At 36.1% G+C, this 72,089-nt stretch overlaps 4 protein-coding genes across 4 annotated transcripts; 3 read left to right on the forward strand and 1 right to left on the reverse strand.

Annotated features, from left to right (window-relative positions):
- The first annotated feature begins 23,164 nt into the window (after positions 1–23,164).
- LOC111884292 (uncharacterized mitochondrial protein AtMg00810-like) lies at positions 23,165–24,370 on the forward strand. Its single transcript, XM_023880607.3, has one exon. It carries the CDS (start codon positions 23,165–23,167, stop codon positions 24,368–24,370), a length of 1,206 nt encoding a protein of 401 aa, XP_023736375.2.
- A 10,881-nt stretch (positions 24,371–35,251) lies between these two features.
- On the forward strand, positions 35,252–38,252 carry LOC111884266 (probable 26S proteasome non-ATPase regulatory subunit 3). Its single transcript, XM_023880578.3, has 8 exons — positions 35,252–35,387; positions 35,474–35,564; positions 35,785–35,975; positions 36,468–36,602; positions 36,700–36,836; positions 36,930–37,095; positions 37,201–37,440; positions 37,520–38,252. Exons 2-8 carry the CDS (start codon positions 35,480–35,482, stop codon positions 38,030–38,032), a joined length of 1,467 nt encoding a protein of 488 aa, XP_023736346.1. The 5' UTR covers positions 35,252–35,387; positions 35,474–35,479; the 3' UTR covers positions 38,033–38,252.
- A 3,049-nt stretch (positions 38,253–41,301) lies between these two features.
- LOC111884275 (protein CHAPERONE-LIKE PROTEIN OF POR1, chloroplastic) lies at positions 41,302–42,962 on the forward strand. Its single transcript, XM_023880587.3, has 3 exons — positions 41,302–41,740; positions 42,202–42,562; positions 42,661–42,962. The coding sequence occupies exons 1-3, from the start codon at positions 41,375–41,377 to the stop codon at positions 42,834–42,836; spliced, it is 903 nt and encodes a 300-aa protein (XP_023736355.2). The 5' UTR covers positions 41,302–41,374; the 3' UTR covers positions 42,837–42,962.
- A 6,907-nt stretch (positions 42,963–49,869) lies between these two features.
- Positions 49,870–51,226, reverse strand: LOC111884276 (24-methylenesterol C-methyltransferase 2). The gene has a single exon (XM_023880588.3). It carries the CDS (start codon positions 51,161–51,163, stop codon positions 50,081–50,083), a length of 1,083 nt encoding a protein of 360 aa, XP_023736356.1. The 5' UTR covers positions 51,164–51,226; the 3' UTR covers positions 49,870–50,080.
- Between the last annotated feature and the right edge of the window lie 20,863 nt (positions 51,227–72,089).

Here is a 72,089-nt window from a genome sequence, read left to right on the forward strand (position 1 = left end):
TGAAAGCATTTCAACATAAAACAATTATCAGAGTTCATTCCCAAAATCACATATTGCGGAAAACACAGGTGTATGCGCTATGATCAAGCTGGACCCTTCCCTTTCTAACCGGAAGTATAAACCATAAATTGTAAGCACAAATCTTAGTGAGTTCCACAAATACCACATACCATACATATCATACGAGCCATACATGTCATACATATCAAATCAATCAATAAAAGTGCTATATGCCAACCATAGTCTTGTCATTATGCCACGAGTCGCCTTGTGGTCTTCCTTGCCAGGCCAAGGGCCAAAACCCTAGGTCTTACAGACAAGTGCCAGGAGTCGCCTCCTAGTCTTCCATGTAAGCATCAAAAAGACAACTAACATACAATCTACATCTACTTAACTAATAATTGTCAGAGTTTAGACTTTGGTCTTGCATACAGATTGCCAGGAGCCACCTCCTGGTCTTTCATGAAAAATGTCAAGGGTTACCCTCGGGTCTTCCTACCAACATAAACCAAATGGGTCTGCATTGGTGCCTTCGACCCATAGAACAGTGAGGAGACTCACCTCGAAAGCAGAAGCTCACTGAAAGAAATCCCCAGTTGCTGCCATGACGACTCACCGAGCTACCAGTACCAAATAACACCCAATTAGCAATTGGGTTCCATTCTAAGGCCCAAAATCCATATTTGGAGTAAAATGACCATTTTACCCCTAACCCAACATGAACCAAAACTAAGGCCCAAGCCCAAGACAAAAAGGCCCAAAACCAAAAGATCCATAAAGGCCCACTAATGGCCTAATTTTCCAAATTGGGCTCAACCCCATATGGGCCTTATCCTAAAGCCCAATACTTTCCTTAGTATAAAAGTTGATCTCAGATGGCTCAAAGGCCCAAAGCAAAAAGTCCAATAAAGTGGCCTAAAGGTGCGAAGCCCAAACTCAGCAGATGGTTGTACGTAGGGCGTACGCTCAGTACGTTGGGCGTACTTGATGAATCCAGATCACGACCTCAAATTGGTATGTTGGGCGTACCATTAGTTACACGGGGCATAACTGAGACTTTTCCAAAACTCAAACTACGACTTAATCCTTTAAGTCATTGCATCAAAACCTCAAAAGACCTTTAATCTAAGCTCTTAATGCATAAAGTCGGCACCTTTATGCATTTGTTTGACTCAATGGGGCCCAACAACCATATTAATCCATTAAGACCCATTCTAATCCAACTAGAACATGCATGGACCATTCTTAAACATCAAGCAAGCTTTTTTATGAACTAAAAACATCATAAGAGGTAAGATCTATCGCTCCAAGCACTTGGAGTGGCTCAAACTCACAAGGAGAATTTAATACACTATAAAAGCCCTTAATCTTGCCTTAAACTGAAACTAGCATAAGAAGAAGTCAAGATAAGAACTTTTTACCTTTGGAAACTTCCCATGAGTGTGAAGATTATGTATAACCCCAAGGCTACACCAAGCTTGATCACCAATATCTACTTCCTTGAAATAACACTAAGAATCCTTCAAAATCACCTCTGCTCATTACGTTGGGCGTACCCCTAACTTACGTTGGGTGTACACACCCAGGCACGTGCCCTCCTTACCATGCACGCATGGGACTTAACTTGCCAACTTTTTCCACCAGGGGCCAAATCTGCCAAATATTTCAAATTTCCATAACTTTCTCATCTTAGGTCTGTTTCCAACAAACCTTATATCCACGGAAAGGTGGCAAGAAACCCTACGCTTCTAACGACATACCATAGCCTTACAACTTCCTAAACAAAATCCATAAAAGACCGAGTTATCAAATTACAATTATACCCTTGACCTCTGAAGGCACCATTGAACACTTCGATCACTTAAACCATAACACCCACACCCAAGAAAGGCCAAATTCTTTCTTCCCCGAGGCCCTACATTGAACACTTCGATCACTTAAACCATAACACCCACACCCGAGAAAGGCTAAATTCTTTCTTCCCCAAGGCCCTAAGCCTCATGACAACTGATGATTGGGCCACATTCCCGAAAATAAAGCAATTTTGAAATCGAGTGTAAGTAAATTAGTCTTCAATAATTGATCTTGTAGGGTTTCAATGAACTTATTAGAAGCTATATCATGACAAATAAATCACATTGTAATTACATGTAATTAATCAAAGATATGAAAGATAAAAAGTCAACCAACCAAAACAAAAGTGTCGCAATGGTTTTCAACATCTTCAATTGCAGCTTCAATGGATTTCCCTTTTTAATCTTTCTTTCCATGCTAGCAACTGCATCATATAAACATTTTGCAATGTTTAGAATGACGATAACTTCTCCATTTTCGATAAATAAAAAAACATGGTTGTAATAATGAGAGTTTTCAGTTTGGAAATGAATAAAATTTACAACATATATGTTCACGTTGGCTAAAACTAACCCTTTGTCACCACAAAATACGGGTGGTAAACAAATTGAAATCATATTTTTTTGCTTAAAGTTTGAAAAAATCTCCACGTGCGCATCATGAAGAAGGCAAGAAGGCCAACACCAATAGACGACCTCAAAACTTCAAAAAAAAATAATCTTGGTTCATAACATATTCATATAAATCTTGATTCAAAGATTACATATATTATTATGGTATGAAAAACTCACCATGCCCAAATTTCATGTAAATAAGTAATTCAATGATGCAAATTGCAAGGAAAATCCAACAAAAAAGCTCCAATATGCCACCGCGCCAAAATACCTACCAGTAAAATAAATGTAAAATTTAAAATATTATAGAAATTACCTTCATCTAGTCGATATGCATTTAAATGATACTATTTAAGCATTGCAGGTTAATATATCAAGAACAATGTTGTCCAACTAGCACTCATTGAAACTTGGCAACATATGGCTAGAAGTTAGCTGAAAAAATAAGATATGACATTATCTTTTAGAAAATCGTGACTTAAAAAAAGTAAACTAATCTAACATGCATTAACTCGAATCTCATTCATACCCATAAGAGGCGTTGATTATACAACAATATTACCTTTTCCCATTACCCAAATAAATGAACTAGAACAAATTCATCAAAAAGTGTCTTCACATACAAAAACATTAGCATTTAGCAATCTTGATGGGATTCCGACAATGAGGGTTCGCCCATCGCCACCACCATATAGTGCTCGACTTGTTATTTACTAAAGGGTATTTATGCAAAGGGAAGGCCTCCATGCTAACTTTATCAGTTTGAGGGGACAATGAGTGTCAACAGCAACGCAAAAAATGGATCTGATAATTTTTTATTACAAATTACTCTATTGCTCCCAATCTTACATGCTCAAATCAAGTGCAAGCCAATGAGACTCATTTATTTTAAAGGTTCAAACTTTGAGTTCAACATTGATATGAATTCTAAATTTTCCAAACAAATTTATGAGAAAACAAAGGGATTAAAAAGTATTCATCTATACACAATTAGATAACGAATCAACGATTAAGGTTATACAAATTCACAAACCTAAAATGGAATCTTCGGTCTCTACTCCTAATTTCTTGGAGGATAGTTTTGAGCCATAACCTAATTTTTGCAGACAATCAACTTTATGAAAGAGATGAAGCCAAAAACGGATGTGTGTTCATGGTGGATATAAAAAAAGAGAAAGGAAAGTACTTGACAAGGTTGCGCCTAGTTGGGGTTGACCTGCTTCAAAGGGTTTGTTTGACATGAAAGTTCTATATAAAGTAAGTACTATATAGATTTTACTTGTAGGTCATGATGCCTCCAATGATCCCCCGTTTAAAAATAAAATAATAATAATAATAATAATAGTAAAATAAAAAACTAAAGTAAAAAGAGAATATATTGATGGTTTTTGGTCATAAGAACATCCTATGTGCTCATACAAACCTTAATGCTTAGATCTAGATTTCTTTATTGTACATGCAATTTATCCAAGACTATAAACCCTAGATCTAGAATATGATAATCAATATGACATATAATTAGGGTTTAGATCATACCTTGATTGTTATATAGCAATAACAATCCCAATTCCTCCTTCTATTGACTTTAGAAAGCTTAGAGTCACAAATGTCACTCCTCTAATGGTTCACAAACACCAAGAGCAAGAGGATGAGGAGGAGAGAGGATGGAGGCTGCCCTAAAACGTGTGAAACCCTAGAAGGATGCTTAGCCACATTTTTGGGTCATAAGGGATCTATATATATAGGAGGCTATTAGGGTTATCTAACAAGGAAACCCTAAATTGGATGCTTAAGCCCTAAGCAACCCATAGATTCCTTTCCTTAAGGCCTTGGACGATTTCTTCTTGGGTTTCCCCATAGAGTTCGTCTACTCCTTAATATAAGGCAATCCATGGCCCAAATTGCAATTATCTTATAATTATAATTCCAGTCCATTAAGTTTAATTAATCTCTTTTAGTCACAAAACTAATTACCAAATAATTATTGACTAATATTAATTAAACAATATGATTTCTCCTTTAATATATTATTCTCATAATATATTAATAAATCATATTTAATCCTTTCTCTCCATAATTCATCCTATCAAGTTGCTTTGGTGAAGGCAACCCAAAAGGACCATGCACCATCGGGTCAAGTACATACCAAAATAGGTATGGACTTAGACACTAATCCAACAGTCTCCCACTTGGATAAGTCTAATAACTATTATGCGTATAACTTCAGATCCTGATCTGCAATCGTAGCTTTCCAAAGCCGCTGTCAACTCTGATCCTATCAGATACGCGTGTCCTTTAGATAAGGGATCATATAGTCCTCCATTCTGGATATCATATGAGACATGATTTCAAATCATTCTCTTTGTACTATATCTCGACTTCTGATTTATGACGACTGACTAATTGAACAAATCAAATTAGCCCTAGCCCGGCCGAGCATTTACGTTTGTCATCACTAAATCATCGAGGGGACCAAAGATATCGCTTTTATCCTACTTTGGATAAAAGGAACGGATAAACTTTGATACAATGCTTCCTTGCACTTACTCACCAAATCACACACAACAATATGTTTTATAACACCAAGTTACTAGTGCGTTTATATATTATCAATGTGCAACTGATTTGCAAGATACAACTCACACATCTCGGTTTCAAGAATATAAGATGTTATCGTCTCACCAATCACTTGTGATACATTCATGGAGTGATCCAAGTGAGCGTGGGTTTAATCCAATGCTTAAATCATATTCATAAGTACTCATGAACGTTGCAGCAAACATTTGCTTATGTCTAATGCTCTTTAGACAATCCACACACCAATTCACGACAGTCTTCATTCATACCTACTTCCAACATATGAACGACTGTGGCCCGTTTGAATAGTTTGACTGTTCTTAACCAATTAAATTATTCAGGAAGTCAAAACATGCAAAGTGAAACACAAGGATAATACTAATCCCATATGGCCTCAAACCTTTGAGCATAAATAAAACACCTTTTATTTATCACCATATCGATTACTCATTATTTGTTGTTTCGGTTAATCAACTTCTTACTTGAATTATTACACTTGTCCTATGCTCCTAGCATGCACACAATGTTTACCTATGGTTCTTACTTTGTGAAATAGATCAAATTGAACACATTTTCAATCATTCTCATTTCACAACTCCAAATCCTTTTTCATAAGTGTAAGAATATCAAATTCTTGCCACTTATAAAATATGCTAGATTCTAACATTTTATGCAATGATCCCTTTTGTAATGTCACTGCACTAAAGTCACAAAGACTATTGCCAATGAAATTAGAAAGTCTTCTATCGGAGATTGTTACAACACAATTCCTTAGATATGATGTCTCTCACTCAAAGTACATTCCTTTGAACATCCTTTTGCATAAAAGTTTCTAATCTAGACATAGATTTTCAATATTCAATTCCCAATATGGACACGTTTCCATATTTTCCATATGATAACTTATTCTTAATAGAATCTTATCTATTCATAATAATGTCGATATGGTCCATCCAATATGGAAACATTTCCATATTTTCCAATACTATACTTCCAACTACTCACAAACGACCAATCCTCGACGAACTTTGGATTGTCCTTTGATAGTTGTTTAATTATCTTAGTCAAAACCAATTCTTGTCCTTTTTCCCTCTAAATGCGCTAGACATTTGGAAAATTTTAGAATGGTCAAATATTATAGCCTATGCAATCGATCCTATACCCGAAGCGTATGGGACACAATGCATAATGTCTTACATGAAGATTTGATACTTCATCAATCTTCTGCCATAATATTTTATTTGCTATGTTCTCAAAATTCGACTTGTAAAGAGGAATGCCGTAATCATAATCGAAATTTTAAGAACACGCTATTTACCTTTGACTAAATTTATTAACATTCCACAACCTAAGCCTTTAGATTTGAAATGAAGCATAATATTCTCTCCCTTAATTATAGCAAAACAACTTTACAACCCTTACGACTTTGCATGGTATAAATCTTGTTTTCTATAATTAATATTGCCAACTTGCAATACGTGCCTTAATAATCATTTAATCGTAACATTTATGCTCCCACTATCATGATGATTATTATAAACATAACACTTATGCTCCCACTAGCTTTGACATGTATTCAGAAACCAGCTTAACTTCTAGAAAATCAATACGTATTGAATTTCTTAAGTTCATGTTTCTAATACTTAGTGCTTTGATAATCTTTTATCAAGGCTTCTTGAACTTATACACCTTTGCCTTAGATAGTTTATATGTGTGTCTAAATAATTAAGACTAATTGCCAGACCTCACAATTCAAATCATGGAAAGGGATACCGTAACCATAATTGAATTTGAGAATGCAATTTTACAATCACTATCTTTAAAATCTTTCTTAGTGAAAGCATTTCCTCACAATCATTTTCATGAAGGAGGAAATCTTATGTGTTGGGTCAAAATATGGTTTATACTTTACTTTTCTGGGCATTGTATTTTTGTGTAATAATTGTGGATTTTCGGTCTAGTTTACGGCCGAGTTTACGGCCGTAAACACGGCCGAGTTTATACTTTACTGGGCAAAATATGGTTTATACTTTACTTTTCTGGGCATTGTATTTTTGTGTAATAATTGTGGATTTTCGGTCTAGTTTACGGCCGAGTTTACGGCCGTAAACACCTTACGGCCGTAAACTCATTTACGGCCCATATGTTTCCGACCCATATCTAACATGTATAAATAGAGGTGTTAGGGTGAGGAGTAAAGATTGATGATTTGATGAACACGAAGTAGTTTACGGCCAAAGAGAGAAATCATGTGTGAATCTTTTGTATCCGGATTATCATTCATATCAATACATACATAGATTCATCATATTCTTCTTCTTCTTCTTTTCTATTTTATTTTACATCATCCGTTTGATTGGGATTCTGCACCATCAAACGGATTTGACTGATACACGGGCAGATTTGGGACTTACAATTGGTATCAGAGCCAAGTTGTATCAGTAAAAAGGTTTTATTTCGTTTAAAATTTCGAATATTCTGTGTTTACGGTCCAAGCTTACGGCCGTAAACACCGAGTTCTTGGGCCGTAAACTCTATTTGGGGCATTATTTGATCTTATTTTCGAAATATTTTTGCGTTTTTGGATAGATCTCGCAAAAATAAGGGGGGTTTGTTCTTTGTGTTTTTCATAAAAAGGGGTTTTTGATCGAGTTTTGGAACTTCAAAGTCGAATTTTCACGTAACCGGAAACTGTTTACGGCCGGCGGCGGCTTTTGAGTTTACGGCTAGGGTTTCCGGAAGTATACGGCTGAGAATTTGCGGCGGCTCGGAACTTGCGGCTCGGCTCGGCGGTTTGCGGTCGGCTTGTCTGCAGCTCATAACGGCTCGGCTCGGATCACGGCTCGGTCAGTGGATTGCGGCTCCTGCGTGCGCTTCATAAAAATTGAAACAGCTTCGCGTCTTGCAAGGTTCGAACCCGGGTCTACTGGGAGGAGAACCCGCGCCTTTCCAACTCGACTAGAAGGCTTTTTGTTTCTTAGCTTCGGAATTTAATTAATAAGGCGTCTTTTTCGCATTCAAGTTTTACAATTTTGACACTTTTAACCCCAAAACTCAATTCCTTTTTATTTTAAATTCCTTTTTCATCCAAAATAATAAAAATAATTTTAAATCTTGACTTTTTCATTTAACTTTTAAAATTTCAAATTTAACCTTTCGGTTTGACTTTTCAAGTTTAATTTTTAAAATTTGACTTTTAAGGTTAATTTTTTTTAAAAATAAAAAAAAGGCCTTTTTTAAATTTGACTTTTAAGTTTTATTTTAGCTTCTAGTTGTATTTTTTAATTAATTGATTTTAAAGTCTACAAGGGGTTTAAAAACATGAAAGAGAGTTGTCAGGATATGTTAAGACAAAATTTCAACTTTTTCGATAATATCCCTGGAGAAACCCTCGAAACTCAATTGCAGAGATTTACTACACTCACTACTGAGATGAATATAGCCGGGATCTTCTTGACTAAGTCCGAGATCAACAAAAAGCTGTTGAATTCACTTCCAAAATCGTGGGACATGGACGTGGCTGACATCAAGAAGACAAAAGATCTCAATCGTCTTAGTCTGGCTGATATAATTGAAGAACTTAACGCTTTGAATTGTCGAAAAACAATGAGTTCAGCAAACCTTCCGGTCAATGAAGTGTCGTGTTCTCATTCATGTGAATTTTCATATTCTCAGTCATGTGAAGATACGATTAAACTTCTTCGGGAACAAATTGATTTATTAAAAGGGAAAGTTGAGGACCTGAGATATAAAGGATATCAACTCAGGAAAGGACAGAAACCCCTGAAGGCTGAATTAGAAGCTAAAACCAAGGACTTTAGGAAACTTCAGGAAGACTACAGTAACAAATGTGAAAACTATGATTATGTAGTCAAACAAAATGTTGAGCTAGTGGCTGAAGTTGAATCTTTGAAAGGAAAGTTTGAAACTGCCAAACTTGATGTTAGAAAATATGATTTCTCAAGTGAGGTGGTTGCAAATATGATAGACCAAAGCATGCAGTTTAAAAGGAATCAACACAAGGGTCTAGGGTATGATAGTGTACCTCCTCCTTACAATCATAACTACACATCCAACCCTATGAAACAAGAAGAAATTGACAGGGAGGCACATCTTAAATACGGAAAACCAGCTGGATTTGTGTCAGGAGGAGTTATTAATGTTGAAAATATTGATGCTTCTGTTACATGTGCAGGTAAAGTAGCAAAGGATGAGAACAAGGAGAGTTCTTCTAAACAAACAAACGACCCCCTGAACTCTGAATCTGTTGCTTCTAATCAACCTCCCATTGGTAAATATAGGCCACCATTTCAAGCTAAACAGCGTGCCTGTTGCAACTATGCGTGTAGGAAAAGTAAGAGACAAGGCAAGGATATGCCACCAGGGGCAGGAAGAGACAACTCCCCAGTGAAGAAGAGGACATGTTTTCACTGTGGAACACCTGGACACATTGCCAAAAATTGTCCTAATCGCGCGTATGTTCCCTACTACGCACAAGGCTGGCAGAACGCGTCAAGAGGGAGACACTCCAAAAGATACCCCTCAAGGTCACATTCAGATATTGACGACTGGAACGCGCAGAAGGCCAAGAATTCAACTCCCAAGGCCAAGAATCCGAATCCCAAGGGCAAGAAGGAAATGTCAGCCAACAAGCCCAGTTCAAGAGATACTCCTGTGAAGCCAAGACTGGTTAGGTCAAAGTCATCTCGGCAGCCGGCTTCAAGTTCCAAAGCAAGCACTGAGCCACCCATCAGATCGAAAAAAAAATGGGTTAAACCCAACTACAAATGGGTTCCGAAGGCTCAAACTCCCAAAATTCCTAATGCTTCTAACGTTTCTACATCTTCTGTTTGTGATAAGCAGGACATGTCATGGGAGAGAGTATCGTGCAAGGATGACAAAGGTCGACCCAGTTTCAAAATGGACTGGGTTCCAAAGACCAACTGATCCCGCTTCGTGTCGGAGCAGCTATGGAGGCATATCATCAGACTTCGGTTTGTTGGTAATGGCTGCTCCTGGCATATGATTGGGGACATCTCTCAACTGTACAACATTCAGACCTTTGTTTGAGAGTATGTGTCCTTTTGCGGGAAAAGAAGAAAAGAAGGGATCACATGGGGTTAGTGCTTAACAACATGAAGAATTTTCGGATCTGTTCTGAGATTACGTGTGCTGTTCTCAGACCTTTTGGATGCAAATTCAATCGGTGACTTACGATTTGCGTTTTCTTCTCTATACTCCTGAGTTTTTCTGAAGCTGATTCACTTTAAAGACTAATTTTTGTTTTAGGATAGTTTAAATTTGCGCATTTACTTTCGTTTCTCTCCTATGCACAAATTTAGGGGGAGAAATAAAAACAAAACAAAAATTAGAAAATTTTAATTTAAAAAAAAAATAATATAAAAAAAATCCAAAAACATTAGAAAATCAAAAAAAATATGTTGGTTATGAAATGTGCTTGAGGGAGATGTTCTGGGAAGTGATATGATAATGTGATAACAGGCAACCTGAGTCTGCGTAACGTACCCGAAGTTGAAGGGTCTATGCTCTGACTTGATGTGTCGGTAGGCACGAAATTTTTTAAAACGGACTTGACTAGGCAGAGTTGAACTTAGGAAATTCATAGACTTGACAAATCTTGACCTAGTTAGATCCATTCAGCCTGATAATACGACGCTCGGATAGGTTGAGCAGGGAGATATATATGGGAATCTACTCGTCACATTAAATGAACCTGTACTTGGAACCGTGGCTTAACTTTTCCTCGATGTGCGGATTCTGTCCTTAATTCCGGTTGGATGGGGCGACTGGTAAATTCCGATAAATTAGGTCTGTAGAATATCATTTTCTTTCTTTCTTTCTGTTAGTCATATGTTGTCTCCTTTGCGTGACCTCTAATCCGACCTGGTACACAACATATGCAACTCCATTTCTCTGTAGGAAATATATATGTGCTTGAAATATATGTGTGAAATGTATGTGTGAAAAACTTCTCATCTGTTAGCCATATGCTGTCTCCTTTGCGCGACTTCTAATCCGACCTGGTACACAACATATGCAACCTTCTTCTTCTCAACCCCTCTGAAGTAGTTAGCAATAGAATTCTGTATCTCTTCTCTCTCTGAATGGTTGTCTGCTCACCCGGTGTAAGGAGTACTCTGGAAGTTCTTGATGGCTGGGGCATATCAGGAAGCGGGAAACACGTTCCAGTACACTTAAAAATTGAACTCATACAGATTGTCTATAGATCTCGCTGCTCAATTTAGGTGGACAACAATATCCCTGGTCGTCGTCAGATGAATGGTCCTTAAGATATAGTATCTAAGGAATTAGGATCAGATATAATTTTTAGGAACTTAAGTTTACCTTGTCTTGTATCAAATAGTATGTCCTAAATAAGTCACAAATTTTTCGTGTTTAAGTGGACAACAATACCGACGATCGACCAGACAAAGATGTGAATATGGAAGGTACCGACAAGTGGATAAAGGTTGTCTAAAAACTTTGATCCCAAATCTCTCTTAAAGTTAGATATCATTTTATTTTTGTTAAATCTATTATAGTTTCTTCTAATTTAAATATTAGGGGAGAGTTAAAAAAATTAAAAAAAAAAAAACAAAAAAAAATCAAAGAAAAAAATCAAAAATTAAAAATCCAAAAATAGTGTTATTTCTGTTTTATTTCTTGTTCAGAAAAATCAAAAATCTAAAAAATACTTTTGTTTCTATTTTAATTTGTGTGCTAAGTTTTCTTTTAGTTTTTGTTTTTGTCTTGAATAGTGATTTCAGGTATAGATAAGACTCATGGAGTTTGTGCTGAAGATTTCTGAGCCAAAGCCTCGTCCGTGAGCATCGAAGAATTCTCATTCGAAGGAGCAAGAAATGAAGATTATTCTTTCAACATTCAATCCTTCAATCCCAGAAACAAGGTGAAGCTGCAATTGAAGATTATGTGACGGATTGCATTGAAGCCTCCTCAAACAGTCTACTGCTATCTATGAACTTGCTGAAGTGATCTAGAAGATTTGTTCTCTCTGAAGATTCTCAAGCTGAATGCGCCATCTTTCAAGAATCAGTACGTCAAGCCTCCTCACCCAATGTGCGTTCAATGCCAAATTCTGAAGAAAACCTCAAGTGCTCAAGATGAAGTCATTCTTTGAAGATTCATATGTTCATCCTGATGCTGTGAAGAAATCGAAGGTTAAAGCTGAAGCCAAGCTCCCATTGAAGATTGACAAGAAGAGCCAACTACTTTTTAGGGGGAGCTTGTTAGGTCATTAAGAAAAGAAAGCTATAAACCAAGGGGGAGATTGTTGGGTCAAAATATGGTTTATACTTTACTTTTCTGGGCATTGTATTTTTGTGTAATAATTGTGGATTTTCGGTCTAGTTTACGGCCGAGTTTACGGCCGTAAACACCTTACGGCCGTAAACTCATTTACGGCCCATATGTTTCCGGCCCATATCTAACATGTATAAATAGAGGTGTTAGGGTGAGGAGTAAAGATTGATGATTTGATGAACACGAAGTAGTTTACGGCCAGAGAGAGAAATCGTGTGTGAATCTTTTGTATCCGGATTATCATTCATATCAATACATACATAGATTCATCATATTCTTCTTCTTCTTCTTTTCTATTTTATTTTACATCATCCGTTTGATTGGGATTCCGCACCATCAAACGGATTTGACTGATACACGGGCAGTTCAGGGACTTATATTATGACACTTAGATTTAAATGATGTATGTGTTCCTATCCATGTGAATTTGTCAAAACCAAAGTTTACGACAAATTCAAACTCATATGGACCGAACTTTCTTAATCTTGATTTCTTGCTTTATGGTAGCACAGCTGCCCACCACGTCTTCCAAGTAGCTAAGCAGCTCACCCTTTCCTATCAATGTACTCTTCATTGATCAAGGTCCTTGCCTTTTATGCATTCGAACGAGAACTCATAGAACTCATATGCATAATTAACTCAATTGGAACAGCATATAAACAAAATAATGTCAACATGATAGGTTGTAAACCTCAACTCGTGTGCTAGTGATGATCGATAAGGTTTATTTGATTTGTTCTTGAAACCTTTCAAGACCATTAAGACTCCCACTGACTCCTTGACATATAAGATTCTCTTGTCAATAAACATTTCTTGACAAACAAATTGTAACGCCCCGTCTCTGGTATGTTGCTTCCGTGGCATTTATTTAGAAGTTTTATTGAGGGACTCGGCGAGTCTATGGCCTGACTCGTCGAGTAGGGTCGAGTTTTCGAGCACGTGTTAGTCGGCGACTCGGCGAGTCCATATTCGGGACTCGGCGAGTCTGCCTGCCAGGAAGAAACCCTAAATCCCCGGGTTGCTCACTATTTAAGCAATGTTATGTGCCCCAAACTCGCCTCCTTCACCCTCAGAAAGCTGTGAGAAAACCCTAATCCATCCCTTGATTGTTTTAAGTGTTTTTGTGTGGATTTTGAAGGCTTGAAGAAGAAGAAGAAGAAGAAAGGAACAAAGAGAAGAGGTGTAGAGCAAAGATCCAAGGGCAAAATCAGAGTTTATTGAGGTATTTCTCGGATTCCTTCTGTTTTATGCTTTAGACCTCCATTAGAACACTTCTAGGGCTAGTTTGATGTATTTTCCAAACCTTATAGTTGTATGGATGCCTTAATAGGTCGAGATATCCCTAGATCTGTTCATTTAGGAGTTGTAGAGCCTGGATCTATTGCCTTTTTGAAGATGCTTTGCATAAGAACCCTAGATCTAGCCTTTATTATGCTTTTTGAGCCTTATTATCTTCTTGGTCGCTTATGGGCACGTAAAGATAGAATCTTTACGTGCTAATCGAACTAAGGAAGCCCATATCTATAAGTTTTAGACGTTGGATTCAAGCAGAATCGAGTTTAGAGTAGCTGCATGGATGTGACTCGGCGAGTCGGAAGAACGACTCGGCGAGTCAAGTCGCGAGTCCCGTTTTTCCCCTTTTGAGTGATGTCGAGTGGGAGCCTGTGAGTAGTAGAGTGGACTCAGTGATTTGGAGGGCAGACTCAGTAATGGAGGGACTCGACGAGTTGTTCATACAACTCGGCGAGTCCAAGGCAATCTTCTTAGCTCAAGAACAACTCGTCGAGTTGTTCATATGACTCAGCGAGTCGAATGCAGATTGTCTGAGTTCTTGGATCGAGAGGGTACTCGTCGAGTCGATGCCATACTCGACGAGTAGCCACGAGTAGGGCTAAGAAGTGAGACTAGAGACTCGGCGAGTTGGCGGCCCATCTCGGCAAGTCAGGTCAACTGTGGGTTGACTTTGACCGAGAGGGTTGACTTTGACCAAGGGTAAAAGAGTCATTTTACCCCAGTGCAGTGATTAGCATTTGATTGAGTGTGTTTATGGATTTATAGTCGGGGAGATACCGGAGCAGCAGGAGTTAGCTTCCAGAGCCATTCACACAGCAGCCAGTTCACGAGGTGAGTTTCCTTCCAGTAGGAACGGGTCTACGGCCACAATGCCGGCCCGTTTAGTTAGCAGTAGTCCCGGACTTTAGTCCGATGCAGTAGTTAGAGTGCTTGATGTCTTTGTGATTCAAGCATGTTTGTGTTAGGTGTTCCAAACTCTGTTCCGATGCAGTATGCAATATATGTGTTTATATTAGTTGATATGTGTTATGCTATGCCATGATCAGCCAGTTCTGGACTTCGGTCCGATGCAGGGAACAAGGTCCCAGTCAGTTCCGGACTTCGGTCCAATGCAGGGGACAAGGTCCCAGTCAGTTCCGGACTTCGGTCCGATGCAGTCAGTTCCGGACTTCAGTCCGATGCAGCTAGTTCCGGACTTCGGTCTGATGCAGTGGGCAAGGCCCAGTATGTGCTTTATATGTATTGTATGGTATGTGGTAGTTTGGGGGAGCTCACTAAGCTTCGTGCTTACAGTTTTAGTTTTGGTTTCAGGTACTTCCGCAAGCAAAGGGAAGAGCTCGGGATGATGGCATCGCACACACCACAGCTTCAGTTTTTGTCCTGGGGGTTGATTCCGTTAGTTGATATGTTTGGATATAGTTGTGATACAGTTTTCTCTCTCTCAGTATTTTATCATAGTTTTTGAAACACGCAACGTATGATTTTGTTATGTGATACTTTGTTTCATGTTTTTGATATGATAAAAATTGAAATTTTTGGGTCGTATTTTTGGGTTGTTTCACAAATATTCAAGAGTTAGTGTATCTTTTATCAAAACACTTCATAAATTGGTCTTAGTTGGTCTTTGTCTTATCCAAGACATCACAGCTTACCAATTTCAAATGTGCGAGAACAAGAAAACCTTTTTCCATATTCTACATTTGATGAATGTTATAAACCTTCTTAATACTTGTCACTCATTGTCACAATCTTAACTTTAAGACTTGTTATTGGAACGAAGTATGATTGACTTCTTGATTTAACCATTTCTTCAATCCTTGATTCCTCTTCTTAAACATACAATTGTACTAAGACTCACTTAGAGGATCAATTGAGATATGGTTCTTAATCATTAAGACCTATCATAAAGCATAAAATCTACTCTCCCTTCTTCTTAGAATGGAGAAACTTTTATCTTTCTGCCTACATGATTCTTCTTATTCGTTTTGCTATTGATTTAAACCTTTTTAATCAATTCCGAATTACACTTAATCTTATAAGTATAATCATATTTACTAAATTTTTAGTAAACCATGACGAATATCTTGTTACTCTTATGGTGGACTTTGACCAACACACAACTTTGTGTACTCGATCTCCTAGTCCTTCACTTGACACTTTGTTAATGAATTAGTCTAATTTCCAAATATGAAATTTCTCATTCTTCGTGCAACCAAGTTGCATGATTCCAAATTTCTGTCCAATTGAAACTTGGGCGATGAGAAACGCTCCCTATTTGGTAAATTCTCGACTTTTCCATAAACACCATAAATAAAATCATATCTATTTGTTGTAGAAATATGCAAACACCAATTTTCATAACGATTTCATTGCAAGGAAATAAACAAATAAATAAATAAGTCAAACCAAAATTTATTTTATTTATAAAAGCAGCGGAAAACATTTGTCCTTACAATGCAAAATCCATTGAAAACTATGTATTTCAAAAGAAAATTTTCTAACAACTCTATCATAACTATCTAAGCTCAAAATCTAATCTTCAAGTCCATGCGATCAAGATCTATTCCTTGTGATTAGATTCATCTTGCTCTTTCACCAAGCTTCCTTTCTTTTCACCGATCCTGCAAAAGATTCAAATGCAATCTTATCACATCATGTATTAAGAATCAATGAATAGGAACTTACGGAGTTAGATAGTGGATTTTACCTGAAGCGCAGCCATACTCTTTGACTCTCCCATCTTCTGGAATCTTCAGGCTCTTAGAGCAGACTTCTATCCAACGCCCTTTCTCTTGGTAGCAAACGCAGGTCGATTCTCCTAGAACGTCCTCAGAAGCATGGTCGTTTGACTTTCCCAACAAATACGCTCCATTGCTTCGCCAAATCATTTCTGATTCAGCAGCAATGAGCATGTAAGTTAGGTCAATGAGGTTATGGTCATGATCCATCATATAATACTTTCTTTTGAACTCATTATATGATTCAGGCAGTGACTGCAAAACCCAGTTCACATCCAACTCATCCAGGAATGACACACCCAACATTATCAACCTATCAATGTGTGATTTCATTCCTAGAACGTGGGCACACACGGGTTTACCATCTTCATGTTTCATTTCCAATAGGGATTTAGTGATATTGAACCTTTCAATTCTTCGTTCTTGTGGGTTAGGGAGAACAATTGGAGGAGGTGGAGGAAGTGAAGCATGATTTCTTGTTCCTCTATCGAATCGTGGAATACCATATTCATGTGGAATGCTTGTTCCACGGAATTTGGGAAGACCATAGTTGTCGAACTTTGACATCTACAACACAAGAGAAAACGAATTCAAGTTAGTTGATTCATTGAGTCCTTAGTAAATCACCCAAATGAGATACTAAGGCTAGGACCCAACACAATATTCTACAACTCGGGAGAGGGATGTCGTAACCCAAATTGCAAAACATTTGAAGGTAAGTGAATGACGATTCACTAATTTCCACCATGAAAAACGAAAAAGAAATTTAAGTTTTAAATCTATGAAAACTCCTAGATCCTATGAGATTCATTGAACATTTCAATGGCATGTTTAAATCTCGATATGCCCCTCTTGTTTGTGACTGGGATGCCGAGGATCACAAAGCGGGTGTGAATAACCATGCAAACTTACATGGTGCCCTCACATGTTACAATCACCTATTCGATGTGCCGGTAAACCACACACGCTCCACCGAACTATGACAAACATTGAGTCACCCTTTGCTACCGTTGCTTAGAACCATTTAGTGTGCTGGTAAACCACACACGCTCCACTAACGTCTTCGCAAGGGCACAAAGTGTAATTTCATGGAATTGCATCAATTCACTTTGCCTAAGTAACTAAGATTGGGAATTTGAAAAACATTTAGTTACTTTTATATTTCACTATACTTATAATGGAAGGTTTTCGTCCTATCCTACCCGTTCGGCTAATGACCCTCCACTAGTCAAGAGTGCGGTGGGTAAGAGTGGATACTCATTCAATCGCCATTTTATAGGCAATTTCCTTAAACACCCCTTATAGACAGCTTCGTGAATGAGGCCTACTAACGGTAAGACTGACTTTTACTCATACATATATATAATGTTAGACTTTTAATGTTATATATAGTATAGGGTGTATTTTACACTTTTAAAATATTAGGTGGTCAAATTTAATAATTATACCCTTAATTCAATTAAATTTTAAACCAAAACTTTTATGGATTTATTAAACCTCCTTTAATTATACACCTTAATTAATTAATAAAACCATAAGGGTGTGATTTGAACTTTTTCAAAACAATACTAGGGTTTTAGAATTTAACATTCCTAAATTAAACCTTTAATCAACTTTTAAAATCCAAAACTTGAGGGCAAGTTTTGAAACATTTCAAAACATTAGGGTTTAGAATTTAAATATACATCAAAATTAAACTATTAATCAAAATTTAAATTCCAAAACTTGAAGGCAAGTTTTGAAACCTTTTTCAAAACATTAGGGTTTCAACTATTTAAATTTCAAAACAACAAAACTTTTGAGGTCAAATTTAAACTATAAAACCTAAAGGGGAAAATATGAAACATTTCATAACACAAGGATCAAATAACAAATAATCTAAATTAACATTTAATCACATAATTATCCATATTTGATTTATTTAATGATTTCTTGCAAAACAATTTACCAATTTAATCAAAATAATTAATCAATTATCACATAAGGAAACAAATATTTTATTAATTGATAAATATCTTCAATTAGATCAAGAATATAGTCATATATATCAAAAAATTGGATTTATATTGATCTAATATGATAAGGTAAGTATCCTCAAGCAAAAACAGCAAGAAATCCCGGTTTTCCCTCATTCTGACCAGCCGACTTGTCGAGTCAGGCATGGACTCGGCGAGTTCATCTATAGACTCGGTGAGTTCAGCAAGTAGAACCACAAAAAACGAATTTTTTCAACATACAAGGCATCAATACAATAGAAACCAATCAAGGCTCTGATACCACTAATGGGTTTTGGTCATAAGAACATCCTATGTGCTCATACAAACCCTAATGCTTGGATCTAGATTTCTCTATTGTACATGCAATTTATCCAAGACTATAAACCCTAGATCTAGAATATGATAATCAATATGACATATAATTAGGGTTTAGATCATACCTTGATTGTTATATAGCAATAACAATCCCAATTCCTCCTTCTATTGACTTTAGAAAGCTTAGAGTCACAAATGTCACTCCTCTAATGGTTCACAAACACCAAGAGCAAGAGGATGAGGAGGAAAGAGGATGGAGGCTGCCCTAAAACGTGTGAAACCCTAGAAGGATGCTTAGCCACGTTTTTGGGTCATAAGGGATCTATATATATATATATATATATATATATATATATATATATATATATATATATATATATATATATATATATATAGGAGGCTATTAGGGTTATCTAACAAGGAAACCCTAAATTGGATGCTTAAGCCCTAAGCAACCCATAGATTCCTTTCCTTAAGGCCTTGGACGATTTCTTCTTGGGTTTCCCTATAGAATTCGTCTACTCCTTAATATAAGGCAATCCATGGCCCAAATTGCAATTATCTTATAATTACAATTCCAGTCCCTTAAGTTTAATTAATCTCTTTTAGTCACAAAACTAATTACCAAATAATTATTGACTAATATTAATTAAACAATATGATTTCTCCTTTAATATATTATTCTCATAATATATTAATAAATCATATTTAATCCTTTCTCTCCATAATTCATCCTATCAAGTTGCTTTGGTGAAGGCAACCCAAAAGGACCATGCACCATCGGGTCAAGTACATACCAAAATAGTTATGGACTTAGACACTAATCCAACATATATATCAAACACTTCAAAAAAAAAAATGAATTTGATAAATGATAATTAAGTAAGATTGAAAATAAACAATCTCAAATGAATGTTGTTAATATATTTATAAATATAGTTGAAGGACTCTTTTTGTCATTTATGTATAATTGTCCAAGTATTTAGTCTTTGTATGGTCTTTCTTCTGTAATGACTTTTGGTTAAATCAATTTAGATCGTTCTCATGGTATTAGAGCTTAGGGCTCCAAATCGCTAGGGCTTCCAGTGGCTACCAAGTTCGTCTCCTCTCACCATCTCCGGTTGACTGGTCGACTTTTATGGTGTGTCTCATTACCACTACAACAATAGTTGATTCAATGCCTTATCGTCACCCCTGTAGCAGCTATCTCTCGTAATAACATCTGAGCAGCCATTATCTCCCCTATTTTCTGGTAAAATTGAACTCACTATACTGTTCACGAGGTTTCCACAACATTCTTCAAGTTTCTCATTCCTTTCTTGTATTTCCTTCCTAAACAATGACAACTCCTTTTGTCACACCTCGCCCAATCTCAATTACATTAGATGGATCTAATTATGTTATATGGGCTCGACATATGACAAGCTATCTTCAATCTCGCAAACTATGGAGGGTTGTTACAAGTGCTATACCTAGACCAGTTCAAAAAGAAAGGGAAGATCAAGATGCCTTTGACATTAGAGAAGAAAATTGGTTGTGTAAGAATGGAGAAATTGTCACCATTCTGTGTAATACTTCAACAACAGAAATCAATCAACAATTTGGGCTTTTTGTCACTGGTAAAGAAATATGGGATTTTCTTAAAGATAGGTATACCACCACTGATATGGCTCATCAGTATCACCTTTTGTCTGGGCTTCTTAGCAAACATCAACAACCAGGTCAAACCATCAGTGCATTTCTATCTGAAGTACAAGTTATATGGGATCAACTGACTCTTGTGGGACCCACTTTCAAATGTCAAGAGGATGCTATGATTTCAACTACCCATCAAAAACAACAACATCTCATGATCTTTCTTATGGCGCTACAAGATCGTTATGAACCTGTTCGAGCTTCTCTCCTACATAGGTCTCCTCTTCCTACTCTTGAAGCTGTGATAGCTGAACTTATCTCAGAAGAAACCAGGTTGGGAGTTCCTGCTTCATCAACTAGTTTATCACTGATGGAGTTCTTGTTGTACCTTTCCACAAAGGCGTTCGAAACTTCACATCCAATAAACCTTAGTTTCCACACAATAGAAAATCATCTCAGTGCTCATATTGTCATGATAATGGTCATCAACTATTGGATTGTCCGAACTGTTCTTGTATTTTTTTGTCAAAAGAAACATCCTAGGCACTTTGCATCTAACTGTTTTAAGAATCCAGATCGCATCAAAAATATCACTACAACAGTTTATGCTCCAGATTCTTCCAATGTGCCTTCGGGGTCCTCAACAGCTCAGAGCCTCAACACTTTTACCTCTGATGATGTAATCGAGCTCATAAAACAAGTTATGTCAAGCTCCTCACCAATCATAGCCAATTCAACGGTTGCAGGTAAAGCTTGGTTATTTGATTCTGGTTGTTGCAATCACATGACCTCAAAACCTGATGTATTTGTCACACAAACCACAACTACATCTCCATCTGTTGTTACGACCGCTAATGGAACCAGTCTACCTGTTCATTACAGTGGGCATATTTCTACAGCCCAATTATCCTTACCAGATACACTTTACATCCCAAAGCTATCAGTTAACTTAATTCCAGTGGGACAGCTTTGTGATATGGGTCTAAACACTTTATTCTCCCCTTCTGGTTGTTATCTTCAGGATCCCAACACGAAGAAAACAATTGGGATAGGCCGTAAAGTGGGTCGGCAGTTTGAGCTAGTTTATCTCTGCAAACCACAACCTTTTTTTCACTCTTCTCTATCAGCATCCGATGGCTCTCCCAGTGATATATATATATATATATATATATATATATATATATATATATATATATATATATATATATACATGGCATTCAAGATTGGGACATATCACTTTTGATAAACTTAAAGTTCTTACTTTATCTGGTATTTTGGGGTCGGTTAAACCTGACAAGTTATCTTGTTTATCATGTCAATTGGGAAAACAACATGCCTTACCATTTTGTAGAAATGATGTTAATTCAGTTGCTTCTTTTGATTTGATTCATTCAGATGTGTGGGGACCTTCTCCTCTTCCTTCAATGGGAGGGTCAAAATATTTTGTTATCTTTCTTGATGATCATACGCGATTTACTTGGATATATCTAATGAAAAATAGATCTGAACTACCCCATATATACATGAATTTTGCACGTATGATCCAAATCCAGTTTGCTAAACACATAAAAGTCTTTCGTGCCGACAATGCCATGGAATACAAAGAACGTTCTTTCCTTGACTTCCTCCGCCAACAAGGCACCGTATCTTAATACTCTTGCCCCGGTACTTCCCAACAAAACGGTAGAGCTGAACGCAAACATCGAATATCCTAGATATTGTTCGTACCTTACTTATCTCAGCTCAATGCCCAGAACGTTTTTGGGGTGAGGCTGCCCTTTCAGCAGTCTACACCATTAATCGCCATCCCATTACACTTCTCCAGAATCAGTCTCCGTATGAAGCTTTGTATGGACAACCTCCTAACTACAATCTACTCAAAGTATGGGGTTGTGCTTGCTTTGTCTTGCTACAACCACATGAACACACCAAACTTCAACCTCGATCCCGTCTTTGTTGTTTCCTGGGATACTGAATCGAACACAAAGGCTATCGGTGTTGGGATCCTATCTCCAAACGACTTCGTATATCTCGTCATGTTGTCTTCTGGGAACACAAAATGTTCTCCTCCATTTCAACATCTCAATTGGAATATGATCATGTTCCTCCTTTCTTTACTGATACATCTGTTCAACTATTTCCGGGACAACCACCATCTTCTGTCCCACCTTCGCAGACAATTGTCGATCCTTCGTCTCCATCTATGGACATGTCTTCTGCCACACCATCTCATTCCTCACCATTGCATTTTCCCGACTCTTCTTCACCTGTTGATACTTCTCCTTCTATTACACCATCTGATCCTACATCGTTGTCTACATGTGATTCTACTCCCAACTCTTCCTCTATGGACTCTCCTGAAATGTCTGTTTTGCCTGATGAACTTACTACCGACAATCGCCGATCCACCCGGGTAAGACATATACCTTCTCATCTTCGTGACTACAAGTGTTATTCTACTCTATTCTCTATCCATACACCATCTTCGTATAAAGAAGCATCCTTTGACCCACTTTGGCAAAGAGCTATATCCGATGAATTAGAGGCTCTTAATAAGGCTCATACATGGGACATCGTCTCTCTTCCATCAGGAAAGGGCATCATTGGCTCCAAATAGGTGCTTTAAGTCAAAACAAACTCGGATGGCACTGTCGATCGGTACAAAGCCAGATTAGTTGCGAAAGGTTTTAATCAAGAATATGGAATTGACTATGAGGAGACTTTTGCACCTGTCGCTAGGGTTACTTTGGTTCGTAGCCTTCTTGTTGTTGTTGTTGTACGCCGATGGCCTCTTTATCAGATGGATGTCAAAAATGCTTTTCTCCATGGTGATCTCACCAAGGAAGTTTATATGAAACCCCCTCCAGGTGTTACTCACCCACATGATCATGTTTGTCGTCTCAAAAAGGCCCTTTATGGTCTTAAACAAGCACCAAGAGCTTGGTTTGAAAAATTCAACACTATTATTCAGTCTTTGGGTTTCACCGCCAGCAACTATGACTCTGGACTGTTCACTAAAACCACTACTTCGGGCACTATTCTTCTTATTCTCTATGTGGATGACATGATTATTACAGGTAGCGATGCTCATGGTATTCTTGATCTAAAACAGTCACTTAGTTCTTATTTTGAGATGAAGGATTTGGGTTTACTTCACTATTTTCTTGGTCTTGAAGTGCTTCCTCATGACACTGGCATTTATTTATCTCAAGCAAAATATGCATCAGATATTATTTCACGTGCCGGTATTACCGATTGTAAGGTTGCTAATACACCCTTAGACCCTAACTTTCATCTATCACCGGGTGATGGTTCTCTCCTCTCTGATCCTACCCTTTACCGTCAGCTCGTCGGTTCACTTATCTACCTGACCGTTACACGTCCCGATCTTGCGTTTGTTGTTCATATTGTTAGTCAGTTCATGGCTTCTCCTCGAACAACTCATTATATTGCAGTGTTGCGTATCTTACGGTATATTAAAGGTACCATATTCCATGGTCTCTACTTCTCATCCACCTCATCTTTAGAGCTTCGTGCCTTCTCGGATGCAGATTGGGATGGGGATATCACAGATCGTCGATCTACCACCGGATTTTGTTTCTTCCTTGGTGATTTGCTAATTTCATGGCGTAGTAAGAAACAATCATTAGTCGCCAGATCTAGCACCGAAGCTGAATATCGGGCTCTTGCTGACACCACCCAAGAGCTCGTATGGTTGCGTTGGCTTCTATCAGATATGGGTCTTTCTCTTTCTTCACCGACCGTCATATGGTGTGATAATACAAGTGCCATTCAGATTGCTTACAATGACGTGTTCCATGAGCGCACCAAACACATTGAGATCGATTGCCATTTTGTTCGACAACATGTCATTCGCAATACCATTACTCTATCTCCAAGCTCATCTACCGACCAACCTGCTGATATCTTCACTAAAGCTCATCGTCCAAGACGCTTCTCTATTCTACTTTCCAAACTCAATTTTGTCCCTCATGAACCATCTTGAGTTTGAGGGGGGGGGGGGGTGTTAATATATTTATAAATATAGTTGAAGGACTCTTTTTGTCATTTATGTATAATTGTCCAAGTATTTAGTCTTTGTATGGTCTTTCTTCTGTAATGAATTTTGGTTAAATCAATTTAGATCGTTCTCAAATGCAAAAGATAAGAACTTACACATGCCTGATAACGAAACTTCATATCCCCCTTGTAATCCACCGAGCAACAAAAATCAGAACATAAATTAGTTAAAGGGAATTAATAAATTATAGGAACATGTAAAAACAAGAAGATATCCATAGCAGAGATTAAATGAAAAGAAAAGTGACTGAACTTGGAATTAGGAACCAATAAATTTCCACATACATAAAGTTGCCTCTACAGTGAACCAAACAAATACCTTTACAAAAACCAACTATTATAACTTTAAATAAGGATATAAAACTTACACTCCAAGAGATGTTGTTAAGAATTTGATGACAATGCCCCGGGTAAAGCTTAATCCACTTACCATTCGGAAAAAAAATGAGCACACAACAACTTCCATGCTGAATATTATATGCTAAATAATTAAAACTTAACTAAAATATCAAATATCATATAAACTTCTATTATATCAATTAATACAAAAACATCAAGTCGTAATAGCATAAATTAGAAGTGATTCGAGGAAATCAACCCTTTTTATGTAGAAAACAATCCAGTACGTGAAAGGAACAACGTATGAAAACTTTGTATTTTAAGAGTACTTGCTCTTTTAGTACCTCCAGCACCATCATCAAACTTGTAAATCGAATGAACCTAATAAAACCCTATATATTGCTCCAAAATTCATGTACTTTGATGTGGTTGGTCTTATTTCATAAAACAAAGTTTGAAAAATGCAAAATCTTGAAAACCCCAAAATGACAGCAGAAGAAAAGGTGGCATCCACGATGATGATGATGCAGTGGTGACGGCTAGGGATTTTAGGCAGGAAGTAGGAGCGACATGGTGGGTAACCGAATGGTGGTGCCATGATAGTGAGTATGGATTACAGAAAAAATGCAGGGTTACGATGGTGATGAAGCGAACGGTGCAAAGATTAAAAAAGAGTGTTACTTTAGATTTTCAACAAGAGAAGATGATTAGGCATCAAACCTTCCTCAGAAATTCGACGCATGCTGAGGTAAAAGGAAGCAAAAGGGAAGGAGTCGATTAAAAAGCAATGGCGGTGGTTATATCCCGATTAATCTTGGCCTTGTCAACTTTCAAGCCTTTTGCGTCACTAAATGTCTAAGGTGTTGTTTGTTTTTTGTAAAAATAACAAAAAAAAAATTAAAAAAAAAAACTCTTCATACCTCTTATTGTTGCGCGGTGCGGCACACATGCAACACTTTTAATTCCACAGTTATTTGTTTTTCAGAAGTCTTCAGAGTTAAAAACTTCTATGCGTGTTCTTTTTGGGACAACATTTGCATTACCTCTTCCCACCTCTTCATACCTAAAACCTAAAAAAATAGGCCTCTCAAAGAAAATAGCGTCGCACGACGTCTTCTTCTCCTATCGACCCCCCTGCTCTCTCCAGTTTCATCCCCTGTCATCGGAGTCTTCTCGATGTCGTCGCCTTCTCGCCGTCACAACATCCTTCCCCGACGAACCCTCCTTCCGTGGTCGGTCACTCGACTTCATCAGGTAAGTCGTTCCTTTTTTTCTTTTTTCTTGTTGGATATTTGGTTCATGATTCTTTTTTCTTGCTGAATCGTTGATGATTGTTGATTATTTGTTGAATGTTCTTGAATTCTTGTTAAAATCGGATTTTTCTGACTTGTTTTTTTTCTTCTTTTTTCGTTTTTTTTAATTCTTGTTGAAACATAAAAAATTTAAGCTGGAATATCATAAATACTTGCTGAAACATCAATAGTTGTTTATTCTTGCTGAATTCCTTGCTGAAACATCAAAAATATATGTTGAAATATCATAAATAGTTGCCGAAACATAAAAAAGTTAAGTTGAAATATCAAAAAAAAACTTGTTGAAATGTGATAAATAGTTGCTAAATTATGATAAATAGTTGCTGAAATGTGATGGATTATTGCTGAAATTCATTAATTTAGGTTTTTGTTATGTTGAAATATGCAATAATCTTTGTTGAAATCTGATACATATTTGCTGAATTTTGATAAATAGTTGCTGAAATGTATTCTATATGCTTTGTTTTTTGTTATTAGCAATGGGAGATAAACATACATGGAGTAATGAGCAAATTAAATTCTTATTGCATACTTGTATTGAAGAAGTACAGACTGTGGGTAGAAAATGTTTGAGTTTGCACAAACATTCATGGAACAAGTTAGGAACAGACATTAAGGAAAAGTATGGTGTTGATTTGACTCAAATACAATTGAAAAATGCTTATGACAATCTTAATGACAAATACACAAGGTGGTTATACTTGAAAAACAAAGATGGCAACCTTTAAAATCCTCAAACAAACACTTTTAACTTAATAAATGATGAGTGAGGGGAATTTAAAAAGGTGTGTGTGTGTATATATATATACATACATATTTATATGTATTTTACTAATAGAGTTGGCAAATATTCTTTACTACTTTTGTTACATTGATTGGGTTTGAGGACATCTAAAAGTCGCTTCTTTGAAAACCGTTTTATTGGTGTTTCCAAAGCTTTGTACATAACTATGTGATGGAAATAGTGCATCTGGTAATCTCAGCTATGCCACATCCCAAACACCATTGGGACATGGATCATCTTCTTGCCATGTCGCACCACTACAACTTATGGACGTGTTTGGTCAACATTGACTATTGACTTTGACTTTGACCATAAGTTTGATCAGGGCTGACTGTGGGATGTTTTGGGCCATGTTTGGGCCTTTCTTGGATTGTTGAATTGGGCATTGGCTTTGGGGACAATTTATAAAGAGGGTAAAAAGGTCGTTTACCCTAGTTTGGACACTTAGTGTGAGTCAGATCCGATTATTGATGGATGATTAACTTGTGATTGATAGTGTGGGGATTCTTGTTGGCCAGCAGCTAGAGATTCTTTCTTTGAGATTCGGTGGTGCGAGGTAAGTTTCATCATTGTGTTTAGCGGGTCGAAGGCACCAATACCGGTCCATGGTTTATTATGTTAGGATGTTAGATGCCTACGTGACTCTTACATGTGTATGTATTGGTATGTATGCCGAGCGGGGATCGATGACGGGCAAAACCTGATGACTATATTGTATGTTGTTATCTTTGTGATTATCACATATGTTGGTAGGATTATATGTTTGTATATTAGGTAGGGCCCGTTATGTGAGTGTGAGCGGGGCCTGTATCTTAGTGGTGGGGCAATATGCGAGTGTAAGCGGGGCCAATATCTCAGTGGGTGGGTCCCGTTATGTGATTAACTATGTATGGTATGAGATATCTTGGGGAACTCGCTAAGCTTTGTGCTTAGGTTTTAAGTTTATGTTTCAGGTACTTCGGTTTTCAAATGGAAGAGCTCGAGATAAATGCAGATCACACACCACATGTTTCCGCATTCTGTGAATTACTCTGATTTGAAGATATTTTGTTGAATCTTGATAACCTTGGTTTTATGGGAATGATGTATTGACGATTTATTAATCTAAAAACAAAAATTTTATGTTACTATTTTTGGTATGTTTTAGATAGCAATCTATAAAATGAGTTGAGGAATCCCTAAGCACTCGATGCTCAATCTAAACATCCCAACTACTTCTTGATTTATTCAGTGACATTCTGAAAGGAACCACTAGCTACAACAAGCTTCCTTATTCAACATCTTCTTGCTGTGAAGATGACTCTTACATTCCTGAAAACATACATCTAATGATAACTTGTTCTGCACCTCCGTCTTGATCAAATCTTGAAATAAGGTTCTACATTCCCAGACCACAAATCCATAAGACATGTTCTTATGAAATCATAAACTCCATCATAGCAATGATCCTTCAACCAAAATAGTCGGTTCTCCCCCACTTCGGGTTCGAACTTCCATCAAATGACATTGTAGACATACCGAACCACAAATTGGTCTTCCAGATAAGGACAAAGTGAACACAAAGTTATCATGGATCTCAGATGGAAACCTCAAAAACCTCCCAATCATAACCACCTCTAATATCATAATCCCATGTACATGCACAACCAGCAATTCTGACCACTCATGACACCAATTTTCCTTCTAGAAACAAATGAATTACCACACACCTCACATAATAACTAGCACACAATTCACCACGAGCATTACTCATAATTATAAGAAGCATCATTCTCTTTGTCAGGATACATCAGAGACAAAAACAGTTGTTCTTACTGATTCGTTTCCCTTGGTTCGTGAAACAACCAACTAGTACCGGACCTTACCAATTTCAAGAAAACAGACCCCTGATCTCACCTCAAGGCAACCGTACCACAAAACCCTTTGTGCATTCCTACTCTGTCATACCCATCAACAAAGAAAACCATAATCTTCTAGACTCGTGTCAGGATTACATCCCATCTTTGAAAATCCCATGTCCACTATCTTTTCCTTCCGATTGTGGAATGTTGGAAGTACATAACCCACGTCGATGATAGCGACATCCCAATCCATCTATCATTCACTTTAATCTCTAGTTTCAATCCTCGAGCCATTCATCACAATCGTTTCCTTCTTGAGTTCCACGACTTAACTGTCACTACTTGAGCAAGGCCTTCCAGACCTCAAAATCAACTACCTTTCACGCTTCTGCACCATTAAAACCAATAGACATGCCCACTGAGGCCCGAACAATCATCTGGCCCATCCTCAACCTGGACGGTCATACCCGATAGCCGATAAAGGTGAAAATACACTGCAACGAATCATGGTGCCAAACCATGCTACCTTCCTTAACCAGTTCCTTAGAATCCCCCAATTTTTTCTCGAGTCGAGTATGGATCCTATGCTTTTAGTAGTACGATCCTAATACTACCTTCCATACTTATCCATACTTTCATCAAGAATCATCCCGGGTCCTCTAAGTAACCACTTTTATCTGTATCCGTCCGATCCATTCTTATGGAACCGTTCTCAAATAAATACCCATCGCTAAACAACATGGGTCAACCCACTACATCACATCCTTAGCTCTCCTAGGTTCCCGACCTCACCCTACTATCAGCTGCTGAAGAACTCGTAATAACTTCAGTTAACTACTTCATGAATACAATCTCATGCATCAAAGATTAGATAATCCTTCGAGTGAAAGACTCATCCCTACAACGGTTAGACTCAAACAAGAGCTCGACAGTAGGGTCAAATCCGTCACTCTGAGATTATTTAACCTATTCCACATGTGACTCAACATATTCACTTAAATAGTTTACTCACATCATCATGATTCCCATAAAGCACAAAGCAAGCAACATTCGTGCAATAACACTCCAAGTCACAGCCAAACAAAGGACGTCTCAATCTCACTTCCTACCAAGAAAGATTTCAGATCTAGCATAACATCCAATTCCTCTTAGGCTACAAGGCATCACATATTATGCCAATCCATCCACCAAACATTTCTGTAACTAAGATATGTGAAACGCGTTATGGATCTAACTAAACAACTCGAGACGATTCAAGCGATAAGCAACCCGGCCCACCCAGGCCAAAACCCTGAAAAAGACCGATGTACCCGGGGCAACCACCACACTACTCACCGCCATCAATTGCATAAGGAACTCCCCCTAACATCCCCTAACTAGCCCACGAATACCATTACATATCGCCAACACCAGATAATTCTTCGAATGAAAGGTCTCACACTTCAGCGGTTGGACTCAAACAAGAGCTACGCAATAGAGTTAAAGCCTAAACCTTCTAAAATTATCTAGTCTCAAGAATAGGTAACTTAATATACTCGCTTACTAGTTAGCTAAGGTTAATGGAAACTCCTAAAGCACAAAGCAAGCAACATTTGAGCATCGAGTAATCGGAACAAGCAAAACCTAAACATGTCATCCTATCATTGAATGATCAGTACTAGCATGCAAGTCTACAAGCTCATACAATAGACATATAAAGGCATCTCTCCTAGCATTCTATCATGCAAATCCTGAGCAAATCCTTAGCCCTAATTAGCATGTGATTTACATGTTCACAAATCAAATCATGTCATAAAACATGCATGGGTGTTTTGGGAAAACTTACTTGAGCTCGGCTGATTGCATGCAATACACCCTACTTCTTTTATTAGAAAACCTCTTTTATGTTAAAACATTTTTTTTAAATCTACCAAACCCTCAGTTTGAGTTCAGACACACCCAAGAGTATGCATGAATCCCTCAAACTAAGTCGTTGATATCAACTTGTAACATCCTAAAATTTAAGACTAATAATTTCGATTTTTAAATTAATAAAACCGTTATCCAAGACAACATCTTCAAAACCATAGGGAATCAAACTGTATCAATAACATCCAAATATATAAGAGTAATATAAAATGCAGATCGATGTGGTGTGTACACTGCAATCATCCCGAGCTCCTCCTCTTCGAACTAGAAGTACCTGAAACATAAGCTGAAAACCGTAAACACAAAGCTTAGTGAGTTCCCCCAAAATATCACATACCATACAAACATACTGCCAAGCCTATTTGGGTGTTTTCCTACCCTTTCGGTCTATTTCAACCGGATAATACCAAGCATATATGGGTGCTTGCAATCCCCTTCGGTCTATTTCAACCGAATATTGGGTTTATTTCACCCCTACTACTACCATATAATATCATAATATGAACCACATAGTCATCAAGCAAATACAAGCATAACTGACAGCTATCACAAAGAAAATCATCACACTACATCATAAACTAGTGGGCCGACATTGGTGTCTTCGACCCATGGATATAATGAAGGAAAACTCACCTCAAGCCGCTGAATCTCTCAAATAACATCTTGATCTACCGATCCGGAAAATCCCCACGTGCTAGCACCATCAAATAATATTCAATTAATAATTGGACCTCAACCCATAATTAAGAATCTAAATTACTTGTCCAATATCCAAGATAAAAGACCCTTTTACCCTTTTCTTACTTGGCCCAAAACCAAGGCCCAACTCATTCGCTCAAAAAGCTCAATTTCCTAAATGGCATCCCAAGGCCCAATATGGCCCATCTTCCTAATTGGGCCCAAAAACCATCATGAACCTAATTCCAACAAATCCCATATACTATCCATGGCCTAAAGCCAGAAGTCTATTGGCCCAACAAGGCCCAAACCCAAAATGCCTAAAATAGGCGTACTGGGGAGTATGTCATGCGTACTCCAAACGTACGCCTCGCACACCGACTGCCAAAGCACAATGTACAAGTCTCCAATGCATGAAACTCACATTACGTTGAGCGTACCCTCCTACGTACGCCCAACGTACTCATCAGATGTTCAAAAGTCCATAATAAGTTCTTAATGGTTAATAAAAAAGCATCCAAACACTTATCTTAACCCTAAATGATGTCTTAAAACATAAAGTCGAAACATTTAAGCCTATGCATAGCTAAAGAGGGCTAAATCTCCAAAATCATTACTTTCACAACACTCAAAACCACTTAACTCTTACATGGTTCTAAGGAAATGAACAAGCAAACATTTTTATGACTCATAACACTCTAAGACCTCAGAAAGGACAACTAATATGCCCTGGAGTACTCTATACTCACAAAGATCCAAACTTTGGGACAAAAAGCTTATGAAACTATGATATAACAAGATCTAAGAATAGAGTCAACAAGTTTGAAGCTTTATACCTCAAGAAGGTAGATCAAGATGCACCAAGCTTGGATTCACAAGCTTCAAGCAATCTCACACTTCTTCAGGAAGCTCCTTCTTCTTCAACAAGAACCAAAATGCATGAAATCACACCAAAAGGTTAAGAACCACACCAATAGTGGCTAGGGTTTCGTTTCTAGGGTTTAAGGGAATGGAGGCTGAAGATAACAGGATTTGGTGTTGAGTTAAGGAGCTTAAATATGGTCTAAGACCATAAATTAGGGTTTGGGTCTGAATGTAGTACGTCCAGCGTACTCCATAAGGCATCCGCGACTTCCCTCCCTAATACGCCAATCGTACTCTTAAAGTACGCCCAACGTACTAGGCTTAACCCTTAAACCTCCAACTTCCGAAAGTCATAACTTATTCGTTCTAGGTCCGATTTTGATGATCCTTATATCCACGGAAAGGTAACGATAAGCTCTACCCTTCTATAAACTCATCCTTGCCTTAAAATTTTCCAAACTAAAATCCAAAATTCATAAAAGGTTCAAACTGCCCATTTACGATTACACCCTTGGGCTCTAAATCACAGACCGAACTCCCGTATGAGATCAACAAAGGAGTCCGCCAAGGAGATCCCCTGTCACCATTTCTTTTCATTATAGCCATGGAGGGGCTAAGCATTGCTATGAAGACAACGTGTTAGAAGGGTATTTTCAAAGAGATAAAAATACCACATGATGACATATCGGTGTCACATCTCTTCTATGCGGACGATGCACTCTTCCTCGGTGAATGGAATAAAGAAAACATCAAGAACTTGGGCCGGATTCTCAGGTGCTTTCATGCCACATCAGGTCTCAAGGTAAACTTTAATAAGTCACGTGTTTTTGGAATAGGAGCGAATATGCACGAGGTAAATAGATGGGCAACACCACTTGGTTGTAAACCGGATGTACTACCATTCACTTATCTAGGCGTGCCAGTGGGGGCTAATATGAAGTTAATAAAGAACTGCCTCCTATCATGGAGAAATTCCACAACAAACTTTCCTCATGGAAGGCCAAAAACCTTTCTATGGGCGGATGATTAACCTTGACAAAGGTTGTTCTTGGCAGTCTTCCATCTTTTTTCTTTTCACTCTTCGTAGCTCCAAATGGGGTAATTGATAAATTAGAAAAAATCAGAAGAAAATTCTTGTGGGGTGGTACGGAAGAAAAGAGAAAGATTAATTGGGTGGCATGGGAGAAAGTAGTGGCACCAAAAAATGTGGGAGGTCTTGGGTTGGGATCACTCAAGGCTTTCAACCTATCTTTGATTGTTAAGTGGTGGTGGAGACTAAGAACATAAGGAAATACGTTATGGGAAAAGTAATAAAAGGAATCCATAATATTAGAAACAAAGCATCGAATTACATGGCAAGCAGTTCCATCCCAAGGGTATGGAAAATAATTGTTGGGGCAGGAGATGAACTGAAAAAAATGGGAGTCAACATAGAAGACATTATTGTAAAGAAGGTACTCTCAGGTGATAATACTCTATTATGGTTAGACAATTGGTGTGGTGGGTCTCTAAAAATTGCCTTCCCTGGATTATATCAATTGGAGAAAAAGAAGAAGTGCAGGGTGAGTGACAGAATCGAAATTGAAGGTATGGAGTGGGATTGGAAGGCAAGGCTCTCTACAGATCATATTAGGGAATTGAATGTACTAGTCTCAAGACTTGGTACATTTCAACCCACCATGGGGACAGATTCGTGAAGGTGTACCTTATCAGATGACAATAGATACCATGTCTATAAACTAAGAAGATTGATTGACAGCTCCTAAGCACTTACAGACAGTGTGCTGATTGACTGGATGCATGGTGTCCCAATTAAAGTGAACTGCTTTATTTAGAGAGCAAGTATGGATAGAATCCCACTAACTGTGCGCTGCAAAAAAGAGGTATCTTAACAGGATCTTCTAGGTGTGAATATTGTGAGACAGAAGATGAAAATACCTCACATGCTCTAATCAAATGCCCTTTTGCTCAGACTGTATGGTAGTGGGTATTTCACTGGTGCAACATATCTGCTCCCATGACTGATGATATTGGAGAAATGCTCACTTTTGTAAAAGATTGGGGGAATTGCAGCAGAAAGCGAAGTAATCTTTTAGCCATCTGTTATGGTACGATGTGGTCAATATGGAGGGCTCGATGCGACCAAATTTTCAAGAAGTTGAGGTGTTCCCCCGCAACGGTCGCAGATAATGTTAAATCCATAGTATTCACATGGGTCAAACACAGGAGAAAAAAATGTCATTACTAATGGATACAATGGTGTATTAACCCTTTTGATTGTTTGTAAAACACTATGTATGCTTATATTTTGCCTCATCTAGCATTTTGCTAGTTGGTGGTCTCTTTTAATAATATATTGTCGGTTCCAAAAAAAAAAAAAATCTAACTTACATTACCCATACCCAAATGGGTCTATATTTCTCTTTTAAAAAGGCCCTAAGCCTTATGATAACCGATCCTCGAAACACATCCCCGAATTAGGAACGATTTAGAACATGGTGTTACATTCAAATACTAAACTAAAACGAAAGATAATTGAGAAAATCACCCGAGTCGGCTATACGACATGAAGGATGATGAAATGATATCTGTATAAAGCCCGCGGAGAGATGACCGACGAGAATTGGTTGTCGGGAAGAAACGGTCATGAGCATGAAAAAAAAATTAGAGTCGTTCTCTCTTAGAAACCAATTGCAATTTTATAGGGATATGTTGAGATTTTAATTCATTTAACAATTACCATAAATAATTAATAGCTAAAATTATAAAATTAACTTTATATAGATTTTTGAAATAATTGGCTTACATTGATTCTTACATCACACAATAGATATTTAGAATATATATATATATATATATATATATATATATATATATATATATATATATATATATATATAATTTGACAAATCTAATTTTCTTCTAAACTAGTAGTAAGTTTACTTATATCAAAAATGAAACTTGAGTTTTGGGGTTATAAAATAATTTTAGCAATTGGGTTTTAAACTCCTAAAATCAATGATTGCTGGTTTGGGGTTATAAAATAAATGATCATAACTAGTCGACCGAATCGCTCTTTCGTTTATAGTTTAGGGGGTGAAAGTGAAAATTCGAGACTTCTAAAACGAGACTACAGAGCTAACTTGGGGGAAAAGCAGCCCTAATTCCCTCGCTGATTGATCCAAGAGCTTGCGATTGCAATCTATCTTCTTTCAGGTTAATTTAGGGTTAAAATCGGGTTCGAGAAGTTTGATATTTGTTATTCGTTTTCGATCTCGTATAACTTCATTGCAAATTTACAGGGAAAAATGACTCAGGATGTTGAGATGAAAGAGCAGCAGGTCCCGGAAGCTCCTTCGAATTCCGTTTCATCTACCACTCCTGTTTTACAGCGTAAGCATCGATGAATTCAGTCTAACTTTGTTATATCCTTTATGTTATGCTCTTTGCGGAAGAAAGTACATCTGAATCCGTGTTAACGAGCAAGTGATGTTCCAGCATGTTAGAACTAAAACCCTAGGCAATTAATGCTTACTGTTTAGATGAAAATAAAGTATGAACAGTTGATAATTTTGGATTCTCTGTGCGGAAACTATGTCAATTTGACATTCAGATTTGAAGGAAATCGCGGCACTGATTGAGACGGGAGCTTACGCTCGTGAAGTTCGTCGGATTTTGAGGGCTGTTAGGCTGACAATCGCATTGAGGAGGAAGTTAAAGGCTTCTATAATTTCTTCGTTCCTCAATGTTGCTCTTGCACCTGGATCAGAAGCACACACTCGATTATCTTCATATCTCCCAAAGGTTAGCTTCTGTGCTATGTATTATGAAAGACAACTCTTTTCATGCTATTTGGCTGTTTATTGTTCATGAAATACAAAATTTTGAATGAAAACAAACCTTTTGTATATGTAAATACATGAGAGAGCAGTATTGGACATTCCTGTTTTTAATTTCCTTGACGAAGCAATGCCTTATGATTTTGAACATAAACTCAGATGGTTAGGGTACATACGTACAATTCATCAACTATAGAGTAGATACAAATTTCTGGATGAACATTTCGAGACACGACATAAACTAATAGATGATTAGGGTACAGATGTACAAATCATCAACTATAGAGTAGATACAGATTTCTCGATGAACATTTATAGACACAAGCGTTTATTTCATGTATGATAATCAGAGTTTCTGGATGTAAAAGGAATGAAATAAACCAAAAACAAATTAAGAATAAACTTTGATAAATCTCAGCTTAAGTCCATTGGTTGATGATTTTCATGTTCTCTAAAGGATGATGAAAATGACATGGAAGTTGACACTGCATCATCTGCAACTCAAACCACCGTGAAGCATTCCCCAGAGCTTGAAATCTATTGCTACCTGCTTGTCCTAATCTTTCTAATTGATCAGAAAAAATACAGCGAGGTCAGCATCTTTAATTTTCCCGTTTTACCCTTCCAAGTTCTACATGAATCTCTATAGTCAATCAACCAAGATCACTTATTATTCTCATGACACACAGGCCAAGTCTTGTTCCTCAGCAAGCATTACCCGTCTGAAAAACCTGAACAGAAGAACAGTTGATGTTCTCGCATCCAGGCTCTACTTCTATTACTCTCTCAGCTATGAACTCACCGGCGATCTCTCTGAAATCAGAGGGTAATACTGTAATTATAGAATTATCTCTTCTTGTTATTCATAATCAGTTGTTTCTTCTTGATTAAAAAGCATGACATTTATTTATTTTTCCAGTAATCTTCTTTCTTTGCACCGTGTTGCTACATTGCGCCATGATGAGTTGGGCCAGGAAACTCTTCTCAACCTGCTTCTTCGCAATTACCTTCATTACAATTTATACGATCAAGCCGAAAAGCTCAGGTCAAAGGCCCCACGTTTTGAAGCTCATTCAAACCAACAGGTAGTACTATTAAAAAAAAAATTAGTAAATAAGGTGGATACTAATTACCAAAAAAAGCTCGTAAGTCCTTGTAAAATGACAAATTTGCCCTCGTCTCTGTTTCAGTTCTGTCGCTACCTCTTTTACTTGGGCAAGATTAGAACAATTCAACTTGAGTACACCGACGCAAAGGAATCCCTCCTCCAAGCTGCCCGGAAAGCACCCGTAGCTGCCCTCGGTTTCAGAGTCCAATGCAACAAATGGGCTGTGATTGTCCGCTTACTTCTAGGCGAGATCCCTGAACGAACTGTTTTCATGCAAAAAGGCATGGAGAAGGCTTTGAGGCCTTACTTTGAGCTGACAAACGTGAGTCCCCTCGACTCGTATTTATTTGTATTTAGTTTCTTTTCACTGGAGTTTATTATTTATTTATTTATTGGTTTAGGCGGTTAGAATTGGAGATCTGGAGCTGTTTAAAAATGTAGCAGAGAAATTCGCAACCACTTTCAGTTCAGACCGAACCAACAACCTTATCGTGAGACTCCGCCATAACGTGATACGAACCGGGCTCCGCAACATCAGCATTTCCTACTCGCGTATCTCCCTTGCTGATGTGGCAAAGAAGCTACGACTCGACTCACCGAACCCGATTGCGGATGCGGAGAGCATTGTGTCAAAGGCGATCCGTGATGGTGCTATTGATGCGACTCTAGATCATGTGAATGGGTGGATGGTGTCGAAGGAAACTGGTGATATTTATTCGACAAATGAGCCTCAACTTGCGTTTAATTCAAGGATTGCTTTTTGTTTGAATATGCATAATGAGGCTGTTCGTGCGTTGAGGTTTCCTCCTAATTCTCATAAGGAGAAAGAAAGTGCAGAAAAGAGGAGGGAAAGGCAGCAACAGGAGCAGGAGCTTGCTAAGCATATTGCTGAGGAAGATGATGATGATTTTTGATTCGGATTGTTGAGGTGAAACTTAAAAGGGAAGCTAGCTTTTGGCTTTTGGGTTGTGTTCTTGTTTTTACTGTTTTATTATTATTACATGTTGAAATTAAGTTCTGGGATTGATAGATTTTGTTATGCGTTTTTTATATTTTATGTTTGGTAGACTTGTGTATGTGGCTACTTTTGAAAATGATTAATTTGTGACGGCATGATGCTGACCTGTTGTGTAATTTTTTTATATATACAAGCCATATGGATATCAAAAGGCTAATCGTGTTATTCTAATGCAAGTAGTTTGGCAACGCATGCCGCTTTGTTTTCTATAGACAATGATATCGTGATGAAACAAAATAATTATTTTTATTTAACGCCCAGATTAGGATCCTCCAGAAAAAATAACACGAATTCTGAACTCGATCTTTTGGTGGGCTTAAGGTACAAGACCACATGACTTTTTAGAATTATAGAAAATGATCAGGATTTTGCTTGCTTGTGACTTTGATCATCTAATATGAAAGTAGGTCGTTTTGGATCGATACATGCTTGTCTATGTGGTCCTACTAATTATTAAAAAAAAAGTTGAAATGTGGTATTTTTCTCATCAAGAAATGCAGTTTTGAAACTATGGTCATGTTTGGTAATGAGTACTAGAACCGAAACTATGTTTCACAACAACCATTTGGAAACTTCTAACTTTTATCTTTAACGAAAAACTTCGTTTGGAAGATCTCGCGTTTAACGTTTAGTTTACCAAAAAACTCCAAATCTAGAAACTACTTCATATAGCATTTAAGAAAAAACTATCGAGTTTTTTAATTAATTTTCAGATTTGTCCTTAAAAATATATTTATATATTTATCTTTTTTAAACAATTGGTATTTTATGTAATTTTACACATTCTAAAAGCTTTCGGCTACTTTGTCAAACACTCATATAACAAATAAAAGATACAACTTTTAACTACCACCTACCAACTAGTTTTGTCAAACATGTCATATGATTCGAAGTAGATTACAATAACCTTAGTCTTTCACAAAGTACAGGTTACATATCAATTAGCTAAAAAGCAAGAAAACAATGTTCGGACTGAAAATATTTTTTGCATTAAAATATGATTTTTTTGTTATATGTTTTGTTGTAGCTAAAGTTATATTGGTTGTATTTTTATGAATTTTGTTGTAGTTAAAGTCATACCGGTTGTAGTTATCTTTAACATAGATATAATTTAGTTGAAACACAATGTCTGAAATGAAAACCTCAAATTGAAATACGAAAAACTTGTAACTGAAATACGAAAAACTTGTTTGGAATCATATAATGTTTGCCTTAGAATAATATTTTCACCGTCTAGTTGTTAAAATCTACTTATTTGGTCACATTCACAACAATCCATGTTGTCACCATTGTTGACATAATTCAAAGTGACATAATTTGAAGTGACACGCTTCAGACACCACAATATCTTTGATAACAATGCGTAGGACTTCATTTCGCAGTTAAAAGATTTGTGAGCCTGATTGTGTAACTTTGAATTCCCATTATCAACTTTAGAACTCAATGACCTTCGATTAACGGTCATTAGGTGGATGCCACGAGCCTTAATTACCATGTCTGTCGATGTACAAATGTTCATGAATTCACTACAAAAATTGAAGTCACACGTGTGCCGACTCCACGCTAGATATTTTGACTTACAATAATGCTATGAGCTTAATTGAAAGTTATATGAAACTCTTTGTTAATCATTATTTATAAATGATCAATTTACCTGATATATAGAATGAGCTTGAGACTTCTATATATATATATATATATATATATATATATATATATATATATATATATATATATATATATATATATATATATATATATATATATATATAATACCAAGTGGAAATTCCTAAAAAACTTTAGGTGATAAATTTAAATCCTCAGCATAAAGTTAAGATTCTTGATTATCATACAAAGTCAAACAAAAATTTATAAAATGTAATAAACTTTAAAGTGAATGTAACTAGGGGTGTAAATGAACCGAACGAACACGAATAAAGACTTATTCACGTGCGTTCACTTAAGTTAACCGAACAAATGAACGAACACAAATGAATAAACAAACGAGTTTTCTTGTTCATGCTTGTTCGTTTAACAAATTACATTTTTTATGTTCATTCGCTTATGTACGTAAACATGTTAAGCGGATATAGATAAATAAACATAACTGAACATATAATATATTAATGTAATCGAACACAATTGAACATATATGAACATAACATAAACTTAAATAAACGAACATAATTGAATGAACGAGACCACTGTTCATGTTCATTCGTTTAACTAAACGAACGAAAATTTATGTTTATATTCATTCATTTATTAAATAAACGAACTTCCAGTAGAACGTTGTTCTGTTTATTTACAACCCATAACCGCAACACCTTTTTAATAAATGCCCAAGTTTTCGGTAGAGTTTGACATTATATACAATAAGCCAAATTAAGTAAGCTTGGTTTCAAAAATTTCAAACCAAATATACAATCATAAAATGTCCAAATCAACTAAATTTACTTTAATATATATTCTATTAATCAAACTATCCACACTTTTATCCGGGATAAATTAATCATAAAGCATATCTCACACCATACATGGTCTTTGATGATGCATTTTATTTTTGGTTTAATTTTACCATACATATATTTCATTTTATTAATTTATACACGAACACTTAATAATTTAATAATATGGTACTTGTCGATAATTGATTTTCGTCTGGTTATCAACTTTTTATTTAATTAAAAATTTAAAATATAAAAATATAAATATTATTTTAAATTGACGAAAACTATACTAAGAGGGTGTTTGGATAGGAAAAAAAATGACAGCTTATTGCTTATTTTCACCACAATAAGCTAATTTAAGTGTTTGGATAGGATGCTTAAAAAATTAGCTTATTGCGGTGGGAATAAGCTAAATAAGCTGATTTTAATAAGCAAGGGGGGTAATGCTTATTGCTTATTGCTTATTGCTTATTAGTCATTTTACTCATATAAGCTGTTTTGTTTGCCAAACACTTCAAATGCTTATTGCTTATTGTTTATTCCCACCGCAATAAACTAATCCAAACACATTTTAAAAAAATGCTTATTCCTACCACAATAAGCAATAAACAATAAGCTAATTAAGCTAAAAATGCATTTATCCAAACACCTTCTAAGTTATCCATTTATTTTTGTCGAAAGAAATAAAAAGAATTTGTAACTTGGAAGCAAAGCCAATTACACCCCTCAATTATACGATACGACAATCACACACCCACTCAAACAACCAACGGATTTTTCTTCCACACATGGCTACCACTCCTCTCTCCGCCCGTCCCACCCGCGCCTCCCTCCTCGGCGTCGCCGACCGATTCCGCTCTCACCGACGCCCATTCACGACGGCAAACAATCACACAGTTTCAAAACTATTCAAAGCCGATGGACTCGGGCTCACCTCTTCCTCCTCCTCCTCCTACCGCCGTACCTCATTACCAAGATTCGTCGTCCTCGCCGCCGGCGGTGGCTCGACAGCCGACGAATCGTCATTCGAGATGTCTCTAGATACGGCTTTGAAATTATTAGGCGTATCGGAAGGGGCTTCCTTTGATGATATACTCCGAGCTAAGAATTCAGTTTTGGCTGCTTGTAAAGACGACCAAGAGTCGATTGCACAGGTTTAGTTTGTTTCCTGCGGTCATATTTTATCATATTGAACTTCTGTTAGTTGATTATATCGGAAATTCTAAACAGATTGTGTCAATTTTACACGATTTATTTCAAGTTCGATGTCCTTATTGTTATCCTTTAGGATTTCCGATTAAAACCTGCTTATAATTGAAGAAATATATGCGAGGATAGTAGTTTTGACTCGAATCGCATTAAATTTTAAACTTACTGCTCTTAGGCTTCATGTGGTTTTTGCATAATCTGCCATAATTGTGGAAACTATTTATTACAACGAAATTGGAATTAAAGAAGCTTAAATTTGACTATTAGGGCTTAATCTCCATTGGAGATGGATAATTGGTTATGGTTGTTCTCTTCCTTTATGCACTTAACGAGACGTGAATCCAGATAAATCACTGCTATTCTGTCTGAAAGAAGCTTAGATTTGACTATTAGGGCTTAATTTCAGGTGGAGGCTGCATATGACATGTTGCTTATGCAAAGCTTATCACAGAGGAGAGCAGGAAAAGTTGTAAATAGTAGCATTCGTTATGCTGATGTTAAACCTGTAATAAATACTCCTCAAATGGGATCAATGCCACAATGGGTACAAGGTGCCATGAAAAATCCACTTGTTTCAGTAGAAACACCATCTGCTCGTGATTTGGGCATTGAAGCAGGAGTCTATGGAGCATTAGCTGTGTTGACTTATGTAAATGGTGCAAATTCTCCAGTGGGTTCTCTTTCAGGTGCTGATGTTCCAGGCCTTATTTTGGCAACTAGTTTTGGAGCTTCTCTATACTTCATGACCAAAAGAAATGTTAAACTGGGTATGTCTCATTTCTTGATTTATTTTTCAGATAATTTTATTAGCTTTATAGTGTATTAATAATAACTCTTTTTATTGTTGATTGAATGTTATTTACAGGAAAAGCCACAGTGATAACTATAGGAGGTCTGGTGGCTGGTGCTGTGGTGGGGTCTGTAGTTGAAAACTGGTTGCAAGTAGATATTGTCCCATTTTTAGGCATACATTCTCCTGCAACTGTGGTAAGTGAATTTGTTCTTATTTCTCAATTTTTGGTGTCCCTGTATTTAAGCTAATTAAGCCTCAAAATTCAATATTAAATTACGATATGCCTTTACAAAATTGCTGATCTAGGATATATGATATATTGTACAAAATGGATGTTGTAGAACTTAAATCAGTCAATGGTTTTCTTTTCTTTACCATGGAATTCTATTTCATCTTTCAACTATATATATTTTCTTTTCTTTTTACTGATTAGTTAAATAGTAAATAATTCTTTGCAGTGTAGTTTCAAATGAACATGAGAACTGATTAATTAAGAGTGATTGTAGCTAGCTTATGAAAGCATGGACGATGCCAAAAATGTTCGTATGTAACAAACAAGATGAAAAAAAAAAAAATACAACTTTTCGTTTTATCATTTTTAACACTTCTAGAACCTCCTCCAAGTGTCATTGGTAATAAATAAGAATACCAGCGATGAACACAATAACAAGTCGGTTTCGTTTGTTAATCTTTTATTAAAATATTATTTTTTTCAATTTAATCCAAATTGACTTTCTAAATAACATCTTTAGTTTCTTATTTTATATTTCAACATTGAATGAAAATTTTTCATACAAATAAATAAGTCCATACCCTACTTAAATAGATTTATTCAATTTTCATTCTTTAATTCCTAATCCAAAGAACTTTGACTTGAATCATCAACTAACTAATTAATTAAAAATTTATCTTATTGTTTTGAACTAATTAACTTTGAAAATTTTAGTTAAATTTATATTACATTCGGTTGTTTTAGAGTGTTTTGGACTGTTATGGATGGACAATGGTTTGTTTTGGAGTAGTCTCTTTGGGACTAAACTCTTTTTGACATGTGTTCTTGTAAGCATTAGTAAATCCTAACCAATTTGAGTAAATTGGTAGATAAATAAAGAATTAAACGAACATTTTCAAAATTATCAGTTCTTTAAGAAGTTCATGATGACTTTTCAAGTAAACGCCTAAAAATACAAATGATTTTCTAAACTTTCCAGTTATTTTAATATAAATGTTGAAAATGTGCATTAAATATAATTATATTTAGACAAAATTTCATGAATGGTCCTTGTGATCTTAAAATTTTCCCTTAAACGGTCCTTATGAAACTTTTCTTGTATGAATGGTTCCCAATTATGGATTTTGTATCATCAGTTGTCCTTATGACCAACTTTGTTAACAGATTTTGCTAAATATTTATGAAATTTTCTTGTACGAAAGGTCCCTAATTATGAATTTTGTATCATCAATGGTCTTTATGACTAACTCTGTTAACAGATTGTGTTAAATATTTGTGAAATAACGAAAATACCCTTTGGGCTTTACATAAACGTGGTTGATCATTTGCTATATTTGTTTAATCATTTCTTCAAAATTTAGGCACCTCATCATCATTTTTATTCGTAAACTCTAAATCTGGAATTAATCTTTTTTTGTGGTATCAATCAAACTTATTATCTCATTATCATCAATCAATTTTAGATTTTGGTTGAACTTGTTCATTATTGGGGATTTTTGGAATTTTGTTTTTCCTCCCATCGTATTCTTCACTTTCTAGAATCTGTCATATTTATGTTTGTGTAATCATTTAGATATTGATTAATGGCTTTCAATTTGTTGTCGATCTCTGTGGTAGTATTGATTTGGATGTTGGATTGAGTTTTTGGGAACGACGATGATACTTTGATACCATGTGTTTGATTTGAAATTATAGTTTGTGTTTATTGGGTTGAATCGAAGAGGACATATTGGAACAAATTTCACTGTGTCGATTCGGTAGACCTGTCAATGGGGCGGGTTTGAAGCGAATCGTCCTTGATCCAAACTCTTTTAACAACTTTGAAAACCTGATCCACTCCTCTCCAATAGCCCTCATGGTTTTGAATAATCGAATCCACTCATATCCACCGAATCAACGAATATCAAATCTATTAACCCGACCCTTTTACAACATTAAAACTACATAATTTTGATGTGTGCCACAAAGTAATATTTCTCAAAAAAGATAAATTTATGTTATAATGAGAATTCCATTACTTAATACTCAAAACTCATTACAATAAGAATTACATTACTTAATACTCAAAATCAAATACATTTAGCATTACATTTTAGTTAGAATCCGAGTTGTATAATCTTGTGTTGTCACCAAAGTCATTACAATTTAAGGTAGCATGGAGGAACGACATTATCAATTTTTTTTCCTACAACAATAAACGCAACCTCATATGCAACACTAGTTGTCAAAATGAATAAAATGTCTTGTGCAAATAAAGAATGTTTCAAGTATTTCACACACACACACACACACACACACACACACACACACACACACACACACACATATATATATATATATATATATATATATATATATATATATATATATATATATACACACACACATGTAGAGAGAGAGAGAAGGGTAATTAAATGTGATGGGTTGTAAATGGAGCGAATCGAAAATGACCCATACCCAACCCATTTAATAAAAAAAGTATACGGATATAGGTTGTAAACGGGTAAATGGGTCGAAAATTAAAATCCAGACCCATAAAATTCCTATGGGTTTGGAGCAAATCAGGATCAAAACCCGACCCATGAACAAGTCTACGATTCAGTGATGCTTTGAAATATGGTAATGGATTTTTAAATCGAGTTGATAATGTTTTTGATGGGTACTGATTTGATTTGACTAGCTTCGAATTTGCTTGAATAAGATTTTGATTTGATTGAACTGGATGTGTTCATCGAAGGAATGAAGGTTGATCGAAATGGTTTCGTTGATGATTTTATTCAGATGGATGAGATGAAGTGGGTCTTGATCAAATACCTGGATTTTTTTATGATAAACATGATTTTAAAGAACATTATATAATTTTCGTTGTTTGAAATGACTATTTCAATGAAGGTTTGTTTCTGATCCAGTCGATGGAACTCTATTTATTCTAAAGGTGTTTCAAATGGAAAGAGGGGTTGGATTTCTTGATTTTCCTAATTTCCGCTACTGGAGCACAAATACCTACAAAGGGTACGATCAATAATCAATTTAGGAACGAGGGATGCGATTTTGTTTTGTCACCATACACAAATACACACACTAAGGCTGGAGGAAGAAGAAGACAAGCAGATTTGAATTATAGATTGAGTGAGGCGTTGTGTTCAGAGAGAGAGAGAGAGAGAGAGAGAGAGAGAGAGAGAGAGAGAGAGAGAGAGAGAGAGAGAGAGAGAGAGAGAGAGAGAGAGAGATGTGATTTTGTTTTGTCACCATACACAAATACACACACTAAGGCTGGAGGAAGAAGAAGACAAGCAGATTTGCATTATAGACTGAGTGAGACATTGTGTTCTCTGAGAGTGAGAGAGAGAGAGAGGTCATCATAAGGGCAAAAAAAGACTTTTCATGTTGGATCTAACAGAAAAACTAATGGTGTTAGTCATCAGAACTAATGGTGATACAAAATCCATATTTAAGGACCATTTGTGTAAGCAAAGTTTCATAAAGACCATTTGAGAGAAATTTTTAAACCACAAGGGCCATTAGTGAAATTTTCTCATATACGATAAAATTGGTGTGCATGTCTCTATATTAATTCACCCTAAAAAATTGTGGAGCCAAAAATTTTGAAGTACACTAAAGTTAGGGATAATGATTCGTTACTTAGGTTAGTCGGGAAAATGACTTAATAGGGTAATATTTATTTCTCATTTTGTATACATTTAGTCCTTATTCTTTTTGTACACATTTAGTCTTTAATATTTTTTGTTTCAAAATACGTCATTTTTGTTTTTGTACTCATTCAGTACTTATGAATGATTTCTTTAAATTTTTTTCACGACATCTTACGTGGGACAATTATTTATGAGGTGTTTGGGGTTGTTGATGCTTACATCCATCGCGATCTCGACAGCTTAGCTGCACAAGTCTTGTGGTTTGGCTTAGGTCTTGTGTTCTGATCGTTGTAACTTCTTCATAGGATATCAGATTTTAACGATTTTTATATCTACGTAATCGTTTTTTGAGTCTAGATCTTTATGTCCATGCATTCATATTTTAGTCTACTACGACTTTCGTTTAGATTACTTCCGTTAAAAAAAAAAAATTTACTAACAATCTTTATACCCATATGTTTTTATGGATGCATATCTTGATGTTTTTCTATAAAATATATATTTTTACTAACAATCTTTATACCCATATGTTTTTTATGGATGCATATCTTGATGTTTTTCTATAAAATTGTAAGTAAAAATATATCACATTTTAACGGGAGTAATCTTAACGAAAGTCGTAGTAGACTAAAATACGAACGCATGGACATAAACATATATTTTTACTTACAATTTTATAGAAAAACATCAAGATATGCATCCATAAAAAACATATGGGTATAAAGATTGTTAGTAAAAATATATATTTTATAGAAAAACATCAAGATATGCATCCATAAAAACATATGGGTATAAAGATTGTTAGTAAATTTTTTTTTTTTAACGGAAGTAATCTAAACGAAAGTCGTAGTAGACTAAAATACGAACGCATGGACATAAAGATCTTTAAAATCTGAGATCGTATGTATAAGTTATGACGTTCATAACACATGACCTAAACAATTAAATAATCGAGATCACGATGGACATAAGCATCAAAAGCCCCACACACATCATTAATGATTGTCTCACGTAAGATGTCGTGAAAAAAACTTTAAGAAATCATTCATAAGTACTGAATTAGTACAAAAACAAAAATGACTTATTTTGCAATATATATATATATATATATATATATATATATATATATATATATATATATATATATATATATATTAAGGACTCACTGTGTACAAAAATATTAAGGATTAAATGTGTACAAAGTGAGAAATATATTACCTTATTAAGTTATTTCTACCGCATAACATGGAGTAACCGGTTATAAATGTGGACGAAAAAAAAACTAAGTGACCAAATATATATAAATCGAAAAATATATTACTCTTTTAAATCCTTTAAAGTTAACCAAATTTATAACTAAGAATATTCTTATAATATATTGTGTTTACTCTAAATTTAGAATCGAAAATAAGTTTTATCTTTCTAATTTCTTTTACCAAAAACCAAAATGGAAAAGCCAAAATCTGATTAAGATAAGCCAAAAAATAGAAGTACAAACATGTAATGCCAACAATGTTGAATAAACCTTCAAAGAAAGCAAACACAGACATCTAACCAAAAACCATTATTTATTGTACCTACATGCTTCTTTTGGACAACCCAATAACAAAAACCAACTTGAATACACCTTTTTATTTTCCTAAAAACCAGCCGGCACACAACACTTACCAAAAAGATTCAAGATTCATTGTCCTGATTAAGGTTTTTTATAATTACAAATAAACCTTGTCGGATCCACTGGAAGGTAGTTTTCATTGAGATCTGCAGAAGATTATACTATTCATTTTCAGAAATTAGATTTGTTCTGATCTACAAAGTATAAACCGACAAGACTCCAGGGAACAACAAATTATATAAAATACATTTTGTTTTTGTGGTTTAACTACTATATTTTATTTCAGTGAATAAAAGTTCACCATTTTTAAAAAAAAAAAAATTATTGCGCTCGTTGTGACCCCTATTTCCGGTTTAGCATATGCTAAAACTAACATTGTTTCTCATTTGTCCATGGTGCATTATATCTACTTTATGAAATAGTATTTTGTTTCTTGAAATGTCTTCTCATTTTCCAGTTTAGCAGGTTATACACATAATAAGAAGCCATTATAGAGTGTTAGATGTTATTTTAACACAACATATGATGTTATGCAGGTTAATGAGAAACCATGTCAATTTTAACACCTTCTAAACCAGAAGAAGCAGAATGTCACAATGAATTACATTTAGGGGTGATAATTATCGACCCAACATGTAACACGATACGAAAATAAACAGGTTTGAGTTGAAATTTCTGACCTGCCAACCAATTTATTTCATAGGTGGGTTGAGTTACTTGTTTGGGGTCATGGGTCAACCCACCAATACGACTATATATCTTATATTTAAAAAAATAATTTTTTATTTATGAATTAATAGAATCTAGTCAATATACAAAGTGTACTAAGTGACTAAGTCCTAACACTCCTAACCTCAAATCCAATTCTAAATGCAGAGTTCAAGACATGAGAGACGTTTATTTGGTTGTTCATTTCATTCTAATTAATATAAAATGGTAACTATTAATTAATTTAGAGACACGTATAATTCGTATAAATTTAACATGTGAAAAGTTACACGAAATCGACCTATAGACCCACGAACCCATATACTTAAACGGGTTATGTAGGTTGGGTTGGATAGATGTTTCCAACCTACCAAACCATGACCCATCAACCCATATATTATATGGGTTGGGTTGGATCAATGTATCCTGACCTCGAACCCAACCCGATTGCTAGGCCTAATTACATTGGAAATTTCTTTAGAAAATTGATGACTTTTATTGACCAAAATAAAATATAGTGGTTAAACCCAAAAAAATATATATACAATTGGGTATCATGTAAAATTTTGATGTATATTGCCCCGTTTGTAATTACAAAAGGAGCAAGAATCTTGTTTAAAAACATGTAATGAGCAAAACAGAAAACATCCTAAAACTGTTATTTGATGGGTTATTAAACAAGTACCATTTTTGAACAACATATGATTAACCAACTACTGACATATTCATTCAGCAATGGATCGGAATCCTTGTCATGTCATGTGAATAAATTAATCTATTCAAAAAGTATCACATGACTTGCCAACACTTTGACCTCAATTCTCACGTGATCATCTCCTCCAACATGATCAACACTAGAAGAAAGTTGGAATCTTTTTTCCAAAATACTACTGCCATTTTCTTTTACAACTGTAATGCCAGCCTAATCAGATCTACAATTTCTGATTATCATCTCCAAAATTCAAAAGATAGAATCTTTCCTATTACTAATTCCCAAAGAATAATTACAGGAACATCAACAACTTAGAACTCCATGATTGCATAACTTGATATGAAATCATGAATCCAGAAAGTGAATATGGAAATACCATGGATTACAAAATTCCAAAACTTTGATTAGGAGCTACATTAAACACTAAATAGAAGCAGTGATTAAATTAAACACAGAAAATCAAACTGTAATCAAACAGATAAATCATACTGATAATTAAAAATAACCAAAAGGGCCTGATTTGGAAAAAAAAAACGATTAATATTGAGAATAAACCTCAACGAAGAAGATGATCAAGATTCTTGGGGCTTTTCTGGCTTTTTGCAGAGAATCATATGCATTGGGCTGAAAATGCCGGTATCTCCTCCTCTGGTGAGATAATCGGCGGTTTTGAACAGCATCTCGTGAACATCTACAGTTCCTTTTGGTGCAACACCGAGCGTTTCAAGCACCATCACTAAAATGTGATTTCTCCAATAAGCAATTCGCCCCATCTTCAACCTCGTCCACCATGGATGCGACGGAGGTTTCGCCAAATCCTTCTCCTTCACCACCTCAAATCCTACCTTCTTCGCCACCTCAGCAATGTCGGAGTAACTCCTCAACCCCGGCAGAGCGTCACCTCTCTCGATCCCCTGAATAACTTCCACATGTTCCGGATCTTCGCCGTTGTATAATTCGGTTGTTACCCATTCGTATGAAACGTACATCGATCCAGGCTTTAAAACCCTAAAAATCTCGCCGTAAACATCTTCCAGCTTCGGCGCGTGGCAAGTCGCCTCGATCGAGTACGCGCCGTCGAAACTATTATCTTCAAACGGCATTTCTAGAAAGTTTCCGCAAACGACATCACATAGCCCATCCAACCCAGCTTTCTTATTATGTGCCTTAGCTCGACTCACTTGATACTCATTAATGGTGATTCCAACGACGTTACAGCCTGAATGCGCCGCAATTGCACGCATCGGACCTCCGACGCCGCATCCGGCGTCGAGAACCTTCTGTCCGGGTTTAACACGAATCAGATCTACCGCCATCTGCTCATGGATTTTGGTGGACTCAAGGTTGGATTTCCCAGGGATTGCAGGAGAAAAATGAAACGACTGTCCCCAACCCCATTCGTAGATATCTGTAACGAGGTTATAAAAAGTGTCAACGAAAGCCGGAACATTTTCCGTCTTCTCGATCTCTTTGGGACGACGGAAGAAAGACCAGTACTCATTGTAATTGTCTTGAACGTTTTCACGTTGGATTGAGCCTCCGGTGAGCTGACTGGCGTGTTTGCCTTTTTGTTCGGCGGATCCAAGGATGCAGACGAACCAGTAAAGGCCGCCGGCGAGAAGGGAGACGGTGCAGACGAGGGTAAGGGAATCCATGGGGGAGAAGGGGGGAGAGTGTGTTTGTGGAGAAGTGTGAGGGTCTGAAGTGCGGTTCTTATGATGAGTGAGTTCTGTCTGTCCTGTGATTTTTTATTTAATTTTAGATATTTTATGCGGTCCCGACCACGTTTTGCCATGTCAAATGAGTTAGTGGAGGGAGTATAAGATTGAGTTTTGGATTTTTGAATTTGAAATTGAGCTACTCCAAATAAAAGGAAATTTCATTTTTTTTCCTCTTTACAATAAAAGAAGTTGGTTTTTAAGGGTGTCTACGGTTCTTCCTGCAAGTAGGTTCGGAATGGTGATGTTGACGGGTTAGCCATTGTCACAAGCATCAACTCAATTCCATATAGAAGGATTTGCAAACAAAAGTTACCAAGTTCAATTGCATCTATAACAACAAATGCAACATGCTTTTCAAACGGAAGACCAGGTGTCGATGTGTTAAAGGCAACACATAGTGAGCAGAGACGGACCCAGGATAAATACTCGTGTATATGCTTTGTGAACAAATATTATGGGCTTATAATATTTGTATAAAACCTTATAATAAATTTACGAATTAAGTTAAATAAATATTTAAAAATAAAAGATTACTTAAGATAAATACTTCGTAGTATTGACAAAAGTTTTAGTAGTCGTGATCACGAGTTTGTGGATACAAAGAATGCCTAAATATGACTTTGTATGAAGAAATTATAATTTTTCAAAGTTTCGCGTTCAACCCAAAATAACAATGTGTCTCATAAAAAGTGAAATGGAGATTGGTTGCTTTTTAGCCAAAATAATGTAAAAGAGAGTTCATGTACTCAAAAATATGAATCAATCGATATAAAGAACGTCAAGAGTTCGTATGAAAAAGTTATGATTTTCGCAAAGTCTTTACAACGTATTTCTTATAGAATGCGAATTAACCGACGAAGTCTAAAGGAAAGTTTACTTTCTAATATGTATAAATTATCTTCCTTTATGTTATTGGGATTATACCTTAATCATTGTTAAATGTATCTTGAATACAAACACCAACAAATTACATGTATGTAGAATATTCTAAAAGGACATTTAGACTATAAAAACCTGCCAATAATAAGTTCTTTTATTTTTCTGAATGTTGAGTCAGAAGAAATCAAGCTTGTAATGACAAAGTAAGTGAAAGGCACATGGAACTTAAAGCAGCTCAAGAACCATAGTCTGATGTAGCAATTGTTGGAACTGGTTTCAACAAGGAATTGTTGAACTTGAATAAAAGTTATTCATAAACACAAAATGTTCGCATTGATGATAGAAATCATCTTTAACTTGAAAAATATGGAATCTCTCATTGATGGGTTCTTCTTGATGGATTCTGACAAATCCATCAACTACTAAGATGTTATATTAAATCTTGAATTTGAATGACTTAGAGTCATGAACATTGAGATGTAATTCATGTATAATAATCAAGTATGAGCTTGATTAATCTTCCTCTCTATAACAAGGCTAGAAGGAGTAAGAGATCCTTTTAGAAAAAATAAATACATGGATATCACACACATTTAGCAAGGCTTGTCATAAAGGATTTTATCACACTCGTGTCATTGACTATGGTATTTATCATACAGATGGCATTGACTATGATCAAACCTTTTCACAAGTAACTATGATTAGATCAACAAGGATATTATTTACTATAACGTCATATTCTTAATATGAGATATAACAAATAGATTTCAAGAAATATTGCTTTTCTTAATAGACATCTACTAGAAGATATCTATATAGCTTAGCCAGGAGGTTTTCTTAATCTATGTTATCCTAACAAAATGTGTAATGCTTAAGATCCATTTGTGGATATAAAGCAAATAGCCAAACATCTCAAGGTTGGAATAATCATTTTAATATGGAGATACAAGATATATTTTTATATCAAAATGAAATGAACATGTGTGTTTACTAAGAACTAGTGGGAGGATAGTGATATTCCTAATATTGTATGAACGAGACATACTTCATCATTTGAAATTACATTATGACTATGCAAGGTCATTTCATTTTGACTTGAAAAGTATTTTTAAAATGAAAGACTTAGGAATGATAATATACATTCTTGGAATGTGTGTGTGTATATATATATATATATATATATATATATATATATATAGAGAGAGAGAGAGAGAGAGAGAGAAATATGAATGTTGAAAGTTTTAAACTCTTTTGCATGAATTAACAATATTGTGAAAGATGTCAAGATACAAGATTCATTTGGAGGAATGATAAATGTACGTGAGATACTTAGTTTAGAATAAAATCGTCATGTAAAGAGTTACATACGATTCTGGTTTCTAAAAAAATATAGATAATTATGAATTATGATTAGATTATGACTTCATTGTGGAATGAAGAGTAAGTTTGGTTGGAATGAGGTCCAAGTAACACATAATGACACAATCTACTACAAAATAAAAATACACTACTCTAGAAGTTGAAATCATATATGATTGGATGAATGAGTTTAGTGAAAAAGTATGTAGATTTCTGTTGGATTAGGTGTCTAAGCCCATAACTATAATTGGTATGTACTTGAATTGATAGCAGCACAATCCTTTTGGGTTGCCCTCAAACCTAGCAACCAGACAAGGAAATTATGAAAGGAGAGATATTAATTTATTATAAGATTAATAAATTAATATAAATGAATTTATTAATATGCTAAAAGATTAATATATTAATGAGAAATCATTTTGTTTAATTAATTGTTAGCCATAAATTAATTAGAATTAATTTTGGGGTTAAAAGAATTGATTATAAGGTGCAGGGACTAGTTTGCAATTATCTAATAGTTGAGTGGAAGGCTCTAGAACCCCCTTGGATAAGGGTGGACGAAATCTTTAGGGGAAACCCTAATAATTTTGTCCATAGGGGCTTGGATAAGTCCCTTGGGTTTGCTTAGGCCATAAGCAAAGGATAACTAGGGTTTTCCCTAAACCCTAGATCCCTCAGCTATATAAGGAGCCTCCTGGTTCATGTTTTGGTCACTCTTGCTTTGGAAGAAACCCTTAGGGCCGAAAATTGCATACTCCCTCTCTCTCCTTCTACTTTCCTTCTTGCTAGTTTGGGTGTGATTCCATTAGAGGCATTACACTTGTGGTGCTAAGCTTCCAAGAAGATCAAGATCAATGGAATTATCAATTGTTTACTATAACAATTGAAAGGTATGTAATTACTAAACCCTAGTTTGTTAATTTGATATTAGCCTCTCTCCTCTAGGGTTCTTGTTTTGCAATTCAAATTTGTATGTTCAATAGATAAAACATAGATCCAAAGTAGGTTGCATGTGAACTTAGGAATTGTTTTTCTAGTTTATTTGTTTTACCTAAAACCCATTAGTGGTATCAGAGCCATTGTTGTTTTAAATTGAATTGCTATAATAGTTGAATTGCAAATTAGGGTTTATAGCCATTAAACCCTAAAGGCCAAAATTTTCGATTTTAGGGTTTTGGTGCAAAGGGTTTTCGAAAACCCTAGCCTCCATGAACCCTAGTCGAAATTAGGGTTAGGGTTTCCAAAACCCTAGCCTCCTCCCCTTGTAATTTCGAAATATGCTCCCCTTTTTAAGGTTTCTTTGTTTTGGATAATAGTTGCCTTATTGGATAATTGAGATAAATAAGGAAATTATCCTATCCCCATATTTTCGAAATCTAGAAGGGATATGGATTAAGATTAAATTAAGTGTTTGATTTAATTAGATAATCCTTACTAGATTTAATTAATTAATTAAAAGTTAATTAATAGACAAATATTAAATTTAGTTATTTGGTTGAGAAAATTAAGGAAATTATTCTATCCCATATTTTTGAAATCTAGAAGGGATATGGATTAGGATTAAGTTAATTGTTTAATTTAATTAGATAATCCTTAAAAGATTTAATAAATTAATTAAAAGTTAATTAATAGATAAATATTAAATCTAATTAATTGGTTTACTTAAATTTAAAATTTAATAGTTTAAATTTCGAAAATTTTATATAAACCCTTGGAGTTTTAAAATGTTTTAAAACACACCTTATATGTATATTATAATTAAAAGTTAAATATTATATATGTATAAGAATATGGTTAGTCAAATCGCTAGTATGCCTCATTCACGAAGCTAATCTATAAGGGGGGTATAAGGAAACTGCCTATAAAATGGTAGTTGAATGGGTGTCCACTCTCACCCACCGCTTCCTTGATTAGTGGAGGGTCGTTAGCAGAACGGATTTGATAGGACAACTACATCTCATTAAAAGTATAATGTTATTAAAGAAAGTACTAGAACATTATTTTACAAAATCCCAACTCTAGTTGCTTTAGGAGAAATGTGAAAAATATGCTAATCCATGAAATTGCACATTATGCTTTATTGGTCGTTAGTGGAGCGTGTGTGGTTAACTGGCACACTAAAAGGCACTAATAAAGAGTAGTAATGGGTATCTCATAATTGTCATTTTGATGGAGCGTGTGTGGTTTACCGGCACATCAATAGTTAATGATAAAGACAATGAGGTTACCAAGCACATTTAAATGGTTATTCACATCTTGTTTGTGATCCTCGGCATCCCAGTCACAAATAGAAGAGCATAATCCGAGATTAAAACATGCCATTGAATAGTTTTAATGTATCTCAAAGAATCTAGGAGTTTCCAATACATTTAAAACTTAACCTTCTTTTTTGTTTTTCATGGTGGAAATTGGTAAATCGTCATTTACCTACCTTCAAATATTTTGCAAATTGGATTACGGCATCCCTCTTCCAATTTGTGGAATGTTGTGTTGGATCCTAGCCTCGATGTTTCTTTTGGGTGTTACATCAAGGATTCTTATCAACTAACTTGAATTTTCTCCCATTTTTGTAGATGTCTGAATCTAACCATGGTCTTCCCGAATCTAAAGGAAAAAGTATTCCTGCTCAAGGTTTGTTCCACTATGAAGGTGAAAGATCAATCCCTACCATGTGGACTAACTTGATTCCACTTCCTCCACCTCCTCCCGTTGTTCTCCCAAACCTACAAGTTCAAAGGCTTGAAAAGTTCAAGCTCACTCAAGCCCTTTTGGCAAGTAAACACGAAGATGGGAAACCTGTGTGTGCACACGTCTTAGAGATGAAGTCACACATTGATAGGTTAAGCATGTTTGGTGTCAAGATTTCAAGTGAGTTGGCTGTTGACTGGGTTCTTCAGTCACTTCCTGAATCATATAGTGAGTTCGTTAGAGAATACTATATGATGGATCACGACGTGACCCTCATTGATCTCACCTATTTGCTTATAACTGTTGAATCAGCAATGATTTGGCGTGCTGATCAAGCAAATTTGTCTGGTGAATCAAACTCCCAAACTTCAAGGGACATTGAAAATGATGACATTGGAGATCCAGAAACGGTAAACTCTGAGGTTGTTCCTTGTGTCATTCCAAAAGAGTCCATTTGCTTTTATTGCCAAGAGAAGGGGCATTGGAGACGAAGCTGCCCTATCTACCTGAGAGATCTAAGAGATGGGAGAGTCTAGTGTTATGAATCCTCCTTGGGTATAAAATCCACTATCTAACTCCATCAAGTTCCTATTCATTGATTCTTAATACATAATGTGATAAGATTACATTTGAATGTTTTGCAGGATCAGAGAAAAGAGAGGAAGCTTGATGGAAAAGCAAGATGAGTCTGATCACGAAGAAATGGATCACCGTCGCATGGATTCGAAGATCATATTTTGAGCTTAGAAAGTTATGATAGATTTATTAGGAATAAATACATAGTTTTTCAGTTGATTTTGCATTGTAAGGACAAGTTTTCCGCTGCTTTTATGAATAAAATAAAATTTTTGGTTTGAATAATTTTATATATCCTTGCAATGAAGTCGTTATGAAAAATTGATGTATTGTTATCAATAATGGATTTGATTCTTAATTATGTCATTTGTGGAAATGTCGAGAGTTTGCCAAATGAGGAAAGATTCTCATCGCCCAAGCTTCAATTGGACAGAAACTTGGAGTCATGCAACTTGATTGCGTGATGAATGAGAAACTTCATATTTGGAAATTAGACTAATTCTTTGACAAAGTGTCAAGAGAAGGACTAGGAGATCAAGTACACTAGGTTGTACATTGATCAAGTTCACCACGAGAGTGATAAAGATATTCGTCATGATTTACTAAAGTTTAGTGAATATGGTTATGCTTATAAGATTAAATATAATTCTGAGTTGATTGAAAGAATTTCAATCAATGGCAGAACGAATAAGAAGAATCAAGTAGGCAGAAAGATAAAAGTATCTCTATTCTAAGAAGAAGGGAAAATAACTTTTATTGTGTTTTATGATAAGTCTTAATGATTAGGAACCATATCTCAATTGATCCTCTAAGTAAGTCTTAGTACATTTGCATGTCTAAGAAGAGGAATCGAGAATTGTGGAAATGGTTAAAATCAAGAAGTCAATCATACTTCGTTCCAACATCAAGTCTTAGAGTTATACTCCAAGATTGTGAATTGAGTGACAAGTCTAAAGAAGGTTTATAACACTCATCAAATGTGGAATTTGGAAAAGTTTTCTTATTCTTGCACATTTAAAATTTGTAAGTTGTGATGTCTTGGATAAGACAAAGACCAACTAGGACAAATTTTGTGAAGTGTTTTGTCTTGATAAGAACCACACTAACTCTTGAATATTTGTTTTGTCGAGGAAAGTTTCCTGACAAGAGAATCGTATATGTCAAGAGGTCAGTGGGAGTTTTAATGATCTTGAAAAAGGTTTCAAGAACTAATCAAGAATAAACCTTATCGATCATCACTAGCACACGACTTGAGGTTTATAGCCTATCGTGGATGACATACTCCTTTTCTATGCCATTCCAATTGAATTAATTATGCAAGTGAGTTCTATGAGTTCTCATGTGAATGCATAAAGACATAACACCTTGATCAATGGAAAGTACATTGATAAGTAAGGATGAGTTGATAAACCACTTGGAAGACATGGTGGGCACTCGTGTTACCATGAGGCAAGAAATCGAGATTGAGAAAGTTCAGTCCATATGAGTTTGGATTTGTCACAAACTTTGGTTTTGACAAATTCACATGGATAGGAACTTATACACCACAAAATCTAAGTGTCATAAGATTACCTCCTTCATGAAAATGACTGTGAGGAAATGCTTTCACTAAGAGAGATTTTAAGAAGATAGCAATTGTGGAAATTGTATTCTCAAATTCGATTATGGTTACGACATCCCTTTCCATAGTTCGAATTATAAGATTTGACAATTAGTCTGAACATTTGGGACTTAGTGACATAAGTTCTGAATTTGTCTAGACACACATATGAGTTTTCTAAGGCAAAGGTGTATGATTTTAAGAAGCTTTGATAAAGGCTTATCAAAGCATTAGGTATTAGAAATATGAACTTAAGGAATTCAATAAGCATTGTTCTCTGGAAGTTTAATTGTTTTCTGAATACATGTCAAAGCTAGTGGGAGCATAAGTGTTATGCTGGTAAGAAAATAATCATCATGTTAGTGGGAGCATGATTATTATGGTAAAGTATTGCGAGTTAGCAATATTAATTATAGAAAACAAAGATTCACTTTGCAAAGTTGTAATGTTTGAAAAGTTGTTTTGCTATAATTAAGGGAGAGAATATTATACTTCATTTCAAAATTCTAAAGCTTAGATCGAGAAATGTTAATAAATTTAGTCAAGGATATATAGTGCATTCTCAAATTCGATTATGATCACGGCATCCCTCTTCATAGATCGAATTGTGGGAACAGGACACATAAAATATTATGGCAGAAGGATGATAAAGTATCACTTCTTTATGTGAGACATTATGCATCATGTCCAATACGCTTCGGGTATAGGATCGATTGCATATGCCGTAATATTTTACCATTCTAAAATTTTCCAAATGCCTAGGGCATTAAGAGGGAAAAAGGAACTAGAATCGATTTTGACTAAAATAATTAAACAACTATCAAAGGAAAATATGAGGTTCACTGAGGATTTGTCGTTTGTGAGTAGTTAGAAGTATAGTATTGAATGGGCTATATTGACATTATTATGAATAGATAAGATTCTATTAAGAATAAGCTGTCATATGGCAAATATGGAAATGTCTCCATATTGGGAGTTGGATGTTGAGAGTCTGTGTCTAGATTAGAAACTTTTATGCAAGAAGGATATTCAAAGGAATGTACTTTGAATGTGAGACTTCACGTCTATGGAATTATCTTGTAACAATTTCCAATAGAGTACTTTGTAATTTCATTGGCCAAAGTCTTGGTGACTTTTGTGCTATGACTTTGCGAAAGGATCATTGCATAAAATGTTAGAATCTAGCATATTCTAGTAGTTGCAAGAACCTTGTGTTCTAACACTAATAATAGGGATTGGGAATTGTGAAATGAGCATCATTGGAAAGGTTTTTCAATTGATTTATTTCACAAAGTATGGACCATAGGAAACCAAAGTGTGCATGCTTGGAGCATGGGACAATTGTGGTTATAATTCAAGTAATAAGTTGATTTTCTGAAACTATAAGCAATGAATAATGAGTAATCAATATGGTGTTTAAATAAAAGTGTTTTTATTTACGCTCAAAAGCTTTAGGGCCATATAGGATTAATATTATTATTGCGTTTCACTTTGCATTTTTTGACTTCCCGAATAATAAGATTATTCAAACTCCACAGTCGCTCGTACTTTTGGAAGTAAGTAGTGAATCAAGACTGTCATGAACTGGATTGTAGATTGTCTAAGGATAGCCATGGCAATAGATTTGCTGCAACGTTCATGAGTACTCAGAAATTGAGACTTGAGTATTGGATAAACCCACGCTCAGAGTATTACTTCATGGAATTCATCATGAGTAATACTGATACGATAATATCTATGATCTTGAAATAGAGATATATGAGTTGTAATTTGCAAGTCGGCTATACATTGGTGATATGAAAACGCATCAGTAACTTGGTGTTATAAAACATATTGTCATGTATGGTTTGATGAGTAAAAGATACAAGCATATGAGTCAATGTTTATCCGTTCCTTTTGCCCTAACGGGAAAATCGATATCTGTGGGCCCCTCGATGATTTGGTGTTGACTTATGTGCTGGGCCCAGCCAGGACTAAATTGATGTGTTCAATTAGAAGTCCTACATCATCACAAATTAGGAATCGGGAAACATAGATTCTGGACAAAGAGGTTGATTGCATTCCATGTCTTTTGTCTAGGGATATCTAGCAAAACGAAGGATTATATGATCACTTATCTTAGGACACGTAACTGACTGGGTCAGAGTTCGGCAGCAGCTTTTTGGAAGCTACAATTTGCTGGTCAAATTTAGAAGGCATACTAGCAATTATAGTTACAGACTTATCCAAGTGGGAGACTGTTGGATTAGGTGTCTAAGCCCATAACTATAATTGGTATGTACTTGAATTGATAGCAGCACAGTCCTTTTGGGTTGCCCTCAAACCTAGCAACCAGACAAGGAAATTATGAAAAGAGAGATATTAATTTATTATAAGATTAATAAATTAATATAAATGAATTTATTAATATGTTAAAAGATTAATATATTAATGAGAAATCATTTTGTTTAATTAATTGTTAGCCAGAAATTAATTAGAATTAATTTTGGGGTTAAAAGAATTGATTATAAGGTGCAGGGACTAGTTTGCAATTATCTAATAGTTGAGTGGAAGGCTCTAGAACCCCCTTGGATAAGGGTGGACGAAATCTTTAGGGGAAACCCTAATAATTTCGTCCATAGGGGCTTGGATAAGGCCCTTGGGTTTGCTTAGGCCCTAAGCAAAGGATAACTAGGGTTTTCCCTAAACCCTAGATCCCTCAGCTATATAAGGAGCCTCCTGGTTCATGTTTTGGTCACTCTTGCTTTGGAAGAAACCCTTAGGGCCGAAAATTGCATACTCCCTCTCTCTCCTTCTACTTTCCTTCTTGCTAGTTTGGGTGTGATTCCATTAGAGGCATTACACTTGTGGTGCTAAGCTTCCAAGAAGATCAAGATCAAGATCAAAGGAATTATCAATTGTTTACTATAACAATTGAAAGGTATGTAATTACTAAACCCTAGTTTGTTAATTTTGATATTAGCCTCTCTCCTCTAGGGTTCTTGTTTTGCAATTCAAATTTGTATGTTCAATAGATAAAACATAGATCCAAAGTAGGTTGCATGTGAACTTAGGAATTGTTTTTCTAGTTTATTTGTTTTACCTAAAACCCATTAGTGGTATCAGAGCCATTGTTACAAGGATTCTGTACATATAAAGAACGCTGAAATCCGATTATAACAAAGAAGTTATGACCCGTCGAAGTTTCGCAACAGAACCGACACGACGTTGAATGACGTAAAAAGTGAATTTACGTTAGAGCGATATTTAGCCTTAGCGATCTAAACGAAATTCGTAGAGTTCGTTAAACCGTGAGCGTGCATAAAAAGAACGTCCAAATCTGACTTCGTATGAAGAAGATATGATTTTTCTAAGTTTCGACTTAACGATATGCAGCCCGAATACTCGATTTGTGATCGAGCGGTTTTTAGCCGAAACAATCTAAACGAGAATCGAAGATCTCGTCATCTGTAGTGCAACAATAAAAAGAAATACGAAAACGGACGTCGGATGAAGAAGTTATGAATTTATAACGAAGTTTTCTTGTCTCGGCCTACTAAAAATAAATAATAAAAATAAAGTCAAAAATTGCCGACGGAGTCTATACGAAAGTTGTAGATCATAGTCTCACCTACGTGTGGATATAAAGAACGTCGAAAACGGAGTTCGTATGAGGAAGATATGAATTTTTAAAGTTTATTAAATAATTAAAATATATATTTAATCTTTAATTCGGATGTATATCCGAATGAGTCATTGATCTTATCCGAAATATGCCCAGCGTACAGGCGTACACCCAGCGTACCCCGGTACGTGAACCCCTCGGACTCGAGTGCCTCGCATACGTAAGCAATGACATTTTTTGGCACTACACCCCGCGTAGCTAAGCATTACGCCCAACGTAATGCGAGGGTTCAGCCCTATAAATACCTTGCGAGGGCAACCGGCCTTCTTGCTCATTTTCTCTTCTCTCTCTCCCGGTTTACCTCGTTTTTCGTGTAAGAAATATCCCGAAGCCCCGAAGCCCCGAAGATCCCAAGAAGTGCAATTCCCGAGCCGAAGCTCTGCCCGCGAGAAGCCAATTTTTTTGAAGATCTTCCAGATCTACCGAAGAATACTACTTCTACAAGCCGTAGTACTGTCCGATCATCTTCTGATCTGTGACAACCCGAAATTTCTATTATGTACAACATTTCCATTCAATAGAAGTCAGAACAGTTTATGGAAACTTTCAAGCTTTTTGGAATAAGTTTGAGTATTTTTAGGATTAATGTGACATCCCCAATTTCACGGCCAGAAAAGACCGATTTGTTTATGCTTTGTTTTTAAAATTAGAGTAATCTTTTAAAGAAAACGGTTGTGGAATTTGTTCCCAAAACAAGATATGATAATAACTTATCAAAACATTTCTTAAAGAGAATGTATTTTCATTTAATAATAAAACCTCGGGATGTCATGTTCCGATACAGACACATAAGCATAAACAGAACATACATTCATTTACACTATTGATTTACATCTCCTTTAATCTCTCAGTGCAAAGCAGCTTTCGTATCGATACCTGTGATACAAAGAAAACTGAGTGGGTCAGGCTTGGGAGCCTGGTGAGCATATAAGGTTTTCAACCCACAATAATACAATTATTATATTCAATCATTAAAAAAACAACTCAATTACCCATCCCCATTATCTTCTTTACTCTTAAGGTTTTACCCTAAGAATCAACTATCCTTTATTCATTCATTCCTAAGGATTGACCTAAGGAATTGACACGAAGTCCATTGCTGCCAAAGTTTATCTATCAGGTACTAAATCCATAGTTATCAGACGCTAACTCCATAGTCGTTGGGGTTTACTCAAGCGGTGCTAACTCCATAGTCACCAAGGTTCACTTAACAGGCACGAAGTCACATCGTCACCAAAGTTTACTCAATAGGCGCTAACTCCATAGTCACCAAGGTTTATACAATAGGTGCTAACTCCGTAGTCACCAAGGTTTATACAATAAGCGCTAACTCCATAGTCACCAAGGTTTATACAATAGGCACTACGTCGCATAGTCACCAGGGTTTACACAACGGGCACGAAGTCACATCGTCACCAAGGTTTATCAAATAGGCACGAAATCACATCGTCATCAAGGTTTACTCGATAGGCACTAAGTCGCATAGTCGCCAGGGTTTACTTAATAGGCACGAAGTCACATCGTCACCAAGGTTTACTCGATAGGCACTAAGTCGCATAGTCGCCAGGGTTTACTTAATAGGCACGAAGTCACATCGTCACCAAGTTTTACTCGATACGCACTAAGTCGCATAGTCGCCAGGGTTTACTTAATAGGCACGAAGTCACATCGTCACCAAGGTTTACTCGATAGGCACTAAGTCGGATAGTCGCCAACTATTCCATCTACCCATGTTCTACCCAACACTTTTGTAGATATAAATACAAACGCAGTTTAAATCATTTAACACCCATATAAAAACATCAATTCCAAGCCCATCTCAAATAGACAAATAATACATAACACATAGCGCGTATTTCATAGTTAATACTTTATATTTATGTGTTAGAAGAAAGTAACTATACACTCACACATATAAACAACAATATATATATACACATAGCACGTATTTTATAAAATACTTCATATCTATGTGTAAGATGAAAGTGACTATACACTCACTTGATCAAAAGATGATCGGACAACACTACGACTTGCAGAAGTAGTATTCTTCGGTAGATCTGAAAGATCTTCACAAAAACCGGGCTCCTCGCGGGCAGAGCTTCGGCTCGGGAATTTCACTTCTCGGGATCTTCAGGCTTCGGGACTCGCTTCGGGTCTCGGGATGATACCGGGGCTTCAAGGGTACTTCTTTGCACATAAATCAAGGTAATATGGGTGAGAGATGAGAGAATGAGCAACCAAACTCGGCTGACCTTTCAAATCTATTCATAGGGCAAAATTGGCCCTTGCCACGTCGTGACACCTTTTTCCATGCCGTGGGCTTGGTCATCACTGCATGCGTCATCGCAAGTTGCATCTGGGGGACTCCTGGAGGTGTCAGAAGACTTGCCACGTCGTGGTATCTGACAGTTTTGGGGTTTTGCGCCCCGAACTTCAGAAATTCATAACTTTTGCATACGAACTCCGTTTTCGATGTTCTTCATATCGACGCGAAGGTGAGATTATGCTCTACAACTATCGTTTAGACTCCATTGGCTAATTTTTATTTTATTTTTAATATATTATAATTATATTACTTATATATTATTTTTAGTAGGCCGGGACAGAAAAACTCCGTTATAAACTCATAACTCCTTCGTCTGACGTCCGTTTTCGTACGTCTTCCCGTCGTTGCACTACTATCGATGAGATATTCAATTAACATTTAGATTGTTTTGGATAAATATCGCTCTAATGTAAATTCACTATTTACGTCGCGTTGTGTCGTGTCGGTTCTGTCATGAAACTTCGACAGGTCATAACTTCTTCGTTATAACTCGGATTTCGACTTTCTTTATACATTCGGAAACCTCGTAACATAAACTACATCTTAGTTAAGAATACTCCTTCTAAATAATCTTTCCCAAAAAAGTCATTTTTTATGTTTATCGTCTCTAAATTGACTAGCCTTGATCTACGGGCGTTACAATTAACAACTTTGGAGATATTAGGAGAGAGGATGCCCTAGGGTTTATTGTGCAACAATAAAGTCCCGACACATCAAAAGTTTAGAGTTTACAGTCGTAAACCCTAAAGGAAAGTGGTATAAAGGTGACACTTAGTTATTTTTACCATTTTTCCAACTTTCAAGAACAAAAACTCAAACTCTCTCAAGTATCATCTAAAGAATTCTTCAAGATCTTCATCTAGTAAGTGTTTCTAGCCCTTTTAAGTTAGTACATCACTTAATCTAGTGATTTAACACACTTTTATCCATGAAATCTTTCCAAAAGGTTGATTCTTCAAGTTTCACCAAGAACACCAAGAGCACACACTAGTGTTCTTGGACTTTTGGACCTTTTTCAAGCTTATATATTGTAAGTACTTATATCCTAGAGTATTTTAAGGTTTGATACACTTCTTTACATCAAGAAAACACCATTGAAACCCAAGATCAAAGGTGTTTACGGTCCAAGAAAACCTTGGACCGTAAACCCTAATTTAGGGGCCAAAGTGACCCTAGTCCCTTCACAAGCTTTGGAAACTAGTCTAGACTCATTCCTTAATATGTTTAGGACTTGAAAACATCAAAATACCATAATCCATAAGGGTTTATGGTAGTAAACCCAAAAGGAAATGGTCTTAGGGCCGTAAACTCCTCAAAAGAGGGAAATGGTGCCCTAATCTCTTCCAAAGGCTTAACCATCAAGTAGAAATGATTCTAAAGGACTTGTAGGGATTCAAAACAAATCATGGTCAAAGGAGTATGAGTTTACGGCCGTAAACTCATGATTTTACGACCGTAAACTCAATGAGTGATGGTCACAAAACCGTAAACTCATTTAAGGGGGTTTCCTTGAACCCTAAACTCAATAACAATGTCCTACCACACTTAGATACAATCTTTGAGACTTATAACACTTATATAAGGTGTATAGCATGTCCTAGGATGTCTTAACTTTGTTGATTAGTTGTTTAAAGACTAATTGGATACATATATGTGTCATTATATGTAACTAGGATCCTTGTGTGTGCTCGGGTCTTCACTTGACACCTAGCAATCCTGTTTCATCAGTTCATCCATACCACTCACTACAGGTGAGTTCATACCCCTTAAATTAACCTTTTAAATGTTTTTAAATGCTTTTATGGGGGGGGGGGGGGGGAGAATACAAGTTGAATAATTATAGTTATTATATCAATCACATGTGATTAATAACTACCAAACAAGTGGTTTTCTTACTTTTCAAACTGTGTTATCAAACTGTTTTGCTTCAAACTATTTTACAAATTCTTCTGTTGTCAAATACTTTTACTTAAACTCTTTTTATACTTTTATATTGTCAAATGCATGCCTATGGATGTATATTTATGTAAGTAATGTTTAAAGGACTTAGGAAGGCTAGCTCGCTTTATCTCCTTTTCCTTGTTTGGATGTGGCTTTAGGGCATCGGGTATCCGTCCGAAGGTCGTCTAAATAGTAGTTATATATTATGTATACATATAGACATAAAAGTTCTATCAGCCAATTCAATACCCTTGGGTAGCAAGGGCATACATTCATGATTATACGTACAAGTCAGATGGCTAGTAAACTATGATAGGCGTAGTTTAGGAAGTTACAAATACTATTACTAGAACAATGAATCGTACAAAGAGTCAGTTCATTCATGAGTCAATACTTGCTAGATAGAGATAAAACACACATTACAGCTAGTACACACGATACACTTCAATACTTGCTAGATAGAGAGAGAACACACATTACAGCTAGTACACGTAGAACATTACAGTACATACAGGCTAGACAGAGAAAGAGTACACAATACAGCTAGCACATACATTACATATACATGCATTCAGTTATGTGAGCCATTAAACAGGGCATGGCACTACCTGCCATGACCGTTTTTGTATCCAGAATCTCCTTAATTGGGGAGCGTATGAGTTTGCGTATAGATCTATACTGGATTGACTATCCTACACCTTGTTGCTCGCTACAGTGGGACTTACAAGTCTACGGGTGCCAAATGTCATTTCTTACGGCGTCTTACATCGTCATTTTACTAGATTCGGTAGCAGGATACAGGCCGATCACATGTTACTTTAAATTCAATTGGTTTAAGGTGGTTAGTACAACAATAGTTACTTATTACAATAATACAATACTATATTATTTCCCCATTACATTCACTTCGTGAACATTTACACGATGCACAGTAATGTAAAAACTATATTTTTTGTTAATGATAGTCGGACTTGGGAAAATACACACTCTTACAAGAGACACACACATATACTAGATGCCTTAGTAGAAGGCTACTTTTAGTAGGAAACATAGAGTTTTCTAGGAGAGTTCAAAACATCTTACAAATACTTTCATACAAATTCAGACACTAATATACTTATGATCTCACCAGCTTTAAAGCTGATACTCGCTTTCAAAATAACTTGTATTCTCAGGTCACCAGTAGACAGGTACAGGTGCCAGGTTTTGAGAAGATGAAGTTCGTTCAAGACTCGTCTTTTATTTTGATATGTATTTTTTGGTGTCTATATAACTTGACAGAACACACTGTATGAAATTATATTATTAATGCAATGGATGATGTTGTTGCTTGTTTACTATTATTCATTGTTGTGATACTGTACATGACGTCCTCCGCCCCAAAACGTTTCCTCCGTTCATGGTTTTGGGGTGTGACATGATCAAGTGAGTGTATGGTCACTTTCTTCTATCACATAATTATAAAGTATTTGATATGAAATAGGTGTTATGTGTACATATTGTTGTTTATATGATAGAATGCATATTCAATTTCTTCTAACACATAAATACGAAGTATTTGCTATGAAATACGTGCTATGTGTTTATATACTGTTTGTCTATTTGAGATGGGCATGGAATTGATGTTTTATACAGGTGTTAAATGATTTAAACTATGTAAGTATTTGTATCTACAAAACTGTTGGGTAGAACATGGGTAGATGGGATAGTTGGTGACTATGGAGTTAGCGCCTATTGTATAAACCTTGGTGACTATGGAGTTAGCGCCTATTGTATAAGCCTTGGTGACTATGGAGTTAGCGCCTATTGTATAAACCTTGGTGACTATGGAGTTAGCGCCTATTGTATAAACCTTGGTGACTATGGAGTTAGCGCCTATTGAGTAAACCCTGGCGACGATGGGACTTCGTGCCTATACCTCAGGTCAATCCTTAAGAATGAAGGATAGATGATTCTTAGGGTAGATCCTTAAGATAAATGGAGATAATGGGGGATGGGTAATTGGGTTGATTGTTTAAATATAATAATTATATTATTGTGGGTTGAAAACCCTATATGTTCACAGGCTCCCAAGCCTGACCCACTCAGTTTTCGTTGCATTACAGGTAATGGCACAAGAGTATAAATTGGTGGACTTAACGAGAGATTTTGGATTATAGATTAGTAGTTACAAATAACTGTTGTAAGGCCTGTATTGTCCTGTTTATGCTTTTGGTCTGTATCGAAACATGACATCCCGATGTTTTATTATTTAATAAAAATACATTCTCTTTGAGAAATGTTTTGATAAATGGTTATCACATTTTGTTTTTGGGACAAATTCCGCAACTGTTTTCTTTAAAACATAACTCTGATTTTAAAACAAAGCATAAATAAACCGGTCTTTTCTGGCCGTGAAATTGGGGATGTCACATTAGGTGTGTCAAACCCAACAAAAAGTAGTAAAAGGCACTAAGAAGTAGTACAAGTCAAGCAAGGTCGAACCACAGAGACACGAGATAAAAGTCTATACCTCTTTGCGCAAGGTACTTTGATCACAAAAGGGGGGGGGGGGGTTCTGTTTGCAAAAGTAAAATAATAAAATAACAACATATTTTAAAACATGCAAAGATCGAAATAAACTTGTAAACAATTTGATTAAATGGTTCTAGTTCTAGTTCTCAGTGTTGTTGTTCAAGTTGATTATGACTTGATGTAATTCGCGATTGTTATTCTAAGTAGGTACTGAAAGATATAAACACGCTCTAATACCTCTCACTTGCCAAAGTATCTAACCAAAACACGCTCTTTGACTATACCTATTTTTACTAATTCAACCTAAACACACTCTTAGATTGTATTGAAAATTGCATTAAGTTTTGTACAAGCTTCCCAACAATGTTCATTTCTTCTCATACGCTCGGAAGTGTGAAAACATGTGATATATGGTTTACAATAAGAAAACTTATAGTTTGTTACCAATTATTAACCTAATAGAACAATTAGGTGCCCTAAAAGTTAATTAACTACACAAAAATTCAATTCATGAAAGTGGTCAATCAAACACAAATCAAATTCAAGATTTCTAGTTTAAACAAAAACATAATCACTAGAGAAATATTGCTACGACTTGTTGCCCATCTTACAACACCAAACAATACATATTAACAGTGTACATAACGAACTTAATAAAGACAAATATATAACACTTAAATTCCTTGAAAACGGGAATGGAGGTTCTTGATGCAATGATATATAATAAGTTAGCATTTATTGAGGGGATCAAAGATATGTAATAATAATTTTGTCTTCTAATGATATGTTTTATGTATGTACTTTGAAGTTCATATCCATGTGTAACACTTCAAATTTTCAAACAAAATTTTCATTTTTAAATGACATAAAAACAGTATCACATTTTCTCAAAATCACAATGTTTCAAGTGTCAAAAACAGCATTTAACAAAACAACTGATAATATCCCAGAATCCTCGACATAGTCTCAAATATGTGTGTAAAATCAAGTCGGCGCCTTCCCACGATCTTGAGAAGTACATGAAACACATAACACACAACACGGTAAGCACAAAGCTTAGTGAGTTCTCCAAAATACCACATACACAAATAATAAGCCTCTCATGGCTATAACTCGATATGGACCCTCCGGTCTCATGCGTCTCGGTGAGGACCCTCCAATCTCACGGCTAAGTGTGGACCCTCCGGTCATGTGTCTCAGTGAGGAACCTCCGGTCTCACAGCTCGGGTTGGACCCTCCAGTCCTATATCTCAGTGAAGACCCTCCGGTCTTACAACTCGGTTTGGACCCTCCGGTCCTAACTCAGTAAAGCACATCATAATATAGCATATATCATAAAGACAAAATGCATAATACCACATAAGTCAATATAAGCACATAGGACCCTCCGGTCGATAACTCAAATAAGACCCTCTGGTCACTCAGTATTACCACTCAGGTAAGTATGGTGAGAAGACTCACCTCAGAAGTAAGCAAGTAGATCTAGTACCCCACGAACAGTCTAGACTCCGCCTAATCAATATAATTATCTCAAATAAGCAATCCGAGATGCTAAGCTAACTCCTCCACTAAATCTCAAAAAGGGTGAAAAGACCATTTTACCCCTCCATGGTCTCCAAGGTCCATAGTTGACCAAACCCTAAAAGTCAACGCTCAAGTCAACGGTCCATGTTGACTAAACTCGTCGAGTGCATCTATGCGACTCGTCGAGTTTCTTTGCTTCCTATGAAGTATCGGGAAAATCCAACTCAACTTGTTGAGTTGTCTCATCAACTCGCCGAGTTGTAGCGCATCCAGTCTATTGGGGAAAACCTTAACTGACTCATCGAGTTGGCTCATGCACTCGTCGAGTTCCTCTAGACCAATTCTCATTCAGACGATTCTAGATAGAAATAATGTCCCAAACTCTAGATATAGCCTCCCTAGGCTGAATGTAACATCCTGTTCCAGATTATGTTGTGATTTAAGGCCCGCGGGCCTTAATCCGAGTATGAAAAGGCTTTGAGGCTTTGAAGGATAAAGGTTTAGGCCTTTTTAGGAGAAGGGTAAGGTAGGTTGTGTGATAAAAGAGTTCGACTTGGGCTTTAGAGCCCAAATGTGTTGTTAAAGGCATTGGTGTGGGATTTTCATGAATTTTAGGATCTGAGTTCGAGTGGGCTTCAGGAGGAATAAATTTGATAGAAGTGTAGAGTTTCTCGGATATAAAGTTCGTCGGAATCGGACTTAGAACGAAAAAGTGATAGCACTTTAAAGTTTTTGGAAGTATTGGCCCCTAATATAAATGGTTGACAAGTGAGTCCTATGCATGCATGGAATGCATGCGTGTGAGCAGCTGGGTACGCCCAACGTAAGTTAGGTTGCGCCCACCGTATGATGGGAAATGATCACGGATGCTTTTTGGCATACGCCCAACGTATGTCCAGAGTCCAGAAACCCTAAATTTAGGGTGTGCCACTATAAATAGAACATTATGGCTCGAACCCTAGCCCCCATGTTTGTTCCCTAACCTTAGAGAAGCCCTATAACGCCTCATATCTTCATCCTTGGGGAGATTTGGTCTTTAAGAGGTTCATTTGGTGGTGTAAGCTTGGAATTTGAAAAAGAAGAAGTTGGTCAGGAAGAACTTGGGAGTTTGGAGCTTATGGATCTGGAATAACATCATCATTTGGAACTCTTTTGAGGTATAAAGTTCATAACTTTATTTAAGAAGGCATATACCTAGTTTAGTGAAGTTTTGGAGTTATTTTGGTGCCAAGATTGGACCTTTATGATGAAATCTCATCTTTGGGATTAGGGTTGCCACCCTCAGAGCTAAAGGGGTCCCATAAGCAGTAAAGTTTCAATCTTGATGGTCCTAATGAGTTCATGCATGATATTTAGCCCTTGTTATGGAAGTATGTTGTTACTAATTGAGTTTGAGCTTATTTGGTGGATTGCAAGTCACCAAGTTAATGACTTTATGGATTAAGAGGATAAAAAGGACCTGGATCTGTAATTGTAGACTCTGGTTTGGGGTATTAAGCACTTATTGGGAAAGTGGCTTAACAGGGTTATACGTTGGGCGTACAAGGAGGTACGCACGACGTACAAGCCATTAGCTAGTACGCTTAGCGTACGCAAGTGTACGGCCCGCGTACTCTGTCAATATGGGCTTTGTGTCCTTGGGCCACGGTTAGGCCATGCCTTGGGTCTTTAGGCCTTTTAGGCCATTATAAGTCAGATATTATGGGCCAAATATATTTTTGGGCTTGGTGTAAGGCCTATATGGAGGGTTTGGGCCCAGTTTAACAAATTGGGCCATTATTGGGCT

The sequence above is a fragment of the Lactuca sativa genome, chromosome 3 (genome assembly GCF_002870075.4).
Source record: "Lactuca sativa cultivar Salinas chromosome 3, Lsat_Salinas_v11, whole genome shotgun sequence".
Classification (NCBI taxonomy): Eukaryota; Viridiplantae; Streptophyta; class Magnoliopsida; order Asterales; family Asteraceae; genus Lactuca; species Lactuca sativa.

What these genes read in the sequence shown, in the direction of transcription:
- LOC111884292 (XM_023880607.3), top strand. Translation starts at nt 23,165, where the DNA reads ATGGATGTCAAAAATGCTTTTCTCCATGGTGATCTCACCAAGGAAGTT.
- LOC111884266 (XM_023880578.3), top strand. Translation starts at nt 35,480, where the DNA reads ATGACTCAGGATGTTGAGATGAAAGAGCAGCAGGTCCCGGAAGCTCCT. An exon ending in TACCACTCCTGTTTTACAGC is followed by an intron (nt 35,565 to 35,784) that starts GTAAGCATCGAT and finishes TTTGACATTCAG; the next exon opens with ATTTGAAGGAAATCGCGGCA. An exon ending in CTTACTTTGAGCTGACAAAC is followed by an intron (nt 37,441 to 37,519) that starts GTGAGTCCCCTC and finishes TTATTGGTTTAG; the next exon opens with GCGGTTAGAATTGGAGATCT.
- LOC111884275 (XM_023880587.3), top strand. Translation starts at nt 41,375, where the DNA reads ATGGCTACCACTCCTCTCTCCGCCCGTCCCACCCGCGCCTCCCTCCTC. An exon ending in ACCAAGAGTCGATTGCACAG is followed by an intron (nt 41,741 to 42,201) that starts GTTTAGTTTGTT and finishes GCTTAATTTCAG; the next exon opens with GTGGAGGCTGCATATGACAT. An exon ending in CAAAAGAAATGTTAAACTGG is followed by an intron (nt 42,563 to 42,660) that starts GTATGTCTCATT and finishes TGTTATTTACAG; the next exon opens with GAAAAGCCACAGTGATAACT.
- LOC111884276 (XM_023880588.3), bottom strand. Translation starts at nt 51,163, where the DNA reads ATGGATTCCCTTACCCTCGTCTGCACCGTCTCCCTTCTCGCCGGCGGC.